General features: G+C 31.0%; 9 protein-coding genes across 10 annotated transcripts; 4 read left to right on the top strand and 5 right to left on the bottom strand.

Moving 5' to 3' along the window:
- Positions 1-1,424: 1,424 nt before the first annotated feature.
- LOC124931851 (zinc finger CCCH domain-containing protein 20-like) lies at positions 1,425-2,596 on the top strand. The gene has a single exon (XM_047472424.1). The coding sequence runs from the start codon at positions 1,557-1,559 to the stop codon at positions 2,481-2,483; it is 927 nt and encodes a 308-aa protein (XP_047328380.1). The 5' UTR covers positions 1,425-1,556; the 3' UTR covers positions 2,484-2,596.
- A 4,264-nt stretch (positions 2,597-6,860) lies between these two features.
- On the bottom strand, positions 6,861-7,595 carry LOC124928888. Its single transcript, XM_047469138.1, has one exon. The coding sequence runs from the start codon at positions 7,593-7,595 to the stop codon at positions 6,861-6,863; it is 735 nt and encodes a 244-aa protein (XP_047325094.1).
- A 741-nt stretch (positions 7,596-8,336) lies between these two features.
- LOC124932119 lies at positions 8,337-10,465 on the top strand. Its single transcript, XM_047472724.1, has 5 exons — positions 8,337-8,452; positions 8,770-9,054; positions 9,164-9,269; positions 9,464-9,607; positions 10,030-10,465. Exons 2-5 carry the CDS (start codon positions 8,783-8,785, stop codon positions 10,240-10,242), a joined length of 735 nt encoding a protein of 244 aa, XP_047328680.1. The 5' UTR covers positions 8,337-8,452; positions 8,770-8,782; the 3' UTR covers positions 10,243-10,465.
- Positions 10,466-11,235: 770 nt separating this feature from the next.
- Positions 11,236-13,607, bottom strand: LOC124932017 (NADH dehydrogenase [ubiquinone] iron-sulfur protein 7, mitochondrial). Its single transcript, XM_047472613.1, has 2 exons — positions 13,107-13,607; positions 11,236-11,733 (listed from the first exon to the last, which is right to left on the bottom strand). Exons 1-2 carry the CDS (start codon positions 13,502-13,504, stop codon positions 11,499-11,501), a joined length of 633 nt encoding a protein of 210 aa, XP_047328569.1. The 5' UTR covers positions 13,505-13,607; the 3' UTR covers positions 11,236-11,498.
- Positions 13,608-14,219: 612 nt separating this feature from the next.
- Positions 14,220-15,246, bottom strand: LOC124931617 (protein SENSITIVITY TO RED LIGHT REDUCED 1). Its single transcript, XM_047472128.1, has one exon. It carries the CDS (start codon positions 15,144-15,146, stop codon positions 14,301-14,303), a length of 846 nt encoding a protein of 281 aa, XP_047328084.1. The 5' UTR covers positions 15,147-15,246; the 3' UTR covers positions 14,220-14,300.
- Positions 15,247-16,088: 842 nt separating this feature from the next.
- LOC124931102 lies at positions 16,089-18,600 on the top strand. Its single transcript, XM_047471491.1, has 6 exons — positions 16,089-16,407; positions 17,276-17,346; positions 17,446-17,504; positions 17,565-18,038; positions 18,126-18,216; positions 18,291-18,600. The coding sequence occupies exons 1-6, from the start codon at positions 16,266-16,268 to the stop codon at positions 18,375-18,377; spliced, it is 924 nt and encodes a 307-aa protein (XP_047327447.1). The 5' UTR covers positions 16,089-16,265; the 3' UTR covers positions 18,378-18,600.
- Positions 18,601-18,853: 253 nt separating this feature from the next.
- On the bottom strand, positions 18,854-25,476 carry LOC124929110 (serine/threonine-protein kinase EDR1-like). Its single transcript, XM_047469386.1, has 13 exons — positions 24,938-25,476; positions 24,199-24,639; positions 23,072-23,175; positions 21,510-22,567; positions 21,080-21,120; positions 20,898-20,966; positions 20,611-20,711; positions 20,348-20,426; positions 19,917-20,015; positions 19,744-19,812; positions 19,590-19,639; positions 19,328-19,504; positions 18,854-19,249 (listed from the first exon to the last, which is right to left on the bottom strand). Exons 1-13 carry the CDS (start codon positions 25,328-25,330, stop codon positions 19,174-19,176), a joined length of 2,757 nt encoding a protein of 918 aa, XP_047325342.1. The 5' UTR covers positions 25,331-25,476; the 3' UTR covers positions 18,854-19,173.
- A 7,991-nt stretch (positions 25,477-33,467) lies between these two features.
- On the top strand, positions 33,468-34,277 carry LOC124928890 (involucrin-like). Its single transcript, XM_047469140.1, has one exon. The coding sequence runs from the start codon at positions 33,468-33,470 to the stop codon at positions 34,275-34,277; it is 810 nt and encodes a 269-aa protein (XP_047325096.1).
- An 8,880-nt stretch (positions 34,278-43,157) lies between these two features.
- Positions 43,158-45,549, bottom strand: LOC124932994 (protein indeterminate-domain 7-like). 2 transcript variants are annotated; one of them, XM_047473715.1, is made up of 4 exons: positions 45,305-45,549; positions 44,808-45,132; positions 44,322-44,724; positions 43,158-44,150 (listed from the first exon to the last, which is right to left on the bottom strand). In XM_047473715.1, exons 2-4 carry the CDS (start codon positions 45,007-45,009, stop codon positions 43,307-43,309), a joined length of 1,449 nt encoding a protein of 482 aa, XP_047329671.1. In that variant the 5' UTR covers positions 45,010-45,132; positions 45,305-45,549; the 3' UTR covers positions 43,158-43,306. The 2 variants fall into 2 exon arrangements, with proteins under 2 accessions (XP_047329671.1, XP_047329672.1); XM_047473716.1 differs by lacking the exon at positions 45,305-45,549 and having other exon boundaries at positions 44,808-45,199.
- Between the last annotated feature and the right edge of the window lie 26,540 nt (positions 45,550-72,089).

Below are 72,089 nucleotides of genomic sequence, written 5' to 3' on the forward strand. Positions count from 1 at the left end.
TCATTTCATTAACCAAAATACTAAAATACCATATATTTTAAATTATTATTTTTTATTTTATTCATATATATTAATACCCTTTAAGGTCTTGTTCGGATTGGGGTTTTTGAAAAAACCTAGAGAGGGAAAAAAGTAATGATTGGTGATGATTTTGAGGAAGTGATGATTATTTTTGGTAAAAAGACTTAAAGGGTATTAATATATATGAATAAAATAAAAAATAATAATTTAAAATAGAGGGTATTTTAGTATTTTGGTTAATGAAATGAGTGATGTGATTGTTAAGAAGTGATTGATTGGAAAATTGTTTTGGGATTGATTTTTTAAAAAACCCAAAGAGAACAAGACCTAAGTCTTTTTATCAAAAAAAAATCATCACCTCCTCAAAATCATCACCAATCATTATTTTTTTTCCTCTCTAGATTTTTCAAAAAATCCAATCCAAACAAGGCCTAAGTTTTTTCAAAAACCTCAATCCGCACTAAACTTCGTGATCCATCTTTCTTAATTACCCATATTTTATAATTTATATAAAATTTAACTATTTTATCATATATATATATAAAAAATTATTATAACATAGCCGCAATCAACTTTTAAGTTAAAAAAATATATATATATATATATATATTAAATTATAATTTTTTTAATATTTTAATTAAAATATTTTAATTTTAATTTTATAAATTTAAATATAAATTATATTATAATAATTCAATTAATTAAAAATCTAAATAATTTATTTTCTTCTTTTAAATCTCTATTAATAAATTTCAAATAACTAAAATCAAACAAGTTCAAAGGTTATTAGAATAAAACTAAATTTTTATCACAAAATTCAATATTCATATCATCTATCTAATCACAATCATTTTATAAATTTAAATATTAAAATTAACTTCTACTTAAATATTTGAGATTTTTTAGAATATTTTTTTTAACAAACAAATTAGTGTAGAATGGATTTGACCATTTTAACTAGAAAAGTTAAATATCATTATTAAAAATAAAATAAATTTTCTAAAAAGTGATTATAAATTAAAAAATAAGACTAGTTTAAGAAAGATTTATTACCAGTATGATAAACTAATTAATAATCAATTAAATTTTATAATTCAATGTAATATATGAGTCATTAAAAATAATCAGAAGATTTAAATATTTAATCCTATCTTCTCGTGAAAAGTTATGCTTGGAGCTTAAGGTAAGAAAATCCATTGTCAGTCTCTTTGGATAAACTTCAGCTTGCTTTCCTCGTGAATTTAGTTGTATATAGGTATCTATTTACCGTCACAGAACATCCAACGGAGTAATAATCGTCCACGTGGATATAGTCTTGAAGATGGCAGTCATGAACATAGTCTGTCAAGAACCATCCTCACAGCCGTTTCGTTTTAATATATTCTCACTAAATTGGAACCTAACCATGGTTAAGTTAGACTGACCACGGTTAGATCTGGTGTTTATATTCAACACCCGCTTATCTTCTCCACCATACCAGTCTGCGTGAAGAGATAGAAAGAGAAAGAAAAAGACAAAACAAAAAAAAACAAAAAATGTTAACGGTGATGATTAACAATGGAGGAGAAACAAATCGATCATATTCTTCCCTTCCATGGAACCTTCTAGATGAGTCCACGTTCAGTCCATTCCCCGGCTGCGGCGGCGCTTCTTTCAACTATTACGGCAATGGCGACATTATTCTCAAAAACCAGAATGAAGATCAAAACGGAATCGACGAATTTGACATCTCGATTGACGAGTTCTCAACAGATCGTTTCAGAATGTACGAGTATAAAGTGAAGAAATGCGTTCGAGGTCGTTCACATGATTGGACTGACTGTCCGTTTGCTCATCCGGGTGAGAAAGCCCGTCGTCGCGATCCGACCAAGCACAATTATTCCGGTTCGATCTGTCCTGAATTCCGAAAGGGAAATTGCAGGAAAGGCGACGGTTGCGAGTTTTCCCACGGAGTATTTGAGTGTTGGCTACACCCATCTCGATATCGTACGCAACCATGTAAGGATGGTATCCATTGCCGTCGCCCTGTTTGCTTCTTCGCTCATACGCCGGAGCAACTCCGCGTTGTTGAATCTGTAGGAAGCCCGAAACTGAACGATCCGTACGACGTATTTCTCGAGTCACCGCCCATCTCTCCGGTGCAATTCAAATTAGTGAACGAAATTGCCGCTTCGATCAGGAACCTGCATCTTAGCCCGTCTTTCAAAATGGGAAGTGGTAGATTTTCGCCGAGAAGTTCGCCGGCGGCGGCTCTGCAACGTGGGTTTTCAAGCTCGCCTTGTACTCTCTCGAGTCGGTATGGGGTCGGCGGCATGTACGACTCGTGGGAGACGACGGAGGCGATGGAGAGGGTGGAATCGGGGAAAAGTCTCCGGGAAAAAATGTACGCTAGACTGAGTATGGAAAACCCGCTGAACCAAGTGGAGCCGGACGTCGGATGGGTTTCTGACCTATTGGGTTGACTTGAAATGATGAAAGGTAACCTCGGACTCGGGTCGATCGGTCGGGTGGGTGGGACCCATGATCGGATCCTTCCTATTTGTTTAAATAAATAAACTTTTATTTGATTTGTAAATTTTTTACATTTCTCCAATTGTTAGTTTCCTTGTATATACTACTTACTCAATCCGACGGCTGAGAGTGTTGAGATCTCTGTTTGCTGGTGATTTTTCTTCTTCTTCTTCCAAAAACATGTGAAAATGTTTGATAAAAGGATTTGTTCTTCTTATTTTTGTAATTGAAAATAAATAAATAAATAAATCTTGCGATTTGTTTTGTGAAGATAGAGTGAAAAGGATTGACTGAATCTTCTGGCTAGTGGACATGAGATGGGAGTTTACCTAATTTTAATAAATTAATAATATATTCATTTTATAATATCCATATGAATGGGGCTGGGGCCACCATATGAAAATCTTGTGAGAAAATAATAAGAAAAGAATATCTTATTAATGCTGAGATGTCGGATTTAATAAAGTGACGTGGACATGAGAATCCTTATCTCTAAGCTTTGACAACAAAAATGAATCCCACTTGTCACCACCTGTGGGGGTGGGGTCCTCCTCAAATTAAAAATCGTCATTTTGTATCCATATTCCGCTAGGTTAGTTTTGTCTATAAAATATAAGAGCATCTCCAACGCATGACCTGTGCCCGCATCGGACAGTATGGAAAAGGGCAGGTCATTTGTTTTTTTCATTTTTTGCATTGTAAATAAAAGGAAAAAGAGGGCAGTGCCCTCTATGCCGGTCATGCCCTCTTCTGACTTTTTCATGATTATATAATATATTATATAATATAGGAATATTAGTTATATATTTAATTATAATATTTTTTTCTACTATTTTTAAGTAATATTATAATAACATTAAATAAATATATATTCTAAAGTTTTACTATAAAATAGGAATATTAATTATATATTAAATTATAATAATATTAATTATATATTAAATTATAATAATATTATAATATATTTTAAATTATAAAAATATTTTATATTTTATTATAATATAGAAATATTAGTTATATATTCTCAAATTTTCCTATAATATAGGAATATTAGTTATATATTCTCAAATTTATTCTTATAATGTTTTTAATATTATAATATATTTTAAATTATAAAAATATTTTATATTTCAATTTATTTAATATTAGTTATATATATATTTAATTAATAAATATATATTTTAAATAAATTAGTATATTTTTCTATTAATTATATTTAAAATTTAAATTTTTAAATTTTCCTATAATATAGGAATATTAGTTATAATAGTATAAATTAGTTATTTATTTAAAACACCTTTAAATTATTTGGATAAGAGGGCGGGCAGAAGCATTGGAGTGTTTTGCTCAAGTTCAATATGTGCCCGCTTTATGCTGAGGTGGAACATTAATTTGACAAAATAAGAGGGCAGAGGTCATTTGCGCTGCTGATGCTCTAAGATTTTGCGGGAATGTGATATTTTTTTTTATAAAAATGATTTAAATTGTATTGATAAATAATAATAAAATAAAATATTGAAATAAAAAATATTTTAATATTTTGAATAGCTTGCTTTTTCCATCCCTTTCCATATTCTCACCCTCACTTCACTCTTTAATTAATTCAAAAATGACTTATTTATCCTTATCACATTGATATATTTACCTTTCTTATTTTATTTATTTTATTTTATTTTATTTAATTATTAAATTCTTTTTATTATATATAATTAATTAATTTTTAATATTTTTTAAACTTTATTTATTTAATTAAAAATACAAATTATTATTATTTTTATATTATAATTAAAATGTGTACTAATTTAATAAAATATAAATATTTAATATTTTATTATATTAATTATATATATATATATATTAAAATACTTATAAAAATTATTTATTAAATAATAATTAATAATTAGTCTAATCATAATATTTTAATTAATAATATTATATATTAATAATTAGTCAAACATAATTTTAGTTTTTATATTTTTATTTATTTTGATGTATTTTTATTAGAATTTATATTTTTAAATTTTTATTTACTTTGGTGTATTTTCTTATGACACGTGTACTCTTTTCTAAACCGGTTTAAAATATTTAATATTAAGAAATTAAAAGATAAAAAAATCTAAAAGATATATAATTAATTTTAAATATTATATATTAATAATAAAATTATAATAAATTAATTAAAATAAAATAATAATTTTATATAAAATAAATATTTTAAAAAATTAAATATAAAATATTTTAATAAAAAATATTATTAAAAATATTCTGCATTATCACTAATTATTACTATATAATATACTAAAGACTTTATCTTATTTATTTGTTAGATAATTTTATTTATAAAAAAAATTAATTTTTATAAGTATTTTAAAAAAATATATATAATTAAAATAATAAAATATTAAATATTTCTATTTTATTAAATTAGTACACATTTCAATATTTAATATATTTTAAATAATTATAATATAAAAATAATAAAATTTTGTATTTTTAATTAAATAAATAAAGTTAAAAAAAATATTAAAAATTAATTGATTAATTATATTTAATAAAAAAACTTAATAATTAAATAAAATAAAATAAGTAAAATAAATAAAATAAGAAATATAAATATATAAAGGTGGTAGAGATAAATAAGTCATTTTGGAGTTAATTAAAGAATAAGGGAGGGAGTGAGAATATGGAATGAGTGAGAAAAGCACCTCCCTTTTGAATAATACAAGGTGAATATAAGACTTAAATTTTCTATATATTATACTACTTTGTTTATTAATAAATAAGTACTATTTTTTAAAATTATTTATATAATTAAGCTTAAAACTAATTAAAACTAATTATTTAAAAGTATTAATAAAATTAATATATCTTTTAGTTTTAATTATAATAATTTAAAATAAATATTTTAAAACTTTTAAAATAAATCTAATTATTTAAAAATATATTTAACTTTACTTTTAACAAATACTAAAATTTTATATAGTAATGTAAACCTTTTATTTTCTTTCCAAAATTAGATTTACACACTTTACACATTCATCTCTAGGGGTGTTCAACCAATCGTTAATGATATCAGTTTTACCGGTTCTACTTCTACCGGTTTTAGTCGGTTTTGGTCAGTTAACCGGGTTTAACTAGAACCGATAATTCAATTTTTTTTAAATTAAGTAATAAATTTATAAAATATATATTTTTAAATTATTTTTACACTTTCCTATTATACTATTCTCCATACTTTTTTTTTTGTCTCTATTATAATATATTATATTATTATTATAATATAATATAAATATATTATATTATAATAATATATTTTATTGATATATTTAGGAATTTGTTGTTATAATATATAATTTTATTGTAACAATATAATATATTTTATAGCTATTCGGTTAAGTTTATATGTTTATTGAGAAAATTCAAATTCATTATGTGGATTAGTCTTTGACCAACTAAGTATAAGCGAATATGATAGAATCCCCTTAAATCGATTAACCGGAACCGCTAGAACCGGTTAATCAATAAACCGTTAAAATAAAACCGGTTAACTATCGGTTCGGTTGGGTTACCGGTTTTCGGTTTTTTTGCACATCCCTATTCATCTCCATCTCCAAAATGCTAAACTCTAATTGTATTTGTACTTTCCTTCTGAAAATATATTTAAAATATAAAGTGTTTATTATTTCTTTTATATAATAAAATTTAATATTTTTTCGGTATGAACGGTATAATATCGATATTGTATCGAAATCTCGGTATATTGCAAATATCAGTATACAAAATATTCAGTATAATATCGATACTGTATCAAAATCTTGGTATATCGCAAATATCAATATACAAACTATTCGGTATAATATCTATATAATTTTTCATATACCGAAAATTTAAATACAGTATACTGTATAGACAAAAAAATAAAATAAAAATAAAATCAATATACTGCTTGAGACTGTTCTTTTTAGTTGGAATGAGGAGAGTTGAATACTATGACAATTATTTAAAAAAAATAGGAAGGTATGTTTTGTACATTAAGACCACCCACAGCAGGATGTCAAATTTTTTCACCCTGTCACGTCAGCTTAACACCTCTTTTAACACCCACTTTTTAACATGTCATACAGCAGCGTGTTATTCAAGGTATCAAAATTACTTTTTCACTTTCTCTCACTTCCACATCATTTAAACATATACATAATTTCATTTTTTTTAACCACAAACAATATTATTAATCACTTGATAAATCAAACATACAAATATTATTTAAAACGAAGAAGAAAACAAACACTCTAAACATTGGTAAATTTTTAAATAGTGTTTTTAAAACTCTAATCGAGAGTTGTTCCAAATTTATTCCAAATGTGCATGACAAGATCTTTATTCAATTGAATATGTTGTGCTTTGTCACGTAGATCGGCCCTAATATGAATATTTGATTCAGATCGGCCTTCAACATGCACTTGAAATTGAGGTAGCACTTCTCTTTGGACATTATCTGAGGAACTAGACCCGGAATTATTCGAACGTTCGAAGTCGATATTTTCCCAATTTCGTGAATACGAATCTCGTTCATCCTCCACAATCATATTATGTAAAATTATGCATGCCCTCATTATTTTACCTAGGACATCAATATTCCACATCCTAGCTGGTTGGCGAATAATAGCAAACCGTGCTTGGAGTACCCCAAATGCACGTTCTACATCTTTCCTGCATGCTTCTTGTTGTTTTGCAAACAACTGCGCTTTGTCTCCTTGGGGCATTTGAATTGATTGGACAAAGACGGGCCATTTCGGATAGATTCCATCAGCAAGATAGTAGGCAAGATTGTATTGTCGACCATTCACAATGAAGTTCACAGTAGGAGTTTCACTAGACTCAATGTCGTCAAAAATTGGTGACCTGTCTAATACATTAATATCGTTCAATGTTCCGGGCATGCCAAAAAAAGCATGCCATATCCACAAATCATAAGATGCCACTGCCTCGAGGATAATTGTTGTTGTGCCCTTGGGTGGCATCATATATTGTTGTGGAATAGTAGGATGGATTCCGGTATTCATGGGATCTTCCGGACGTTCAATGTTTTGGTTCGAAGGTTGTATATTTGGGTTTTGAGCTTGATTTGGGAAGTAATTTGGAAAAAAGTTGTAGTTTTGTGAAGGATCCATGAAAGAGTTTGAAGATTTCAAAAGAAAGGTGATACAAACAATGATGATAATATGGTAGAAAATTTCTGAAATTTTTTGGTGTCCAGATGACACAAACCAAGTCTCTATTTATAGATCGTGAAAAATAAAAAATATTGATATAATTTTATTTTTTTTATTGATCAATTATTATTAAAATGTATTTTTAAAATAAGAAAACTAAAATCAAAAGGTAGATATTATCCTGCCACATGGCAGCCTCTCATTGGGCCAAACAAAATTTGACACCCAAAATTTAACACCCACTTCTGCCCCCTGCTGCCTCCCACCCTCCTCTTTTGACACCCAAATGACACCCCAAATGCCCCTGCTGCGGCTGATCTAATAGTTTGGTACGACTACTCATACAGTAAGAGTAGTTTGTTTGAAAATATATCTAATGAGTCAATTGTTGTAATGTTAAAATGAGTTATTTTTGGTAGATAAATTAATTATATAAAATTAAAATTTGGACCTAAACCTAGTCCAGAGTCCAGACGGCAATCATTTTTGGCCCTATGGGCTTAATGAACAAAAAAAAAAAAAAAAAAAAGGGCTTAACGAACGAGCCTTAATTAGGTGCGGACCTTCCGGTTCGGAGTTGTACAAGTAATAACCGATTCTCAAGAACGTCGATTGATTCACACTTGCCGCGGGTGTTCTAGAATCTGTACCGCGTCTGGCTTCGTTTTTGATTGGTGAACTTATATATTAGGTCGTCTTCAATTTAGGTGAAGAAGCTATTTCTTGTTTTTCTTTCTTCTGATTTCGATGTTTGTTTCATTCACGAGCAGTTTTATCGGCGTTCTCTCCATTTAATGCTATCATCTTGAGTTGAGGAAGACAATGTATCATCCTCTTCTTATATTGTCATTAGCTGTTTAGGTTTTGACGAGCGTCGAAAACCTTGTTTCTGAAGGCAATGATCTGAGTTTTTTTAACGCGTTTTGTTCATTTTCATGAGAGTTCAATTTGGATGATAACATGACGTTGCTTCACTATTAGAATATATTGTAAAGTTATTAATTCTGTCTTATTCCTTAAACAGTAGACCTAGCTCGATGGAACAATCTGACAATGTGTTGAATACCATACTTGAAGAAGATAATTTCGAGGAGGATGATGATGTTGAGATGCTAGACGTAGAGGAAGGAGAATTGATAGAGACAGATACTTATAATAGATCAGATTTGCTACATAATAATGTTGATTTAGATTTGAATACAACAGATCAAAATTCTGGGATTAAGACCAGTAAGAATAAGAGAAAGAAGAAGAAGAAGAATAAGAGAAAGAGATGCAATTCAACTGGTGATGTCACAGATGTCAACAGGTATATGCTGTTTAGTTTTATCAAGGAAGATATATAGATGTGGCAAACTGTTGTACAGTAAGAAATTCGGGGATGTAAACTGAATTCCTCTTTGTTATTGCAATTGCAGGTTTGTTTTAGATATCTGTAAGAGGTTGAAGGAGAAGAAATCGTACCTGATGTATAATGCTGTTGGCGTCCTCGGTGCTTCTGCCTTGGATGATCTTGTTAAAGAGGTAACAACTTGTATTTGTTTTTGTAATCATACTTGGAGAAGTATCAGCATCACATGTTTCATAAAATGTAACAACAGACTGTAATGTAATGACTGCAATTGATGCAATGAACCTAGTGTTTCACCCTAAATCTTCTCCAATCTCTTCTGCTTTCAATTGTGTAAGACGATTCAAATCTATACATATTATTGTAGGTGGATGCAATTCAAGCTTGTGGAGGTCAAAAGACTGCAGATGGCAAACGATTTAGGTTTGGTGGTGGTATACTATGGAACATCTTGAAAGTACGTGATCCAAATGCCTACAAAGAGATAATGAGAAGGGGAAAGGAATTCGAGGTACTGATTATTGATTATTGTCTGATATACTACTGTTTCATGAATCATGTAGCATGAACTTGAGTCTCAAGTCTTTGGATGTGTGCCAGTACAGTACTTTCTTAACGAATTTGAGCAAGTTAATGATAAATTAGTTAGATGACAGAAAAATAGGTAATAACATCATGACTTTAAGATTAGAAATATATATTGCACATTCTGTCCTTGAAGCCATAATCCTCCATCCATACTAAGATTAGAGCTTGTTTGATGAAAAAGTGGATTTTTTGGCTTAGATGATAAGCAACAGTCGAGCTTGTTGCAACCTTTAGGATTGAACTTATATCTTTGTTAGTAATAAATCATGCGCTAGCTGCAATGGAACTTGGCAACATATTACTCAATTTAATTGGGTTGTCTTTTTGTTTCATCCCTTGTTGCAGAAACAATTTAGGCAACAAACAGATCAGATGACATTGTCTTCCTCAGATCATTCAATAGAGCAAGCTAATAATGATCAGAGTCAAATCAAGCCTCCGCTTGTGGAAGCGAAAAAACGTGTTTCTGCACTTGATAGGTTGAGGGTGCCTGTCTCGTACAATGATCTACCAGGAGAAGAGGATCAGAAAGACGAGAAAACACCTGATCTGGGTTAAAATTATATGTTACCTCAACTTGATATTTTGACAATTCATGCTCGTGTGGGTGGATTGTTTGAAAATCACTCGGCATTCTTTTCTCGTATACTTGAATTTTGAGTTATTGAAAAAGGCTGCGAAAACATTCAAACTTCTTCTACCCATTCTTACAAAAAGAGGGTGGGAAAGAAATTTTGTTTGATGATGGTATAATAGATGATTGACATAGATTTAAACTTCCCTTGTTGGTTTGTCTTTCTGAAGTTTGATTGGGGTTATACAAGTTTTCCAAATGGTGATATTTTGAATATAGAATCATTCATCACTTTAGTCTTAGTACATAAAAATTCTTGATTTTTTTTTGGGTCTGATAAATTGAACATTATTCTTCCTTTTATGTAAATTTTAAGATCACTAGTCGTCTTCATTTGAGAAACCTAGTGACTTCCCCATTCACTCCCTAGGCAAGACTTTTCTCATATTTATCAATTCCATTCTTCTTCATATTCTTAGGTGGAGTGGATAGTGTTTGGGAAATGTGACCAAATTGAGTTTTATATTTGTTGCTAAACGCAAGGGATTTATTAACCAAAAAAAGAAAAATTACAAATTATAATAACACAACATTTAAACAAAACAAACAACTTGTTGCCCAACTTGATAACTCAGTCAGATAACAATGTGATAAAACAAACAAAGAAAAAAATCCATTATATTGTGGGTTGTAAATAGCTTACATTTCAACAGACTATAAAATACCTCCCTCATAGAATTCAAAGGTCCATTTACTTTTTTCTTTGAAATTAACAGATTGTAAATCTTTTAAATATTAATTTTATCCTGCTTATTGAGACAGGGAACATGATACCTTGTTTTGCTCATTGGGGTTTGAGAACCACTCAACTTGAATCAATACAACTGAGACATAATTACACCTTAAATCTTAATTCTCTGCATAAATCCAATTCAAACAGAAGAAAATGCAATGGTTTTCTAAAACAAAGAATATGTAGAAAAATATCAGATATGCCATTCACTGCTTTACAAGCAGACAAAAGGGTCCAAAGAGATTGGTACCGACAAATACACACACAGACACACACGTAAAGTATTAACCAATCCATCGCGTCGGATGTAATTTAAAAAAACTTGTCATAAACATCAATAATATGCCAAGGTAAAGTTGCTACTACTACCATCACCATGGATTTTATTATGGGATAAGAAGAAGAAGAAGCATTAACTCATGTGAATATATGCAGCAGCAGCAGCATTCACTTGGTCCACCAATGAAGGAAATCCTTGCGCCTGTTGATCTTCTTTTGCAGCTGAAGGAGACCATAAAGCAAAGCCTCTGCAGTGGGTGGGCAACCGGGCACATAAATATCAACAGGAACAATCCTATCACAACCACGCACAACAGAGTACGAGTAATGGTAGTATCCCCCTCCATTCGCACAGCTTCCCATTGATATCACCCACCTAGGCTCAGGCATCTGATCATAAACCCTGCATTGTTATTTCGATTATCAGCAACTAGTTTTAATCATACCACCAATAACATTTCACAAGAGAAATCCTATTTCCAAGACCTAGGTGAGACTGAGAATGTCCAAAGCATGAGATGAGAGAGATAATCCAAATTAACACCATTTGATTCATTACCCAACATAATACATACTCTTACTATTTATTACCTACTACCCTACACTACTACTACAACTACCGCCACACTTCAGCTAGGCCAAATACCTTGTCAAAATGTCTCAAGTAAGGTTCTATATCTAAAAATGTCTTTTTGAATAAGGTTAACTTTTCATTAGAAAAGTAGCATTCAAACATTACAAAACAGGGGGAGAGGAAAGGGAAAAACAAGTACAAGAAAACAGAAATACAAATAGGTTAGATGCCAATATCTAAAAATGTCTTAAATCAAGACTCGTGCCTACAAATTGTTACAAAACACTTCAACATCCAGTATTTGTGAAATGGAATTGTTAATTTTATTCTTCAAACCTTAAAAAATGTCTTATTTCTATCTTAAACTTAAGCTTGAAATAACCAAGTAAGTTTCGGTAGGCAATTGTTAGATTGGGTAGCACACTTTAAGTCTATGTGGATACCACATTATAAGTAAAAAAAGAAATGCTCATGTCACAAATAATGGTTAAGAGATTTGTGTGATTCAGAACAATTTTGTATATACAGTATACATACCATTATCTAAGATATTTCATAATATGACCTTGTTTAGGACATATTAACAACTTCACTATCCAAAACAAATAGTCTGCCCTTCATCTATTAGATCAGCAGTTTGAATAAATTATAATTCGCCATACAGTCATACGATGATTAGCTTTGCAAGCTATTTACTTGCAACAATTGCAGGCCTTCTACAGGCTTCATACAAGATAGTTCAAAATAGAATTGCCAAAGAGAGGAAAAAAAAAACTAATTTGGCAGATAAACCCTTTCTGTGAAATGGATTCTTTCTTTCCAAACAGAACATTTATATCACACCATCACAGAGGCCATTGTTGACAGGGGAGGAAGAAAGTTCAAACATGTAATGTTGAACAAGACTAAGGAATATCTTTCAAAATCAACAAGAGCTTGGGCTGAAGAACATGGGGGAAACTGGAGTTTTATAGAAAAATAAACCAACTGTTATAAAGGGTAAATTCATCAGCTCCAATTTGATCCAACTGAAGAAACAATCGTAAATGTCAAAACTAGCAACATATTATGTCTCATCCATTAAAGACTCCCAACAATTTCTAAGGAATATAAAAAGAAACTTAAAATCATTCGACCTTATGATGGAAATATCTCAACTTTCGAACCCTAATTTCTGAAGAAGAGAGAGAACGAGAACATACTTGCGAAGAGCAGGAGCCATCTTATTGGTGAGAGTTCCAGCAACAATCATACAGTCAGATTGCCTAGGGCTTGGCCTGAAGATGATACCGAATCGATCCAAATCATAACGGGCAGCTCCCGTATGCATCATCTCAACAGCACAACATGCTAAACCGAAGGTCATCGGCCAGATAGATCCTCGGCGAGCCCAGTTGAGAAGATCATCGACCTTCGAGATCACGTACTCACCGGTCTTGGAAAGGCCAGTCGGTGATATGGATGATGGAGGCGGTGCCTGGGCATATTGAGTCGGAGGTGAAGATTCGGCTAGCGCCGGGATGGTGGTGTGGATCGCCGCCGCCTTCTGTGATGCGAGAAGGGCAAGTCGAGGGGTGGCGTTGCGAAGAAGAAGAGCCATTATTAGAGAGACGGTCGAGCTCAGAGAAGAGAGAAAGAGAGAGAGAGAGAGAAAAGGGTTATTTTGGAACCCAGAGACCGAACACTGTTACCGACTCGTCGGAGGATATCCAATACAATTGTTTGGCCTTTTTAATGGTTATTCTCAATTATTTATTATATAAAATATTTTTTTTTTGTAACAAATTAATAATTATATATATTTGTTTTAAATAACTTCTTTATGTTTCATTTATTATATTATATATATATATACTAAAATAAATATGGTTTATATTTAAACTATAAATTTGTCAATTATATTTTTATGTTTATTTAAAGTATTATATTTGTTAATATTTATTCAACCTTTAATATTAGTAATGTTTTAAAATTGTTTTTAAAAATTGTTCTACTTCTTAACTTGTTTCATATATTAAGAATGATAATTTAAAATTACCCTGTGATGATCAAACTGAATTGATTGTTATGTTTTAAAATTGTTTTACTTCCTAACTTGTTTCATATATTAAGAATGATAATTTGAACTTGAACTGAATTATCCAGTTTAAGACGATTTTCTCCGAGATGGGACAAGAATGATATTTTTCTTTATTGATTTTGATATGAAACTATTAATAATCTATATAAATAAATTAAAATAACAGTTGAATTTACAAGAAAAAAGTCACCATTTAAGAACTTGACTTGAAATAAGCTAAAAAAAAATAATCCGATTAAGAACAATTCTAAGAAGCTCTTTCATAGTTTCGATTCATAATTTCAATTACATATTGCAGATATAATCTGCTATATTCTTAATTTACGCTCTGAATGGATGATAGCTGCAGAAGATGAGTGTGAATAATATGAAAAGAATGCCAACTCAAATCATGAAATGCATCTAAAACAGAATTAATCTTAACTTCTTTTGTGAATTTCATGGCTGCCAATATATGCTTCCTCGAATTTAAAGTATCTGGATTTCTCATCAACAATGCATGCTGTTCATATTTCTCAAAGCTATTACCCAGAATTATAATGTTCTTCAGCTTCTCCAGTCCCCAATTAGTCTCCAGAAGATGATCATACAGATCTGAATCACAATGTGGCATGAAAAATAACACCTTTTCTACAGCTTCTCGTCTACCTTCTTCATTCACCGATAACACAGAGCAACCTAGAGTTTCCATTACTCTAGATTCAGTTAAACTAATGATTGGATCAAACACTTCAACATCTCCAATCCATCCTAACGATTTCTTCATCAGAATTGCTAAGCTAAGTTGCAGACGAGGTGATTCATATGATTCAATGCTACCAATTCCATAAATAACCATCTTCATCTTCGACTCACCGTTCAAATCTCTAAGAATGGAATTCTGAACCTCCGGAGATCCAATTTGATGAATGAAGGTCGAATAGAAGTCAGAGGTTTCAACTTTCTTAATGTATAGCATCATCTTCTGCAACAATCTTGATTCCCTTTCGGGATTTACTTCAAGATCAACAACAGATGCAGGTTGTACCTCTGGTGGATTAGGGTTTCCAGACTTGGGCAAATCTTTGTTCCTCCTCTTCTTCCGACGATTCATAACAACTGTCCAGCCTTCGATTGGACTCGACTTTCCAAGTGTAATCGACTCTGCAGAGATACGATCCATGGGGTTGTCTTCGGACGATCGAAAGATCGATCCTTTGTTTATTTATCTAAGTGAATACAAAAAGCTCAGGGAAGAAGACGGCTGAAGAACTCTTTTCTGAGTCTCCCTCTTTCTCTTCTTTCGTGCTGGGAAGATAACGGGTAGGGTTTAAGATGGACCCGGATCGGAAAATGTCGGGTCGTGCGCGGAACGGGTTAAGGAGCGTTTGGCCGTGCGTTTCGATCACCCAAAATTTTAACTAATGACAAGTATAGTTCAGAAATAAAACATTACACAATCCGAAATAGTCTACACAAACTCTTTGTGCAATCTTACTGAGTTCTAATTTTATATTGAGCTAAATTTAATAATATTTAAATTTTGTTATTTTTTATAATTATAGTTGACTAATATCTCATTTAATTCTTTTTTTTTTTTTTAATTATTTATAACTCTTTTAATATAATTTTTTGTTATGTAAAAGAGTTGTAAAAATTATATAAAAAAATTGTAAAAAAGAAAAGAAAAATAGATTAGTGAGGTATTAGTCAATTATAATTATAATTATAAAATTATATTATTATATTATAAGATTTAAAAAATTAATATTATTTGTAGTTTTTTCCATTTAAAATTAGAATGTATTATAATTTTTTTATATCCCATATTAACTTCAAACATTCTAAATGTTTAAAAAAAATATATATATATTTATTTAAAAAATTAAAAATAACATATTAAAGATATGTATTGTATTTTAAATTATTTATTTTATAAATTTAAAATGAAAAAAATAAATTATTTTGAATAATTATTAATTTAATTAAAAGAATTGTTGCCCTGCTACTTTAGGTCTTACTTAATTTTCTTAAGCGGATTATAACAGATGGTTAAATTTTAAAAAAAATAAATAAAAGAAAAAAAAATTAAAGAAGAAGAAGGTTTTAAGCAAAAAAGTGTTGACAGCATAGAATCCCAGGGGGACAGGGTGGCTATGAAGAAAGGGCATCTGATCTTCTGATCATCTTTGCCCTTATCAAATCTCTCGCTCGCCAGCACCCATAAGCTTACTTACTATAAGAAGTAGTAAAAATCGAGTCTTGAAGCAGCACTTGCTGGGATTTTACGCGACTGGAAGGAATGGCGGACAAGCCCAGCAGAGGGTTAGTACTCTATGGAGATGGGTTAGCTCCTTTTCTCGCTGATAAGCACACACATTTGCACTCCTTCGCCTCTCGCGCTTTCTGTGGCTTCTTGTCCCTCCCCAATTCACCTCCTTCAGGTTTCATCTCTTATATCTATCTACTTCTCTATTCATACTTTCCATTAGCTTCTCTGTTTTACAGATATGATTAATCCTTGATTCCTGTACCACTTTGTGGATCTTCCATGGTTATCTGTCTTACTTCTTGTCCAGGTTCCTTGTAGAATTATGAAACCTTAGTATGTAAACATGTTAAAGCAGCTTGATCTAACTAATTCTTTACCTTCCTCCTAGGAGCAATCTGATAGACTTTCTATTAGATTTAGGTCTGAAACCTTGAAATTACTTGAATGAATGAATGAGAGAAATAGAATTTGAGTTGAGAAGGTAAGGGAAGGGAAGAGCTTTTAACAAGCTACGTGCAATTGAGAATATAGAACCCTGCATGAGAAGAGAGAAATCCTAGATGTTTGTGAAGGAAATTTCGCTAACACTCTTTCGCGTCAAAATTAAATAGTAACGGCTTAATAACGGAATTAACCGCCAGCCTCAAACCCTTCTCGTATCATAATCGTCTTTTTATTTCTATCTAATTGGCTAGGTAATTGTGATCTCTATAGTGGTCATACCAATGAAAATTAAATATAAAGTCGTCTTAATTGCTAATTGTTTTTGATTCCCTAATCTATTGACTCTTGGTTATAGATTTCCTTATACACGTTCTTATTGACAGATTTGTTGTTGCCTCGAGTGTTGGTATTTCATTCAATCAAATTCAATGCTGTGAAAACACGTGGCTTTAATTGATTGGTCGTGGAAAATCTTCACAATAAATCAGATTTTAACATCTTATTGCATTAAGTGCAGACTCTTTTAGAAGATCTAGTGGCTAAAATAATACAGTACATTTCTGATCATTCTTATTTGTTATACATTTGGATCTTAGAAAACGAAGATGCTAGAGTGATCAGAGAGTTTGCTCAGCTTGTGGATGCTTGTGACAGTAATCAAAATGCAGTGAGTTCATTACATTATTCGTTTTGTGTGTATGTGATGAATTAAAAGTTTAATAAGATGTATGAAAAAGACTCAATGTATTGGTTTTACTTCTTCTAGTGCGGAGAAGAAGGGGCTTCTGAGAAAGTTGATCAGCGAATGCCAGTCATCTCTGAGAGGTAATTTCTAACCTAACTGAAAATTTATTTATTGGAGTTCTTCTGATTTTTTGTTTACAGGTTTATGGGAATGAAATGTGCTATAATTACAAACAATTCAGCATTAAGAACTTTTGGAGTGAAATTGGGACTGAAGGCTTTTGAGTTAAGCGAATTTATCGACGTGGGGCATCCCATATCCGATACTGCAGCTGGGAAGTTGCTGAATTTGCTTGGTTTTGAAGAAGGGAAAGTTTCAGTGACAAGTTCATTTGATTTAGTCTTTGTCCACATTGGAGGAGATAATAATAATACTGGGGAGAAGTACACAGAAAATGTGAATGGACTAGTTGGGAGCTTAGTGAAGAATATAGATGAACCTGATTCAGAAATTGGTTTGCGCCTGCATCTATCAATTCTAATGAGTTATGGGACTGTAGTGGATGCAGATGATAGCTTCTCTGTTTTGAAAAGTAATGATTCTGATCTGTCTAGGTTATTACAACCTTCTCAAAGCTATACAATGAGAGGTCGGAATCTAAGAAGTAACGTTAGGTAAAAATCTTAATTTTTTTAAATAGAGTAAAGTTAATTATCATGGGTCGAGCTGATATTTGACATATTATATGTATGTATTAACAGGCATCACTATCCCATATTAATTGGTCAGTGGCAGAATGCTGTAACTCGCAAAGATGGAGCGAAAGGGTTTTGTTTCAAACAGTTTAAAGATGTAAGTAGATTGAATAATTTCTATTTTTTTCCTTCTTTTAATAGAAGAAGATGCTTATATATTTATTCATGCAGAATGGTGGGATGCTGACTATACCCGCAGATAGATTTATACATGAAGTGGCATTTAAGCTCTGGAAAACACCTAAATATGGAGCTTGAAGCTGCTCTCATGATATGATGATTGTGTAGCTTATAAAATAAAACACTTTGGATGGGAAGAAGAAGAAGAAGAAGCAAGAAGAATGATAAGATTATAAAGGTTGTAAGATTTTATACTTTATTTTTCATGTCTTTCTTCTTAATGTTAATGATACCTAGACAATATTCTCACTAACATCCATTCTGAACAAAGACTCCTTTTTAATGCTATACTTTTCATTCATCTTTAGTCCAAAATAGCACATTTTCTTTTTTATTATTAGCTTACAGTTTATTTATTTAGGTTTCGAAATTCAAACACGATTTGTGTATATTGACTAATCCTTCTTGGATCATTTTATGACCAAATTAATCACAAGTTATCTTTAATTATTAAAAAAAAAACTTTGCATTATAAACAATTAGATAAGACATGTATAATAAGACTCAAATATTGTATTTATATGATGAAGTGACCAACAGTAACAACTGTTACATCAACAATGCATAATTAAATACAATTTACTATTCTATTTCATGCATGTAAGATCCAGAAACTCCTTTTTTTAGGGTTTCTGAGGAGGTCAAAATTATACAATTATGAAGAAGACCTCACTTTTTTCTCTTACACAGAAAATTACAATTGACTTTAAAAGTAGAGAATTTCTTATATATATCAAGCATTTCTTGACTTGAATTAACAGACATGGTTAGGAAATCAGTTGACTTTCACTCCTTTGAATGAATCCCACACATCCTGATCCAGCAGCACTATTATTATTACTATTATATACGTCTTTTAGCAACAAGCATTTGCTCACTTGCGTTGAAGGTGCGGAAGTTGTCTCAGACGATAAATTAGCTCTGTGAATGAGGGCCTTGATTGTGGATCACTGCACCACCACCCAAAGAAAATATATAAATTACTATTATTGACAGTATTTTAGGGTTAGTAGCTTTATTATACATACCGATGCCAACAATCAAGAATAATCTTTGCTGCAAGAGGGTGGATTTCTTCCATTATATGAAGATGCCTGTTCTGAAATCCTACTGCCCCAACAACCTGCATCGAGTTCAACCCTGTCCAAGGTACACGCAGTGTTGCCAGTTCCCACAATATTACGCCAAAACTATACACATCTGATCTGCAAACAATTCCCCAACATATATACATTTTATATTCATTCATTCAAGAATGGCTCATCGCTAAATATTAATGAATTCACTCACTTCTCATTAGATGGTTCATTCCTAAGAACTTCAGGTGCCATCCACTCAGGCTGCATCATGCATTTATTTCAGTTAAGGTTCACGCTTTCAGTACCAAACCACAACATCAGAATAATATATTTATTTATTTTTTCAACTATAATCCCCTTCTTACCGTTCCAGCACTTGACTTGGATGACAGGAACGTATGATGTTTAATACGTGACAATCCAAAATCACACACCTGCTAAGTCACAAGATATAGTTGTCACTTCATCATCCTAAATTAATTTATCAAGCAAAGGGGGGAAAATGATCTTAAAAATATGGAAGAAGAAACCTAGGCACCTTGACAACCCAATTATTGTCAACAAGAAGGTTTGGAGTCTTAAGATCTCGATGAACTATGACAGGATTGCTTGTATGTAAGTAGTTCATGCCCTTAGCCTGCAAGAGAATACCACATCTCATATAACTCTACTGTAGGACAAGCAAAATAATATAATCACCAAAGCCTTGTTTAATCTAGGGTTATTTGAATGAATAACCAAGTGTTTATTTCTAAATAACCTTGTTTGAGTGTAGGTCATTAAAAACTAGGTTATTTGGATAAAAAAATACATTAGGGAGGGTATATAACTATATATATATATATATTCTAAAGGTATTTTGGTTGATGTTTTGAATGATGTGATTATTGATTGAAATGTGAATTATTTGAAAAAAATCTTAAATAACCCGCATCGAACAAGGCCCAATAGAAACAATTTATATTATACCACATCAAGAGCCATCCGCAGCCTCCTCTTTTCATTAAGTTGGTTACTTGAACGATGCAACAACTTGTACAAACTTCCCCTAAAGACAGAAGAAGAACATTTTTATGATTATCACGTCAACCAGATGAGACATTCAAAAATACAGTTCTACAAGGACTTGTTTTCAAGTTACAAATGCCATGAATATCAATACAAGCAGCAGCGGTGAAATACTTATCAATGCAAATATGTTGTTTAAGGCCTTAACCCATAGCAATACCAACCTAGGAAGATACTCAGTTAGTATAGAGAGATTTGGGGGATGTGTAACTGCTCCCATGAAGAGAACAACGTTGGGATGTCTCACTCTCAACATTATCTCAACCTGCAGGAAAGCACATAGGCAATCATTCGGTTATAGTTGTGAAAATTGACCCCATTTGGAAACACTTATTGATTTTGAATCTAGATCAGTTTCCACTTTCCATATATTAAAAGCAAATTTATGCAATTTAGTTTAAATGTATTTGGAACAATAAGTGTTTCCAAAACGTGAGAAAAAGTTTAGTACTTCGCATTTGAACTGATGTAGTGCATCGCCTGAAATATCTTGGTCCATAAACTTCTTCACAGCAACTTCCTGCAATTGCAAAATTCTAGAATGTTAATTAAAATGTATTGCCCCAACAGAAAACCCAAACATCACATAAGAACAGAAGAGAGATTAAGTTGTATGACCAGGAAACAACTTACAGTGCCATTCAACTCTGAACGATAAACCTCACCATATGAACCTACATTACATTTTAACAACTGCTCAGTATATGAAGAGGGAATCTGCTGAAAGGCCTACTGCATCTGAACATTAGCTTAAATTGTTGGTATCAATTAGGAAACTAAGTTTAACATCCATTATCAGAGATAACCGTTTATGTAGAAGAAGATGATCATAAACTTTTCTCCTTAAACAGGAACCTATGGGCTCTTGCAAATACGCCAGCAATTAAAATACAATCAAGCAGGTTTATCTTTGCCTTTTTTTGGTAGAACAAGAGAAAGGAAATTCTAAACCAGTTGAACAAAAAAGAGTTTGGTGGAGAATAAAAGACTAAACAAGAAACAAAATATTCCAGTTATGATAACACATACATAACTATGATCAATTGAATAGAAAAGTTCTTACCAATACCAACACGTTCTCCAATTTGAAGATCTTCCCATGAAATTTCCCATCCACCAATTTCACCCAACACTGTGTTTATTCTATCATTCCCAGCACTCAGATCAGTATGCACAGTGGTAGTTGGTACTGACATCAGTGCGTATACTTTTTCCTTTCCAGTGTTAATAGGAACCTTTCCTATGTTTTCTTCAACATATTGCCCCCTATAACCAGTCAAATCTATTCTTGGTTGTAATTTGTAACTGTCAAACGCTGTCTGCTTAAAGGACTGACAAGGTTGTTCTCTATGCATAGATGAATTGTTGGACAGAAGAGACTTGTTTCTGTCATGAATGTTATCTGACTCAACAGTTCCCTGATTGGAAACAAACACTCTCTTGGTATTAGCATCAAACATACTTGGAAATCTACTTGCGGCCAAATCTTCAGCAAAAATGTCACTGCACACAAGTGACACTGTGCGGTCCTCATTTATCACCACCTCCTTATTGTTGAAGGCCATTTCATCAACTGTGTTGATATTCGATACATAGATTTCTCTTATAGTTTTCAGTTTCCTTGTATCTTGCACATTCATGTTAGAAAATAAATCTTCCGGTGGGGAAGCACCACTTTCCAACAAAACAGCGTGAAGTTTCTGAGCAAATTCAGGATTTTTTGCTGCACTAATGACATATCTGGAAACATCACTGACTTTCATCTTTTGAGCAACTGAATCCAATTCTTTCTCAGTAGTATTTGGTTGAGCTTGGGATGATCTGCACGATAATGGAACAAGCTTCCCGAACTCGTGCTCAAATGTCTCTTCTTCATTTTGTTCACCCAGGTTCACCTCATTACCTCCAGGCAGAGAATCCAATGTGGTCTTCACTGGTAAAGTTGAACTCCCATCTTTGCCTACCATAGCCGTGGTTTCTTTTACACCGTTAAATTCTATATCAGTAACATTATATTGTTGAGCATCCCTGATGCAAAACCTTGTAGTCTGAAGGTCTGTACTGGGTACCTCAGCAGGAATTAACATGCCCGGAGCACCCATTAGATCAATAATGTACTCGCTGAAATTCAAAAAGGAAATTAACATATAATTATAAATCTTTTTGATCAGTCTTAATGTCTGAAATATAAAACACAATCCATTTATGAATTTCTTAAGCCATTGCATGCTCGCAACTGATTACAACTGTAGTTTAGCATGCCATTTTTTAGGATTTTTATTTTAGTTTTAGTTTTAGTTTTTTTAGTGTGCTTCTATTAGAAAGCATATTACTCCTATAATTTGGAAACAATAACTCATGATAGGTGAAAATTATTATTTATTTATTTTGAAAACAGACAATTATGTTTTCACTCCAAAGGGACGACCATCCACATAAAGAAAAAACAGTTGTTTACTGACCAATTCATGTTTCAAAATAACAAGGATAGGAATGGTAGGAAATCCACTCAATAGAGAAGATTACTGACATGCATATAATATGCAATTCAAGTTAACCCTTCCAACATCAAACACATAAACTAAATGTCAGAATTATATTAACAATGTGAGTTTGACTTGCTACCTTCCATCATTGAATTTGACTAAATTTACAGCTCCTTCATCAGTACCAGTAAAATGGCTTCCTTTCACCAGCATACAAGGCAGATTGATGCTGTCCGCAAGTACCTAACACTCCATAATAGAAGATATCAAATGTTTTATCAACATGCAAGAAGTGACTCAAGCTTTCTTTTATTAAAAATGAAAATAATCATCTTTTTGTCAAATGAAAAGCAGTAGTATTTAGCTTACCATTAGGAAAGACAAAAACAAATGTAAAGTAAATTTTATAAAGTTGAGTATGAATGGGTAACAATAATAATCTAAAACTGTGTAATCAGAAAAATCAGGAGGTAAAAAGATTTGTACATACAAGAATCTAAAGTACTAAATCAAAACAGAAATTTAGCAGGTCAACAAAAAACTGATCTTCCAAAACTGTTAGAGGATTCCAAATAACAGTCCCAGAATTAGCTTGAGTCATGCTTATGTAATTGATGACTCAAATATCAGCCTATGTAAGCAACAAAAATGTGAAATTGAAATATATTAGATATATGCTTGATTTAGAAAGAGAAGATCCATACAGATTCTCACTGCTCAATATAAACATCAAGAAACCAATATCACAACATATGACTAAATCATTAATGAAAAGCACACATCTATTTCTTTGATAGGACATCTCATCAAGTGTTAAGGAAGAAAGGGTAATTTTTTATGCAAGAAATGAGTAGTTAAATACACAAAGTGTAGTCTACAAACATGACATAATGTCCATGGACAAAACATGCCACCTGGTAATCTTTCTTATGCCCACTGGTGCTAACTATGCAGCATAAAGCACCTTTTGTAATGCACATCTAGCCACAGAAAACAGTTCTCAATATGCAAGTAAAAAGTGTCAACAATAACAAAAACAGTATTACCCACTGGAGTTCATTCCTCAAACAACTTGCCCAAAAACTGAAATTGACCAAAAAAAAAATGGAAAGCAGTAATCAATATAAATGCATACTTCTATCTTCTTCAGTGAGATAATAATGCAAACTCAAGAAGCAAATTACATTCCTTTTGTCACAAGGTAACAAAGAAATAAGCCTTCATTACCAGCGATCAAACATAAACATTTAAAGTATGAATTAACACCTTGAAAAGCAATGCGCGATGTCGTGAAAGCCCAACATCAATGCAACCAAGGGGAAGGACGATACTTTTTAGAGATGTACGTAATTGGTTACTCCTTATAGTCCACTTCTTCAAAATTTCATCAGGATCATTAACAGGACCCCCCATCCTATTAACAACAAGATCAGCAAGCTTCTGGATTAAACAATCCATAATTCGAGCCTTGCCAAGAGTCCGACACTCCAAAGAAATGAAATGAGCTATTTCCTGGAGCTGATAGAGGAGGGGGTCGACTGGCCTGTTCACTAAAGTAACTTCATAATTAACATTATCGGAATTAGATATAGCTTGGAGATCTAGCAGAACGGGAATCTTCCATTGAATGCCTGAGGTTGAACCAATGCTATATACATCATAAAAGCCATCTCTCACTTTCTCATCATAATTCACAAAATTGTAGCTCTGCAGATGACATACACAGACACTTCCCTGAATTAGCATAACCAATAAACAAGGTATGACAAAAGTGGAACAATTATTATATATCCAGTGAAATCATGAAAGGAAAAAATGGCAGATATCCATTTACCGCAATTGAACTCCATATGCATAATCACTTACTCACAAAGTATAGTAAACAGATGTAACATCGAAATAAAGCACGTATCACGTGATTGATAGAAAATAAATAAAGCTATTAGGAGCAAGGAAGAATAAAGAACCAGTTCAACATTGATTGTGAAAAGAGTTGGATAAATACCCAGTATCGAAGAGAAAGGGAGTCAATGCAGGTTTCAAGAGGCGAAGATGCGAGGCTTATCTTCTTAGCAGTATTGATCTGCGCGGTCTCGGAGTCTTCCTCCTGTCGTGAATCGGAATCGGAAACACTCATTGCCAGGGCAAGTTGCACCTGGAACTCCTCCTCGAAGAAATTGAAATCGAGGGAATCATTAGTAGATTCCGCCGCCCCGGGCCTCGCCATTGGTTGAGTCGCTGCCGTCGACGACGACGACAAGGAGGGATCATCGGAAGAAGATAATTGGGGAGATTCTGTGAGCCGTTGGGGAAGTGGATATGAAGGATTCAAGCGGTGGTGATGGATAGTTCCAGCCCCGATGTGGAGTTTCCGTAGGAGATGTTTCATCTTGGACATGGCTGTGGACTGAATCGCGCATCGACTGTATGTCTCTTCTCTTCTCTTTCTTAATCTGCTGTAGAAATAAGATTCTTCTTCTTCTTCTTCTTCTTCGCCAAGTCACCAAATACCAACAGTGCAATTAAATCAACCTTCCCTCCAATAAGAATGCGTCTTTCCATCTCATTTTCTCTCCTATCTCCCTCCATGTATTATTTATTAAACTAGCATTTAGCCCGTGCATTTGCACGAGTAATAATATAAAAAACCGTGAAAAAAATTACGGATAACATTTTTAATTTTATTTTTAACCGTTTTAAATTTATGGGTGGGTCAACACATAATCCGACCCAAGTATCCATTTACTCAACATTATTATATATTAGTTAGTTAAAATGTTGAACTTATATTAATATTAAAACGTCCCGCATTTATCAAATTTGGTGTTTGAATTTAATATATAAAGTCTTTGTACCTTAGTTGGTTAAAGAGTTGTACTTGTTTTGTTAGGTTGCAAGTTCGAAACATACCTCTAGCATGTTTAATTTTATTTTTAACCGTTTTAAATTTAAAAATGGGTAAACCCACAATCCGACCCAAGTATCCAAATTAACCACAGCTCTCAACCCGGCAATCCGGACACTTTAAAAATTAAGCATCATTATATATATATAGATTTTATTATTATAAAATTGTAATAAATAAAAGAAATAATACAATTTTTATATAACTTTCTCAAATTAAAACTAGTGTAAACTCAAATATTCCCCAAAATGGAAAATTTGGTTTGGGTTATTTATGTTTGAACTAATGTTGAATTTAATTCGATTTGAATTAACTAAAAGAATAACAGTTTTCCGAAAAAGATCTGTGATTTAATTTTATTATTTTTTGTTATATTCATATCATTTTAACGTGAAATAGAATATGTGATATTAGTTACATCAAATTAAATTAAGTTTAATTCGAGTTAAGTCGGAAGATTCAAACCAAGCCAAGCCAGATCAATTACAAATGAACGATTCATGTTCATGGGAGAATTTTTGGCATGAATTATTAACTGATTTATATTCGTGTTAGTATAGTTCAAATCGTCAATCTCAACCCAACCTAAATTGTTAGGTGCTAAAAAATAATTTAACAAAAAAGAAGATACACATGACATACATGAAAATACATCTTTTATCAAATATAATAACACCTTAAGTGAGAAGATACTGATATGAACAAACACAATTGTTATGTCAATCAATTAGAATAAAAGACATTTAAACTCCGGTTATAAGTCAGATATAGGGTTTTAAAAAAAAAACTACTATTGCAAATATAACATCTATTCAAATAACCGAACTAATCTGATAAGTATTAAAATATATGAATTAGTGTTATGAATAATTTTTTTTATAAGTATACCAGCTTGATTTTTTGTGTATTTATTTAATAGGAATATACTATATTTTTAAGATATAGTATTGTTGAATTTAAATTCATAAAAAAATACCTTACCGTCAAACAATCTTTCAAAACATATGTAAGTTTTTTTTTAATTGATCTCATTTGGAATATTTTCAAATGAAATAACTGAAAAAAATATAAATTTATGGATAATTTTTTTTTATCTAAATTCATATCAAGATTCAAATACATAACTTAAAAATTATTTTCAAATTAGGCCTTTTGTCCCTTAAATTAAAAATAAATAAATTGAAATGAGTGGTGAGTGCGTTAGTTTACAATGTTGCTTTTGGTCCTTTAGTTGCTTTTAAAAATTTACAGACATGATTTATATTATTCATATAACTTTAAGGGCTTCTATAACATAATTAATTAACCTAAGGTAGAAGTTTAAACCAAGACTTCAAGTATCTCGAGATATTTAAAACAGGGCATAAAGCTTCACTTGTACGATAAAGTTGCCTCAAACTTTAGCCATAAATTCAACACGGGTTCTACAGTTTCTTGGTATTTTCAAAATGGTCCTTTTCATGGCTATATATATATATATATATATATATATATATATATATATATCACTTTTTTTTGTTTTGTTTTTCTGAGATGTCATTTTTTACTCAAATTTTTTTCCATAGTTTCCTTAGACCAAATTCTAAGTTTGGTATATTAGTAGCTTCACGAGTTATGATGTGATTAAGACCGACCTCTATATTGTGATACTACGATTTAATAATTATTTATGCGATTCATAATTTACTTTCACCTAATTGTTCAAACGAAATAATAAAATTATAAAAATATGATATAAACACTGGAAAGGAGAATCTTATAAGGAAGCCTATGAAGATATATGTGAAGGAAAATAATTATAATTTTGTACATCCAAAGTATGGTGATGTAGTTGGCTAGTGCATGATCCTTTATAAAAAATTATAAGAATAAATGTTGAATTAGTATTTATAAATAATTGTCACACATGTTGAGTTTTAACCAACTTAATTATATCGGTTTCTTAATTTAATTATTTTGAATGATACTTAAAAGTTTAAATCCCACTTTTGAAAATAAATAAACTCTTTAGGTCTTGTTCAAAATCTTAAAAATACTTTGAAGGCCTATTTTAACATTCCACCCTAAATAATGACAAACATCTTCTAGAAAACATAACACAAAATGTAGAACATAAACTTTAATCAACACTATAACGCTCAAATCCAATATTCATGACCAAAATAAATGCAATTGGGCTCCTTTGTGTAGTCATAATCATCAATAAAAAAAACACACTATTATTTAGTGGTGTCGGTTACTTCTTCCTAGTTGTTCCAAAAACAATCATCTTGTGTGCATTATGATCACACGATCTTTTGGAAGTTTATATAATTTATTGGTAAAAAGTTATAATAAAAAAAAGGTCACCAACAAGTTACATGGAATTATGCACAACTCCTTTGGCATTAAAAAGTAATTTTAATTTTCAACCCATGAAATAATCACACAATTATTCAACAATTTTATCGATGTATTATAAATCATAAAAAAAAATCAGATTAGAACGGTTAATTATGAAAATATAGAAAATGACAGCTCTTAATTAAATATGTGATGCGGTGCGAGTCGAAGAGGCGTTTATGCGAAAGTTGCAGCATCCGAAAATATCTCGCAAGTGTCAGATTTCGACGATTGCCTAGTGTTTTTCGGGCGGAAACGTTTAGGGGCTCAAAATCGCATTTTTATTAGTTTCGGGTGTTTTTTGCAATTTATTAAAAGTTGTTTATTTCTTTTACAAGCTAGGGTTTGAGTATTTAAAGAATCTTAAAACACTTTGTTAGGGGAAGATTATTAATCAGAAAACGAGGTTTCCTCAATATCTATCAACTTTCGGTATTCGTAAGAATCAACGAATCTTGATAAAGGTTCATCCTAGCCACGCACGCTGCATCAGTTGGTATCAGTTTCCAGTCGACCCTGAGGTATGCCGCCCCGAAGACAGCCGCGCAACCCTACCCCTGGTGCTGATGATGGTGACCTTGCTGAGTTGCGACGTGAAAACGCTGAGTTTCGCCGTGATAACGACGATTTGAGGCGGCAGGTTGAATGGTTGACGCAACGGATGGATGCATCTATGCACATGCACCACCCTGAAGATGATGTTACGATGACAGATGAAAACCCTCTCGGTGGTCTTCGGAATCGATCCCCTGAACGCCCCAATCATCGCTGGGAGCAGGCTTTCAGGGTGGACATCCCTAAGTTCGATGGTAGTCTATCACCGGAAGAGTTTATTGATTGGCTTTCTCAGGTTGAAGAGATTCTGGATTTCAAGGAAGTTCCTGCAGATCGTCGTGTACCCCTTGTTACGATCCGCTTACATGGTCGTGCACAAGCATGGTGGAAGCAGTTGAAACAGACACGTGTTCGTCATGGTAAGGCAAAGCTCACGAATTGGGACAAATTCAGGAAGCATATTAGGGCTGCGTTTCTACCATATAATTACGAACGTAACCTGTACCAGCGGTTCCAGAATCTTCGTCAGGGTTCTCGTTCCGTGGATGACTATTCCACTGAGTTTTACACCTTTGTGGCTCGTGTTGACCTGTCTGAGTCCCCTCTCCAGTTGGTTTCTCGCTATATTGGTGGCCTTCGCCTCCAGTTGCAGGATATTTTGAATATGTTTGATCCCTTGACTGTTTCTGAGGCACATCAGCGTGCTTCACAGGCTGAGAAACAGCTAGCCAGGCGCGGTTCGGGTAGCTTTGGAAAACAGGTTGTCCCCACTAGTGGCATTGGTTCTTCTTCCCAGCCGGCCCATCCCACCCCAGCCCCCCCTCGCAGCACTACAGCCCCCCCGCAGGGACGTCCCGGTGGCTTGCGTTGTTTCAATTGTGGTGAAGTTGGCCATCGCCAAGCAGAGTGTCACAACCCAAAGTCCACCAATCGTGGTCTTTTTACTGAGGTGGATGATCCTGACTCTGCTCTTCCTTCAGATTCAGCCCCAGTGTATGATGTTTATGATGATGAGGCAGCGGAGGAGTATGTTTCTGGTGATGTTGCCCCCCTTTTGGTGATTCGTCGATCATGTTTAACCCCTCGTGCTCCTGACAACGAGTGGTTACGCAATAATTTGTTCCATTCCACTTGTACCATCGGTGGCAAAGTTTGCACCTTCATCATTGATGCTGGGAGTTGTGAGAATGTGATTTCTGAGGTTGCAGTTTCGAAGCTGGGTCTGTCCACTGAACCTCACCCCAAGCCTTATCGCTTGTCCTGGCTGAGTCAAGGTACGGATGTTACAGTTTCCAAGCGCGTACTTGTTAATTTTTCCATTGGTTCCCATTATCGTGATGCTGTATATTGTGATGTGGTTCCTATGGATGCTTGTCACCTTTTACTTGGTCGCCCTTGGCAGTTTGATCATTCCGTTATACATGATGGGCGTGCTAATACCTACACGTTCTTATTTCATGGTACCAAGATTGTGTTGATGCCAAATCAGCCCAAGAAGGGTGCTGCCCCCACTCATCATGCGTCCCCCCCTACCACCTTGTTGTCTCGGGGTCCTTTTCAGACCGCCATGGTCGAATCGGGTATGGTGTTTTCTCTATTTTGTTCGCTGATTACCTGTGGTGCTAGTTCTGAGGTGCCTATTCCAGTGCAGCCGCTGTTACAGGAGTTTGCAGATGTTTTTCCTGAGAATCTGCCTTGTGCCTTGCCTCCTTTGCGTGATATCCAGCATCACATTGACTTGGTTCCAGGTGCTGCCCTACCCAACCGTCCTCATTACCGCATGAGTCCCAAAGAACATGAAGAGTTGCGTAGACAGGTGGAGGACTTGCTGGCTAAGGGACACATTCGAGAGAGCCTTAGTCCCTGTGCTGTCCCGGCCCTTCTTACCCCAAAAAAGGATGGGTCTTGGCGTATGTGCATTGATAGTCGTGCTATCAACAAGATTACAGTGCGTTATCGGTTTCCTATTCCCCGGTTGGATGACTTGTTGGATCAATTGGGTGGTGCTTCTGTGTTTAGCAAACTGGATCTCAAGAGTGGATACCATCAGATTCGTATTCGCATGGGTGATGAGTGGAAGACTGCCTTTAAGACTCGTGAGGGCTTATATGAGTGGCTGGTTATGCCGTGTGGTCTGTCGAATGCTCCTAGCACCTTTATGCGTATGATGAACCAGGCTCTTCGCCCTTTCATTGGGAAGTTTGCTCACAATCATGCTGTTAATCGCTCCACTGGTTTCAGTCCTTTCCATGTGATTTACGGGCTGTCTCCGCGTGCTCCTCTTGATTTGTTAGCGCTGCCCAGCAAGGTGCGTCCTCATTCCACTGCTGCGGATTTTGTTGGTCAGTTGGCTCAGGTTCATCAGACCACTCATGACCGCTTGGTTGCTGCTACTGCCAAGTACAAGGAGAAGGCTGATTCGAGAAGGCGTGCTGTTGATTTTGAAGTTGGTGACTTTGTGTGGGCTATTCTGACTAAGGATCGTTTTCCAGCTCATGAATATAGCAAGCTTGCTGCTAAGAAGATTGGTTCTGTTGAGATTGTGGAGAAGATCAACCCCAATGCTTATCGTTTACGCCTTCCCAGCCATGTGCGTACCTCTGATGTGTTCAATGTGAAGCATCTTGTTCCTTTTGTGGGTGAGTCTTCTTCTGATGAGGATGATGCGGTTCCAGATTCGAGGACGAATCTTTTCTACCCTGGGGGGAATGATGCGGTGCGAGTCGAAGAGGCGTTTATGCGAAAGTTGCAGCATCCGAAAATATCTCGCAAGTGTCAGATTTCGACGATTGCCTAGTGTTTTTCGGGCGGAAACGTTTAGGGGCTCAAAATCGTATTTTTATTAGTTTCGGGTGTTTTTTGCAATTTATTAAAAGTTGTTTATTTCTTTTGCAAGCTAGGGTTTGAGTATTTAAAGAATCTTAAAACACTTTGTTAGGGGAAGATTATTAATCAGAAAACGAGGTTTCCTCAATATCTATCAACTTTCGGTATTCGTAAGAATCAACGAATCTTGATAAAGGTTCATCCTAGCCACGCACGCTGCATCAATATGTCAATTTTGTTCTGAAAATTAAAAAATAAAAGTGAGAAGGTGAATCTTAAAGATGAAGAGAGTAAGATAACATATTCTACAAGATTTACAGTTTCACATATATAAGCATGCGCATTACAATAATAATTTGTTGCATTCATTGATTGATTGAATTAATTTTGTACCCCATTTATTGTTGACTTTTTAAAGTTGCTTAACTGAAAATATATATAGTCTTGAAGATAAGGATCAATTAATTAATAGGCCCAATTTCATATATATGTCAAAATTATTAGTAACAACTATAACATGTAATTTGCAATATTTACAAGGCAAATAATAAATGCTTCGGGAACACAAGTTTAGTTACTGAAAAATGTGGATTCATAACATGTATATAATAATTTGTCCAAATGTTTTGAAGAGGTAAAATTGACATTTGAATTTTGAGATTTTATTATTTAAATAATTTATTATCATTCACATTCAATCGATTAAAATTAATTAAATTATTAACAAAAAAAAAACTTCAATTTTATTTATTTATTTATTTTAAAATAAACATTTTTTCATTAAATACTATTACTTTTAGTCCCAAATAAATCTGCTTAAATAACTTAAAACTCAAACCATATAATTAATAAAAAAAAATATACTAACAAATAAAATAGACAGAAATTTAAGACATTCTAAATAAATTTCGTATTTACACTCTTAATTTTTATACATATATTCCTACCATTTCAACAATATATAGTGTGTTTTTTCCAATAAAATTATATATTTCAATTCTATTAAACTATAATCTTAATTTCAATATTTAATTATTATTATGTTAGTTTAGTGAAAAAAGTCTAACTTAATTGATAAAGGTCACCTATTCAATTTACACTCAAAATCGTCTGACTTGAGAATGAAACAAATTAGCTTTCTAAATTAATTAAATAATTTAAATTCATTATTTTAAATGAAAAGCAATGAAAATTTCAAATCAACCACTATTCTTTCTATTCAAAATCTCAAATGGTCCAACATTACATAATAACTAATTGATGTTTTGACATTTTTGTTGGTCAATTCTCAATACCTTGACAAAAATCGCCAGATCAACGAAGTAGAAGGTACAAAGTCGATCAAACCCCATCAGGGTGGTCGGTGGAAAAAATCTACCTAAGAGATCAAAATATTACGAGTTAAATTATCACAAGTTTTAAATAGAAGTGCATTCATGCATTACTGTCATTTTAACCTATGCACTTTGGGCCTTGTTCAGTATAGATTATTTAGATAAGCATAACCAAAAACATCTTCAAACCGGGTCTAAGAAAGTGTTGTAGAGTACTTGTTTGGCGGGTGGTAAAAGAGATAGCAAGTTATTTAGTAATAGAGAAAATGGTATGATAAAATGAGAGCCACACAGGCGGACAAAGACCTCCTCTTTTAAATATATAGAGTTTCATTTGGTCCCATTCCATATTTATTTTATTAACTTAATACAGCAAACAAGTTTACATATTCATTCATTCATTCATCCGGTCGGTCACTATTTTTTGGCTGCTTGCTTTCTTTCTTTCTTTCTTCATCTTCCCCTATTTCTCTCTAGCACCAGTCATCATGTTTGAAGGGTCGGTTTCTTCCATACCTTCGATCTTGGCCTACATGAACAGCTGGCTCAACCAACATTTCTTTTTCCTCCTTCTCAATCTTATGATCGGAACCATTGCTTTCACCTCCACCTTCAATAACCGACACCATCACCAGCAGCAGCAACAACAACAACAACAACAGAAGCCAAACCACCGGGAAGAAGAAGCCCACAACCGGAATCAAGAAGAAGAAGAAGAAATCTTAATCCAACAACAATCATCATCAACAATTCCAACTCCAACTCCTCTTCCTCTTCCTCCTACTCCTACTACCACCACTCAAATTAGCTCCATTCACCACCATAACTACCAAAACGGATCCAAAGAATCCGACCCACCATCGTCAATCCAAACTCAAGTCGATTCGCTTCAAGATTCAGGTACCCATTTGCCCCAAACCCCAACAGTACTAGATCCCCAAGAAACCAATTTCAAAGAAGAAGAAGAAGAAGAAGAAGGAGAGGCACCATTAACATTGGATGATGTGTATGTTCAGACGATGATGGTCAATAAATTAATCCGGACAACGGCCGAACCCATGAAGGAATCCAGCGAGATCCCGGTGAGGAAGGAGGGAAGGATGAAGAAATCGGTGAGTATGAAAGCGGAAGCGAAGAAGAAGGAGTTGGAGTTGGAAGAGACGATCGAGGCCCGGCGGCCGGCGACGATGCGTGAAGGAAAAGGAAAAAAGACGACGGTGGAGAAAGACGAGTACGGAGTGGATGAGAAAGCAGATGATTTCATCAACAGATTCAAACAACAACTCATGTTGCAGAGGATGGATTCGATCGGTAGGCAAAGAGAGATCAGGGTCAAAAAGTAAGTTTATTTCATTCTTTGGGACTCCTTTTGTAATCTTTTTCTCATTTCTATTCTATTCTAGCCTCCCCTTTTCTTTCTTTTCTTTCTTTATTTTCTTTTTTATTTTTATCTCCCCCCACCCACCATCCATCACCACCACTACCACATTAATGGGGGGTCTATGTGCTTTTTTCTTCTCTTCAAAATTGTCCAATTTGCCCCTCACAATGTCCTACTCTAAACCTAGACACACAGCTACACAAGGTTATGTAATGTCTTTATCCAACCCAGTTATTATATAATTAAAAAAAAAAAGAAGAAGCTAATTTCAAATAATTTATTTACATGAAATAATAATGTTTAGTTTTGTTATAAGTAGAAATAATAAATAAATAAATTGGACAGACAGACAGAATTGTATATGTTTTTATTGGGGAGTGTTTTTTGGGATTATGTTTGTGAAATTGGACAGACATGTTTGTTTGAAAGGGGCCTACAATCTTCTTACTTACAGCTCAAGATGAAAGCTACCAAAAACAATTTACCCATGCCCTTGGAGTTTCATCATGTCCTCCTTCCTTGTATGTTGAAATGTCACTATCTCAAATCAACCTTTATTTTTATTATAAATATTCAAACCATAATTTAATTATATACTTCAAATCTACTTGTATAGTAAATATGTATTCTTAATCACTTGTAGAGAACATATAATTGTGCCATCTATATCATTTTGTTTTATTATGTTACAGGTGAGTTTGTTATTTTAATTGAGATTGTTTACATTAATTATTTTATTTCAAGTAGAAGATATTTATTTAATGGCCACAATCTACAATTTTCTATTAACAATTATATATTCTATCAATCTGGTGGGGAGTGAGTTGTTTATTACATTGATTTAACATACGGGCTAACAACATTATTATTATTATTATTATTATTAAATTGTCCATAGAACTACATAATTCAAAGATGCTTAACATGATAATTGCCATTGTCTATTGGACATAGTCAAACCATTAGTAAAATCTTTATTAATTTCTTATAATTTAGTTTTATGTGTTATTTACTTTTTTTTAGTAATGTTTATTTTGTTTATTCAAATAAGTCATTTAAATAAATACCAATACACAACCTGGACTAGTATTTTGTTTAGATCACCTTCATAATCACTTTTAATTTCTTATTTGATAAGAAAAATATGATTTAGATGAAACATTTTAGTTGAAAAATAAATGAAAAAATAGTCTTTTTGATAAATTTGTAGTTCAAATTACAGAAAAAAAAGATTTATCAATTTCTTTTTAACAAAATAAAAAATTTCCAGCAAGAAAAAAAACATAGAGAATATAGGATAAAAATTTGTGAAAGCTCCTTGACAAATCACACATAAACAATATAATTAAGTGTCTAAGCTCTTAAACAAGATTTACAATTACTTTGAAAACAATGTCAAATTAATTGTAAAATACATATAATACAATCCATTTCAGCAACCAAACATGTTCGATTACGACTTAGATGGACGTGAAAATTATGAATATATTGTGTCATTCTTGATTTCTACATTAAAAAAATGATTAATTCTTAAAAATAAATTTTAAGCTTTTTGACATAAATGTAGGATTAATTTGTATTTTGCTCAATAATTATTATAATATATATATATATATATATATAATATTATTTTTGTCAAAATATATACAAGTTGATTTGTATATACTATAAAAGTGTGGTTGGTTAGTGTAAGTTATTTTATAGGGGGGCCTGTGAACAACAACTGTTCCCACATTTAAAAAAGGATTGCCATAGTTAATAATCCCATAAACTTTAATCAAATAATTAGTTAGTTTGTCTGCCATTATTACCTAATTATAATCTTTAATTCTTATTTGCTCATCATCATCATCGTGGCACTAATCCTTGCAAAGATTTCTAATCCCAATATGAACACGATGTAATAATGAAGCATTAATCATAGATTTGGTACAACCACTGATTGCCTTACTTTATTTTTAAATTCATTGTTGGAAAACCCTTTTTTTCTTAAATCCAAACATATTTTAAAAACTCAGATTCTAACCTAATTAAAAACACTTTAAGTTAAATAAATAATTCCTAAATTTAAAACAAAAAAATAGCATCAAATCTCTGATGATACATTTGATATGGATAGCAAATTGTTTAGAAATAGTTTCAAATAATAAAAATCCTTAACAAGGCCTTATTAAGCCTTGTTTGTCTACAATATATGTGCACACGAAAGCAGTGTGAACTGTGAAGAGTTTAAGTCGTTGTGGGCCTTGTGGCCCTAAAAGAAACTGTCATATATATACTTTATTTTTCGTTTCAAAATGATAAAATTTATAAAACAAAAAAAAAATGAAAATCAAGAACAGCTCCGGAAAATTGTTTAAAATGGAAAAGTCAATTAAATTTTAACAAATATGTCAAAAATATAAGTTACATGAACTGCAGTGTCGGACCTAAGATTTCGAGGCTTGAGGCGAGCACAAAACTTGGTGCCCTAGACAATTGTTTTTCTTATAAGAGGCATGTTTTATAAAACTCTAAATGCTAATCTGCATTAAAAATTTATATATTAACCAGCATTTTATGAATCTATGATTAACCACAATGTTGCACTTTCGCTATGCAATAATACAAGATACAGATTGTGAATCTACCATTTCACCAGACAAATCCTTAACAACAAAAAATAATCAAGTAAATCGAACCAAAATCTCACCGAAATCGGAGGAAGAACTCTAGTGGGCAGTGGCGCAGTGCCGAGAAACAAGGTGGAACGAGCGAAAAAGGCCCAAGAGCTCGGGGAAGGAGACGACCGAGTTTTTTGCTCCGATTCCGGCAAGCTGTAGGATCGACGACGGGTTTAGGATTTGGGGGAAGTGTTTTCTTTTCTTTTTCCATAATGCTTGTTTTATTTATTTATTTATTTTCCCTTGATTTTGTTGATAAATGAGAATCGTGCGAATTTTTTCTCCAAGTAAGATAGTGTTTTTAATTTTTATTTTTTTAGATACAAATTAAGTTAAGATTTATTATTGATAGGTTATTAATTATTATTTATGTGTTTTTTAAAAGTAAGTCTACGAACGTATCATTACAATTTTATTTTTTTTGAAAATTTTGGTGCCCCACAAATATTTGGGCATAAGACAATTACCTCACTTAACATGAAGTAATCAAATAAACTAGAAAAAAAAGTCAAACCGTTTCCATCAATGCTATAGTTTATACTCAGGAGTCTGGACATTTGTTTTTACAAGTTTAATATATCATTTAAGCTTAGAACAAAATTTTCATTTTCATAAATAAAAGACAATTATATTTGTTAAAAAAAAGTTAATTAAACCAAACTAAACCAATCAATAATAGAGATGACTTAACGATTTAGGTACAATATATATGCCATATTAATCTAAACCTCCCAGTAATATCGAGAATCACAAGTTCTCAAGAATATTACGAAGGAGACTCTATATTTCCGTCATGTCACGACAATGAGAAAAAAGGTAAAAAGTCGATTCAACATCGAACTACAAGACATTCATTTTTATAGGAACTTTAGAATTTCATAACATTTTTCAACAAAATTCTGTAGGAAGACAATTTAACAAGAATGTTATAAATTGACCAACATAAAAGATAATGAAGTGTGCTAACTGATAACATCTCATTTAGAAGTGACAGATTTATATAGAGGTTTTGTTGAATTTAAGCATAGTACAAAAATAATAATTTATTACATACCAAATTTTTATATATTTGAATCTTTTAAAAAAAAATAACATTCATGTATTAGCTCTTTAAGTAGTTAGTAAGATAAATTCTATCTAATTTGTCTTTTTTCTTTTTTATAGAAAATAGTTTAATGTCGTTTAATTAAGAATATCTAACTTGTATTTAAATACATGTATTGGTTCAATTTTTTACATTTTTTTTTAATTTTGTCTTACATTAAGTTCAAATTCTATTTTTTTACCTTGTTCATGTTATTTAGCTCCTGAGAATTGGGACATCCAGAAAAAATTATTCTTACTTTTTATTTAAAATAGTTATATTTTATGTTTTATTAAATAAATATAATAATTTTATGTTATTTTTAACAAAAGTGACATAATTTACTTGATTAAATGATATGTTAACATTAGAGATCAAACCATGTTGGGTGTTATTATTTTTTATTTTTCTGTTTTATAGTGTTCACTCTTGCAAGAGGCTTAATTAGTTGACTATAATAAGAAAAGCTCATTTATCTGGTGTTCAACATTATTCTATATTTAATGCAACTAGTATAACGTTAATTAATTTGAAGATTGAACATATTATTATCCTTGAAATTCGACCATATAAAACGACACAACTACCCTTACCCCTACATAAAAAAATCATTTCAGAAATTGATCATCGAGACTTTATCTCATATAATGAATCTAGATAGCATGCGCAAAATTATATAAGGAATAAATTTTATTTTGAATACTGTAACAATAAAGATATTGAAATTTTTAGATTGGAATTTAAAAAAAAGCTGAATCTCAAATTCATTTTTTATTAAACAAAATTATTTAAATGGTGTTGTAAGTTGTTATTCTTAGTTGTGATCGCAAATCAGGTTGGATCGTTGATGCAGCGTGCGTGGCTAGGATGAACCTTTATCAAGATTCGTTGATTCTTACGAATACCGAAAGTTGATAGATATTGAGGAAACCTCGTTTTCTGATTAATAATCTTCCCCTAACAAAGTGTTTTAAGATTCTTTAAATACTCAAACCCTAGCTTGCAAAAGAAATAAACAACTTTTAATAAATTGCAAAAAACACCCGAAACTAATAAAAATGCGATTTTGAGCCCCTAAACGTCGTCAGATGGCCTTAAACCATCATACCTCATGGCAAAACCATGACTTCTTCACAGCACCACATTTCCGCCCGAAAAACACTAGACAATCGTCGAAATCTGACACTTGCGAGATATTTTCGGATGCTGCAACTTTCGCATAAACGCCTCTTCGACTCGCACCGCATCATTCCCCCCAGGGTAGAAAAGATTCGTCCTCGAATCTGGAACCGCATCATCCTCATCAGAAGAAGACTCACCCACAAAAGGAACAAGATGCTTCACATTGAACACATCAGAGGTACGCACATGGCTAGGAAGGCGTAAACGATAAACATTGGGGTTGATCTTCTCCACAATCTCAACAGGACCAATCTTCTTAGCAGCAAGCTTGTTATATTCATGAGCTGGAAAACGATCCTTAGTCAGAATAGCCCACACAAAGTCACCAACTTCAAAATCAACAGCACGCCTTCTCGAATCAGCCTTCTCCTTGTACTTGGCAGTAGCAGCAACCAAACGGTCATGAGTGGTCTGATGAACCTGAGCCAACTGACCAACAAAATCCGCAGCAGTGGAATGAGGACGCACCTTGCTGGGCAGCGCTAACAAATCAAGAGGAGCACGCGGAGACAGCCCGTAAATCACATGGAAAGGACTGAAACCAGTGGAGCGATTAACAGCATGATTGTGAGCAAACTTCCCAATGAAAGGGCGAAGAGCCTGGTTCATCACACGCATAAAGGTGCTAGGAGCATTCGACAGACCAAACGGCATAACCAGCCACTCATATAAGCCCTCACGAGTCTTAAAGGCAGTCTTCCACTCATCACCCATGCGAATACGAATCTGATGGTATCCACTCTTGAGATCCAGTTTGCTAAACACAGAAGCACCACCCAACTGATCCAACAAGTCATCTAACCGGGGAATAGGAAAACGATAACGCACTGTAATCTTGTTGATAGCACGACTATCAATGCACATACGCCAAGACCCATCCTTTTTTGGGGTAAGAAGGGCCGGGACAGCACAGGGACTAAGGCTCTCTCGAATGTGTCCCTTAGCCAGCAAGTCCTCCACCTGTCTACGCAACTCTTCATGTTCTTTGGGACTCATGCGGTAATGAGGACGGTTGGGTAGGGCAGCACCTAGAACCAAGTCAATGTGATGCTGGATATCACGCAAAGGAGGCAAGGCACACGGCAGATTCTCAGGAAAAACATCTGCAAACTCCTGTAACAGCGGCTGCACTGGAATAGGCACCTCAGAACTAGCACCACAGGTAATCAGCGAACAAAATAGAGCAAACACCATGCCCGATTCGACCATGGCGGTCTGAAAAGGACCCCGAGACAACAAGGTGGTAGGGGGGGACGCATGATGAGTGGGGGCAGCACCCTTCTTGGGCTGATTTGGCATCAACACAATCTTGGTACCATGAAATAAGAACGTGTAGGTATTAGCACGCCCATCATGTATAACAGAATGATCAAACTGCCAAGGGCGACCAAGTAAAAGGTGACAAACATCCATAGGAACCACATCACAATATACAGCATCACGATAATGGGAACCAATGGAAAAATTAACAAGTACGCGCTTGGAAACTGTAACATCCGTACCTTGACTCAGCCAGGACAGGCGATAAGGCTTGGGGTGAGGTTTAGTGGACAGACCCAGCTTCGAAACTGCAACCTCAGAAATCACATTCTCACAACTCCCAGCATCAATGATGAAGGTGCAAACTTTGCCACCGATGGTACAAGTGGAATGGAACAGATTATTGCGTAACCACTCGTTGTCAGGAGCACGAGGGGTTAAACATGATCGACGAATCACCAAAAGGGGGCCAACATCACCAGAAACATACTCCTCCGCTGCCTCATCATCATAAACATCATACACTGGGGCTGAATCTGAAGGAAGAGCAGAGTCAGGATCATCCACCTCAGTAAAAAGACCACGATTGGTGGACTTTGGGTTGCGACACTCTGCTTGGCGATGGCCAACTTCACCACAATTGAAACAACGCAAGCCACCGGGACGTCCCTGCGGGGGGGCTGTAGTGCTGCGAGGGGGGGCTGGGGTGGGATGGGCCGGCTGGGAAGAAGAACCAATGCCACTAGTGGGGACAACCTGTTTTCCAAAGCTACCCGAACCGCGCCTGGCTAGCTGTTTCTCAGCCTGTGAAGCACGCTGATGTGCCTCAGAAACAGTCAAGGGATCAAACATATTCAAAATATCCTGCAACTGGAGGCGAAGGCCACCAATATAGCGAGAAACCAACTGGAGAGGGGACTCAGACAGGTCAACACGAGCCACAAAGGTGTAAAACTCAGTGGAATAGTCATCCACGGAACGAGAACCCTGACGAAGATTCTGGAACCGCTGGTACAGGTTACGTTCGTAATTATATGGTAGAAACGCAGCCCTAATATGCTTCCTGAATTTGTCCCAATTCGTGAGCTTTGCCTTACCATGACGAACACGTGTCTGTTTCAACTGCTGCCACCATGCTTGTGCACGACCATGTAAGCGGATCGTAACAAGGGGTACACGACGATCTGCAGGAACTTCCTTGAAATCCAGAATCTCTTCAACCTGAGAAAGCCAATCAATAACTCTTCCGGTGATAGACTACCATCGAACTTAGGGATGTCCACCTTGAAAGCCTGCTCCCAGCGATGATTGGGGCGTTCAGGGGATCGATTCCGAAGACCACCGAGAGGGTTTTCATCTGTCATCGTAACATCATCTTCAGGGTGGTGCATGTGCATAGATGCATCCATCCGTTGCGTCAACCATTCAACCTGCCGCCTCAAATCGTCGTTATCACGGCGAAACTCAGCGTTTTCACGTCGCAACTCAGCAAGGTCACCATCATCAGCACCAGGGGTAGGGTTGCGCGGCTGTCTTCGGGGCGGCATACCTCAGGGTCGACTGGAAACTGATACCAACCGATGCAGCGTGCGTGGCTAGGATGAACCTTTATCAAGATTCGTTGATTCTTACGAATACCGAAAGTTGATAGATATTGAGGAAACCTCGTTTTCTGATTAATAATCTTCCCCTAACAAAGTGTTTTAAGATTCTTTAAATACTCAAACCCTAGCTTGCAAAAGAAATAAACAACTTTTAATAAATTGCAAAAAAACACCCGAAACTAATAAAAATGCGATTTTGAGCCCCTAAACGTCGTCAGATGGCCTTAAACCATCATACCTCATGGCAAAACCATGACTTCTTCACAGCACCACATTTCCGCCCGAAAAACACTAGGCAATCGTCGAAATCTGACACTTGCGAGATATTTTCGGATGCTGCAACTTTCGCATAAACGCCTCTTCGACTCGCACCGCATCAATCGTTTTTCAGAACAAATTTAAATTTAACTCTACTAGCTAGTAGGTTATATTATAACCAAGACCCAAATTTGGTTGTAGATAATAAGTTAGTTTCATAATTGTTTAGATATATTTAATCTTATATATCTAATTATTCATATTCTAACATATTTTACACTAATTTTAAAAATTTAAATAAACAAAATTAAGTCAAAATCACAAATATAATATCAATTTCAAACAAATTTTGTTACTAAATAAAAACTTAAAAGTCAAGTTAGAATCTCTATAAAAAAAATCATATAAATCATATTAATTATTATGTTATTTGAATATATTATTCATCCTATTATAATATATATTTTTATAATATTAAAACTCTATTTTTGATTTTTTTTGAATTAGATAATTATAAGAGTTAAACTATTAAAAATCAGTTTAAATATCACTGACAATTGCTATTATTGTAGATTGAATAAAACTTAATAATAAAAATAAAATAAAGAAGGCCATGGTTATAAATATACTTGTTTTTCTTTATATATAAAAATTAATTAATTAATATAATATTTTTTATTTTTTATTTTTTTAAATATTATGAAAAAAAGTAGATAAAATATTTTAATATTTTGATAATAAAAAGTGATAATGATAAAATACCTAGCGAGCTAGAGTGTAAGGAGTAGATAGAAAAATAGAATAAAAAGTAGAGTTTTTTGGAGTAAATAAACAGTAGTCTCTCATCTGTATTTTTCATAAAACCCAAAAAGCAAAACTGAAGAACTTCTTCGATCATCATGTCTAATTCGATTCATGCGGTTGCGATTGCGATTGCGATCTAACCTTGCCAAGATGTTTGATGATGGTTTAGGGTCTGTTGATTATACAAATTCGTCGACGTTGTTGATTGTATTCCTCTCGTGTTTGTGAAAATCCCTCTACCCGCAGCAGCAGCAGCAGCAGGTGGGGGTATTGCTCTTAGACCCAGAAAGTCCCGTGTTAATTCCTCGTTACCATTGCCATTACCGCGGCCTCCGATTGAAGGGTCCTGCTGGAAACAACTGGTATTGTCTAGTTTCGGATTATTCAACATTCCATTATTATTACTCATAATGGCCGCCTCTTCAAATGAATTAGATCTGTTGTTGGAGCTAAGTCCTGGAGCAGACCAATTGTTTGTGGAAATGCCCATCTGAATAGTTTGTTCTGGCAGGCTATGGTTGACACCCATTTGGGCTGCCTTTTGAAGTAGAGCTGTTGCTGACATGTGAGGAGAAGGAGTAGGTTCAAATATTGGAGGGAGGAAACTGGAATTTTGATTCTGATTATGGTGGTGGTCCAGCAGCTGTCTCGCCGGGAATAATTGGATGGAGGAGGAGGGGTCCATCGGTGGTGGGGGACCTGGGCCCCTTATCAGGTCTTGTTGGTGTAAGAGCCAAGGTGGAATTAGGTCTTGATGTTGTTGTTCTCTTTTGAGGTGGATTAAAGGCTGGTTAATGGAGGTAACCATTGATGTGGGATCATCAAACTGATTTAAATGGCGGCGGAGGAGGACGGTTGAAGAAATATTATTAGAGGCGGCCGGCGCGGCGCCGGCGGTAATGCCGGCGGCGTTTATAAGTCTGGTACTCTCCTCTGCCAAAGCATCGCAAAAGGCTCTGTGGGTGATGAAACTGTCACGCCTGTGTGATCACGAATAAATACAAAAAAGACAAAAGGGAACAAAATTAACCCATCACTCGATCTGCAAAACTGATGATGAACAAAATTAACCCATCACCACCTTTTCAATTTTTGTGTGTATCTAGTAATTATATTAATTAATCTTGAACAATATTTGATTAATTAAGTACCTAGAGAAAAGGGTGCCACAATCACATCTATATTCTCTAGTGCCACAGATCTTGGAATGAGCCTTCCAATCGGACTGGACTGCGTATCTTTTAGAACACTTTTCGCATTTCCATTTCTTCTCACCGTGTTTCCTGAAGAAGTGTTTCTTGATTCCGGTCAAATCACCTAGAGCCCTAGCCGGGTCATGGTGGACGCATGTGACCTCAGGGCACACGTACACTTTCTTCTTTATTGGTAATTCCTTGTTTGTCCTTTGTTTCAGCTTCCACGGAAGATTGTGTCCTCTTCTATGAAGTTGAAGATTCTGGTCCCTTTGAAAACCCTTGTTGCAGATCTCGCATATGAATCTATTTGTAGTCATTAATGTCCTTGGAGATAAAGCCACCACTTCTGCATCTGGGTCTAATTTTCATGATACATATATATCACTAATTATCTAATAATAATTAAGCTGTATTAATTACATATTATTTATAATTAATTACCTGGATTGCCTGGAAGATTTCTTCTTTTCTTAGAAGGAGGTAGTTGTAATTGGTGATGATGATAGAGTTGAGTTAATCCAATTTCATGATTTCTGTTGCTTGAAGAGATAGTACTGGCCGCTTCATTTGATGCACAAGTTAAATTCGACATGCTGTCATCTAAGGGGGGTGGTATTATCATACTCATACTACCGTTAATCATTTTCTTCTTCTTCTTCTTCTTTCTCCCTCTCTCTCTAAAGCTGCAAACTTTATAGCTAGATTCTCTGCATGAGAAAGATAAAACTAAAAGTCTTCATCTTTAAGCCAGATCTGAGCAGAAACCCTAATTTCAAGAAAGAAGATGAAGAAAATATAAAGTTAACAACAAACCCTTTTTCGATCATGCACTTTTATATGGAAATCCATGGTGGGTAGAGTACTAGAGAGTTAATTAATCAAACAAAACAAGATGAAGAAGAAGAAGAAGAGGTAGGTGGTAGAGAAAGAGAACAAACCTTGAATAGAATAGAATAGAATGACGATGAATCTGCAAGATAGAGTTTAATTAAACTATATAAATGATTGATGAAGTATCAAAAACCATTATAATAGAAGCTAAGCTAAGATAGATCGATAGACAGGTTGATAATTGCAGAGAGAGAGAGAGAGACAAGATAGAGAATTGAACAAGAGCCACACACATATGTACAAATGAAGAAAGCCAAGAAAGAGACTACTTTTATAAGATAATAATAATAATAATCAAGAACTAGAGAGAGAGAGAGAAAGAGATTCCCTAAGCCAGCAGTACGTACGTGTTCTTTCTCTATCAAAGGGCAAAGCAAAGCTAAACTTATGTGACGCTGGAATTTGTCTTATTCTTTGTTTCATTTCTCCAACGTAACAAAATATTTTACCTCCTCCTCCTGCTGCTGCTTTTTTACAGTTTCAAATAATTACAGGTTGCTGTAATTGAATGTATCCAGGCAAGATTCTTTCTTTCTTTCTTTCTTTGAGAAAATTAAATAAATTCACCATTTGTTATTATTATAATCATCATCATTCCCTTCTTTGAAAACAAGCTTGACACAAAGCAATCCCTTTCAATTACAGACCTAATTCATACAAATATATATGTAGCTAGCTAGGTCTAGTTTGATTAATCAATTAAATGTTCTTGTACGTACAGTTTATTCTAGTAGTTAACCCTAGCTGCTTTTTATACGTTTAATTGTTCAAACTTATTTATGATATATACACACCAGTTTATTAGTTTATTTTTGTAAAATTGTTGTAGCAACTTATTATGGTATCGCTGTTTATTGGACTAAATCTAACAACGATATTCTTTTTATATATTATATTAAATTCACTCTATTCAACAATTCTATTTTCTTGATTAATATTGACACTTAATTAATTCTTCGTTTATTGTCTAAAGAGATCATTTTCATTTTATGCATGGTGAGAAGTTATGATTATTTGAAAGGGGTGATTAAACGTGTGAGATATGGGTTTAACCCTCGATCAAGTTGCACTATAATGATAAGTATTATTGAAAGGGAAATTAGGACTTTTTTATTTACTGTATTAAAAAAAACGTGTGTACATACTAGAGAGTGATAGAGGAACTTAAAAAAAAAAACATTAGTGAAAAGCTGAAAAGAATGAAAAAAAATAAAAATTATAATTACTTGAAGAATTATGTGCTCATAATTATGCCTTAAAAGTCATAAGTCATGATCAAATTTGATTTCTAAAGAGATATAATCAATTAGACTTAGATTGATTTTAGTTTATTTTTAAGAGAAAAAAAAAGCTATAAGACTTAGAGTATGTATTTGTACAAGCTCATTTATATTTTATTATAAAAAATTAACTCATCATAGTTAATTTTTTTTTTAATTTATATATTTATTAACTACATATTGACATATTTTATCTCTCATTCTTTTTCATTAATTAATGAATTTTTTATTTTTATTTTATTCATAATTTTTTTATTATTCTTGGATGAGTATATATATATATATTCTTATATTAACATTGATTATTAAATATTTTAAAATTGTTTGATCCAAATGGTACAACATTGACTTATCCTTTCAAAAATAAAAATCTTTTAACACAAAAATAAATAAATTAATAATTAAAAATTATATAATAATAACTTATTTATCCAACAACAAAAGAGTAATAATCAAATATTAAACAAAACAATATTTCTTACCACTATTATAAGTAATGAATAAAAAATTAAATAAGAAAGAAACCTTTCACAAAAATATTCATAAATAAGTTGCTTAAAGTTCTTAAAAAATGAGAATTTAAGGACTAAAAAAATAAAAACCGATAAAAAAATGAAGATGAAATAAAAGAAAGATATACTAATATAAAAATAATAAAAAATTTAAGAATTAGATAAAATTAAATAATGTAATTAATGAAAAAAAGAAAGAGAGAAAATATATTAATATTTAATTAATAAATATATAAATTAAAAAATAAAAATTAACTATAGTTGATTGATAGAGGCTAAATGAGTCAATTTTTGATAATACGTATGTTTAAATGATCTTTTATTAGTATACACGTTTAGATGAGCCTAAAGAACTAGTTGTAAAAAGATCTCTATTACATCACTTATATTTTATTAATTAAATCACTTCATTTATTAATAATTTAATTAAAATATTTTTATTTTATCTTTATTAAATTTAAATTTTAAATATAAAAAGACATTTTAGTAATTTAAGTTAAGCAAATCTCAAATAATCTATTTTTTTTATCAAGCAAGGTTTATTGAAATAAAACCTAAAAAATCCTAAAATACCCAATATCAAACAAACTCTTAGTTTGTCTAGCTACTAATTAATCTCGAAAAATAAACCTTAAAGTTAATTTGCCACTTCAAATATTTGAACGATGCATGGGTGCATACTCATTGAAAGTAGAATTAACTAATTAAAGTTTAATTATTTTATTGGCTAATTAGTTTTAATGCTACAATAAATACTCTCTCTATTTTTTCTTAAAGAATACAAAACCATATCAGAAATTATAAAAAAAAAAAGTAGCTTAAGGACTGCAATCCTTAGTGACAATACTGATTATATATTATGATAATCCTACAAAATCTTCAGCAGGGTATATTGTTGGTGTCAAAGTGAAACCTTTTGCTTTGGGACTACCTTCAATGGACGGTTTTCTTGCAAGTATAATGTAATGTGATGCCTCAAGCTAGAATGGAGAGAGACAACACCACATTTTCTCGATGAATAACCAAAGTATTTTCACTCAAAGGTTTTGTGTTCAAACACGTCAGGTAACAAGTTCTGTGTGCCTGATTAAATGGTTAAATGTTTGCGGGCTACATACTTAATCCGTTATCAAAAAAAAATCAAATAGGTTAGAGAAATCCATACATAAAATGTCTTACCATAGTCGGTTTCTGATCAATGATGATTGTTGACAACATATTTGAGGAACATATGCATAATAAAATGGGGCTAGAATCATATCAATTGGAGTTCGAGAAAGTTAGAATCTTTTCGAGTGATGTAACAGACCATATGTAATTTGTATGTCACGAGCATAAAATGGTAAATATTTATTCTCCTAGCTATCTATATATATTAGTATGCATTTTTTAAAACAAAGATAGTAAATATAGTTGTAAAGAAGTTTTCATTATTATATAAAAGGCATTTAATTAATATTGTAAGACTATGGTGCTCTATTTTTCTTGCTTTCATGATTGTTTTGTTTTGTTTTTTGAAATTTGGATGCAATTTGTGTGCATGATGTGTAGATTTTGTCTTTCTTCAAGGATTATATAAATTAAACAGTTAATTGACAATTGTTTGTCAAAAACACACAAAAGTAAATAATGTTACCACAAAAACTCAAAAAGTAATTATAGTACTTTTATTCATTTAAAATAGTACTATAAATATTGCCACTTTTGGATGGTTGGGTTTTGATTTTTATTTAACAAAAAAATATATTTTTAATCAAAATAATTATGAAAAAAAGATTCTATCATAAATGAATGCAATCTAATATAAAATAGTCTATATACATATTATACTTGAGATCACAATAATATAGATTATTTCAATAATTTTTTTTTTGTATAAATTTAAAAAGTAAATATTTTTTAGTGAAAAAATTAAAGATTATATAATATAATAATAAAATAATTAAAAAATAAATTAAGTAATTTGATGAGAGTGTGAAATAATATTTGATTAAGTTAAAATTATTTTATAAAAAAAGTAAATTAAATAATTAATATGTAATAATATATATATAAAGTGGTAAAAATGAAATAACATGTACGAAGGAGTAATTAAATATTGTGTAAAAAGGTGAAAAAAAGTTCTCTCCTGTGGAAAACAACAAGTCACATGATGGGTCATTTTAATGATCACATTCCAAGACATCTATTTATCCTCACTCAATTCTTCATTCAAAGTTATTCCTCAATGAAATAAATAATTTGATTTTTATTATTACTTTAAATTGATAAATTGTATTTTTATTTAAAATTTAATAATAATAAAAGTATGCGTATTTTTAGTCAATAAAATGAATGACTTTAAGCTTTTGATGTACATTTGTCTTTTTTATATTTTATTCAAGTTTTTAAAAGTTCTATCTCTATTAGAATATTATTATAATATTAAATTACTTATTTTATTAATTAAAATATTAAAACAATATTTTATTTTATATCAAATATAAATATAAAATAATATTTTATAATTAAGCAAATTAAAATTCAAATAAACATACTTTTTTTTAATTAAATTAATTTTTTTTTGGACAATACCCACTCAAACCTTCAAATAATTAAATTCAAAACAAATTTTGGATGAGTTCAATATTTGGTCTAAACCAATATCTCACTTAATTCGAATTCACAAAATTCAAATTCAATAAATTCGAAATTAATTTTTAGTTTTTGAGTCGAATTTCAAACCAATTCAAATTCAAATAGAGTTTTCGAATTGGTTTTCAATGTTTCAACTTGAAAACAAATCGAAAATTGAATTCATTTTTTATTATTTATTTTATTATATATTATGTTATTTATTATATATAATATATAATATCATCTCATCTATATTCTCTAAACTAAATTCATTAACCGTCCACATATCTATATTCTCTAAACCTAATTTTACTTAATTCTCTAACATAATCAAATAATTTCTCTAGTCTCTCTCATCTCTATTTTCTAAACTTAATCCTATGGTTGGCACCCCCTCCCTCATCTGTATTTTCTTAACCTAATTCTCCCGTCGTTACCTCTCTCTTTAATCTTATATTTTTTTGGTAAAACAACTTAGTGTCTTTTCATTATAAAACCCAAAAGATGGAAAAATGTCCAAAAGTTTAAGATAAGATCTAGACAATTTCTAGATTTGACAATGAAACAATAATTAAATTACAGATAATAACAACAATCAATTAGCGCCTATAGCGTTTTTATTTTGATTCTACTTATGACTTTCTCAAACGAAATATCTCACATCTAGCAGAACTTTTTATTCTCTTCATTCCTTTCGATTTTTCTCTATGATTAAATGAGTGCATTTCCATATGAAGTTATATCTCTCCAAATATCTTCATTGGTTTTATTTTTTCCACTGTGAGTTCTTGAATTTTTTCTTTTCAGATATTATAGATTACTGCTCCAAAGTAGTATTTTAGCATACTTACATAGAAGGATTTTCCTTTTGCTTTATTCTTCATTTACTTTTGGATTTCTTTTCATATATTCTTAGAAAGTTGATGATGTTCATGTTTGGAGTCTACCTCTTCCAGATTTGTATTAAAAAAAAGTATTCTCCAAATAAATGGTTTATGCTTTTCTCAACTCCTAAACATAGGACACACAGTTGATACCAAAAATGTTTATGTATTTTCGAATTCTATCTCTCTCTTTCATCTTTATTCTTATATAAAAGAGCATTCATAAATCATTCGTCCACCTTAAAAAATGAGACTATTAATTTAATCTCGCTATATTTGCCTTCCTGAGCTTCGGTCTATCTAATCTCGCTATCTCTAGAAGCTTTTTTTTGTCAAGACTCTTAAGTCTTGATCTATTTACATCGTTCTAACACTATTTTTTTTGTTAAGATCTATCTCACCGTTTAACATCTATCTCCGTCTTTTAATATATATACCTTAATTCAAATTTTATTTTAAATTAAAATAATTTGAATTCAAGATTTGACAATAAAAGAAAAAAAATTAAATTCGGTTCGAATTTGAATCATTCAAAATTCGAACAAAATATCAAATTCGAATTAAGTTCGATTTTATTAGAATTTATTAGAATTTGATTCGGTTATGGAAATGACTAAAAAAAATAAAAATTAAAAAAAACTGAACAAAAAAAATTCGAAAATCGAACCGATAAATAGCATGGTTTAAAAACTTAGAATAATAATGATATGATAAATAATAAATTAATAAAAAAATGGTCTAAAATTTAAAAAGAACAATCAAACAATTTTGTAATTACCTATATGACAAAAATAAACAAAACAACAAGCCGTACAAATCAATATCAACCTAACCCGTGAAAATGAGAATATTAGAAGATGAGGGAATTAAAATCAGCACTTTCTTTTAAATTTAATATTATTTACATAGATATTACTATCCTCAGAATCATTGTTTTATAATTTAACGCACTTTATTATATTGTTAATAAAAAAAAATAATATAAAACTATTAATGACTATATATTATGCAAAAAAAAAAAAGATTAAAAAAAATTGGATCAATTATTTATTTAGAGAAAATACAATTTAACTATATAATGTTTGTCTCTTTAAATAGTCCACCAAGTTTAATTAAATATTATTTAGTATCAAAAGAAAAATTGGATCAATTATTTATTTAGAGAAAATACAATTTAACTATATAATGTTTGTCTCTTTAAATAGTCCACCAAGTTTAATTAAATATTATTTAGTATCAAAAGAAAAAGGATAAATCTTAACTATTAAATATTATTTAGTATTTAGTTACTGTAGTTAATAGAGTAGCTAGCTTATCATTCTTTCTTAAATAACTTCTTGCTTGTTAATTCTTTTGTTAATGAAACTTTTATGAGTTTGTAATTTTTTAATTTATTGATTTTCTATTTAAACAACTCTCATATTTTTTTTTATAATAATGAACCAATTAAAAAAAATCATGTCCTTCCGGGCGGCCCTCAACTATTTGTTCAGTAAAGCATTAACGTCAATATTTATTTAGATATAATAATTCAGTTTCATTTAAAATTAAATATAAAATAATTTAGTATTTAGTTAATAATTTGTGTGATAATTTATAAGATCACAATAAATGAAATGATTTAACACTCATTTGAAAAAAATAGGACACTAAAAAATGTGCCGTTTATAACGAAGAGTCTTATAGAGCCGTTACATATATTACATATCAGTAACATTTTTATATGGCCATATGGCCGTTACTGATATCTGTAACGGTCCTAAGAAAAATTGTTACTGATACCATAGTTTTCTCTCCGTTTTTCGAAATAAGAGTAAGTAACGACTCTAAGAAATGTTACAGAAACTTTTTCAATATATGTAACAACACTTTGAAAAGTCGTTATAATCACCTCGTCTGTCGATTCAATTCCCGAAACTTGGGTATCTACAACGACATTAAGATAGAGTCGTTACAGAAACTTCTTTAATATCTGTAACTGCACTTTAAAATGTCGTTACAAATACTCCGAATGTCGATTCAATTCCCGAAATTTGGGTATGTAACGGCATTGACAAATAGTTGTTACAAAACATCTTTAATATCTATAACGACACTTTAAAATGCCGTTACAAATTTCATTTCTGTCTATTGAATTACTTGGGTATCTGTAACGGTTTTATGTCAATGCCATAATCATTATAGTCATTAAATAAGCATATGTAACGGCACAACATAAGATCCCTTTAATTTACTCGATAGCCCGTCTTCTTCTTATTTCATCTTTCTTTCTTCTCTCCTACCGTTCTTGCTTGTCGACGTTCTTGCGCTCCTGTTGCTGTTCTTCGCTCCAATCATTCGCCGTCAGGCTAGTCTATTTTCTCTTTTCTTCTTTTTTGCTTTGTGTGTTAGGTTAGATATATATGTTATATTAGGTTTGATTATTTGTTTGATAGATTAGATAGATTAGATAAGTTAGATTATTTGTATGTTAGATATGTTAGATTATGTTAGATTATTGGATTGTATGTTAATTAGATATGTTAATTATTGGATTAATTAGATACGTGGATTGTAAGTTTTTGGATTCTATATTCGATTGTTGAGCTAAGTATATGAATGATTTATAAAGGATATAGTACTTTATTTGACATAGTAATATTTTGTCTAGTCCAATGGAAGTTCTTGACAAAACATGAATGACTATACGTCGGACAAATCCAAAATTTATTGAGGGGTTGACAATTTTATAGAATTTACGGAAAAGTCTACGGTTAGATCTCCGATTGCATATCTTTGTGTAAAGTGTGGAAATCGAGTAGCCAAGTATTTAAATTAATCTAGTGCAACCATCTGCTATATATAATGTTTGATCAGTTGAAATATGAGATTAAAATCACTTTCTTAAGTGGAGATGTCAATGATCAAATCTAGACTCGATGATTGTCAAATATTTCAAGATTATAAAAATTGAAATTGTTACCGTTCTTATTATACCCTAGATAAGAGGTATATGAATAATATTAATTATATAACAAGATGCATCAAATTTTAATAACATGAGTTATATAATATAAATATTCACAAAAAAAAACTTTTAACAATAATATTAACAACCAACCATAATTTCAAACTTTCCAAATTTACATTCATTTGAATATCATAAATAAGGTTAAATAAAGTAAATTTTGTGTTCAAAAATAAATAAATTAATATAGTGTAAAACTTTAGGTCTCAATAAATATACTTTTGTATAGCATTCGAAAGAAGGTATATATTAGATTTTTTTTTTTCTGTTCAGTAGATTTGAATATTTTATGGAAAAATGAATTTGTTTTCTTAAATTATCTGATTTATATTAAATTATGCAAATTTTAAAACAACAACACTCTAGCGCCGCTGTAGCTCATACCCTTGGATTATGATCAACTTTCCAGGTTCGAATCCTGGCAGCGGCAATTTTTCATTTTTTTTATTATCATTCTTTTATCAAACGAATAAAGAACTAATATATAAAACAAAAGAATAGAAATTGTCATTCTACGGTACCTAATTTCTCTTAGGAGAAAAAGGCGAGCTGGTCGAAGACCGGACGCAGTTTCTTACTTAATGGAGCTAATTATGTAAAAGAAATTATTGAAGGAAATCCAGCTCATTGTCAAGAAATGCTTAGGATGAAGAAAGAAGCTTTTGTAGAGATTTGTTCTATTTTTAGAGAAAAATGATGGTTAAAAAATAGTCGTTATATTTCGGTGGAAGAAAAGATGGCAATGTTTTTAATTACTTTAAGTCATAATTTACGAGTAAGGTTTGTCAAACGAAGATTTTGTCATTCAACGCAAACAATTAATTTCTACTTTCATGAAGTGTTAATTGCTATGATACAATTCTCTAAAATTTTCATGATTTATATATGATCAGTTGAAATAGAAAGAAAATGATGAAGGTGAAGAATTTTTTTTTTTTCTCTTTTTGTTTTAATATGAATATTATGCTTTTTAATTGGATATTCATTAAGTATCTTAAGTAGAAATTTTTTTGGAGATTATTAATGGAAGACAATTGAAATTAAATATGTTTTTCCTTACAAAAATGAACTAACCGTTTAAAGTCTTGAAACTTCAACCATGTATATTCACATATTATTTAAGACTATATATTAGTGTTAAAATAATAAGCAAAAATAAATAAATTGAACTAATACTATATGTTGTCAAACTCTCTACAAATCAATTACTATGAAATTGCACTAAATAAAAAAGACTATTAAAAAGAGCAATCTTACTTAATTATTTTGAATTTCTGAAGCAAAGGACTTATTTTTTAGAATTATTTTTTAAAGGATAATATTAAAATTATTTATTCATTTATTTACAAAGATTCATTTAATACTCAATAGTGGTAAGAGTCTTAATTAAATTTTAAATTCAAGATTTCCTCTGTAAAATTTATTGTTGTTTGAAAACTTAATAATATTCTCTCATATCACTCCTTATATTGATGAGAGGGTGAAATAATATTTGATTAAGTTAAAATTATTTTTAAAAAAAAGTAAATAAAATAATTAATATGTAATAATATATATATATATGAAAAATGATATATACAACACCTTTATACAACATCTTTATAATTTAAAAAGAAAGAGAAAATATTTTTTTCTCTTTTATATTTTTTTCAAGATATATTTTATCTTTCAGCATCTCCAACCGGCCGACAAACTCAAACGCAAACCCAGATTTTGCTCAATCGGCCGGCAAATCCAAACGCAAACCCAGATTTTGCTCCAACCGGCCGGCAAACCCAAACGCAAAATGGGAATGAAATCTCTTTCCAAAAAAAACTCATATATGCATTATCACTATTTATTTACACCATTTTTTTTCCTATTTTTCAAAAATGGCCCTTAGATTTTTTTTTTAATAACTCTTAATTTTTATACATATAAATTAATCTTTTAACTTATATTTTTTTACTTTTAAGATATAAAATTATAATATTTTTTAAAAGTATAATTAAATTATTAAATTTATTATACTTAGAAATTTTAATATATTAAATATATGATTGAATTATTTTGTTGTTTATGGATTATTGATATATATATATATATTTAATTTTATTTTAATATTATTAAATGAATGGAAAAAAATTAGGTTTAAATATGTAAAGTTTGATAAATATATAGATAATATTAATAAGGTTAAAAAGTGAGTGTAAAAATAGAATATTCTAAGAATATTCTTTTGGGTTTGAAAATGAGTTTTTGAGTTGGAGATAAATTACTGTTTAATTTGACATTTACTGTATTTTGGGTTTAAGAATTAGTTTATGGGTTGGAGATGGTCTTACCAAATTATATAGGTACGGTATAAATGTGTTGTATATATTATTTTTATATATATATAAAAAAATAATAATAAAAAATATAATATGCACAAAATAGTAATTAAATATTGAGTGAAAAGGTTAAAATAAATTCTCTATGTGTAAAACAAGAAGTCACATGATGGGTCTTTTTAATCACATTCCAAGACATTTATCAATCCTCACTCAATTCATTGAAAGTTGTTCATCTTGCTTATTTGATTGAGGTTTTTTTTTTAAGTTGAAAATTGTAAGTTAATTTGAGTTTTTAATTATTATTATTTTTTAAAATTTAAATTTAATAAAAATAAAGTAAATATTTTAATTAATTAATTAAATATGTGATAAATGAGAGACAAATAATGTTAATTAAGATGAGTTGTTTAAATAACCCATATCCAACCCTTTCTAAAATACTAAAATTTGAAATTAAACCAATTAAAATTAAATAATTTAACATTGTATCAAATAATATATATATATATATATATATATATATATATATATATATATATATATATATTTTGACGAAACCTTCAAATAACCAATTTCAAACAAACTTTTGAATGAAGAATAAATTAATAATAACACGGTAATTCCAAAACAAAATAAATCAAACAAGTTTGTAATCACAATTTAACTTTTTATATAAATATATGATTAACAAAAGAACAATCCGTACGAATCAATATCAACCTAACCCGTGAAAATGAGAATATTAGAAGACAGAGAAATTAATATCAGCACTTTCTTAATTAAAATAAACACGAACTTTGTTTTACACACTATTTTCTTTTAATTTAATATTATTTTTACATAATTCTTTTAAATCATTCTTTTTATAATCTGAGACAATTCAATTTAAGATATTGTTAATATAAAAAATATAAAACTGATAATGATCACTATATTATTCAAAAAATTGGGACAATTATTTATTTAGAGAAAGTACAATTTAACTATATTATGTTTGTCTCTTCAAATAATCCACCAAGTTTAAACAAAGTTTCAAAAGAAAATTGATAAATCTTAAATAGTAGCTTATCGTTCTTTCTTAAATAACTTTGTGCATGTTAATTCTTTTTCTTAATGATTTTAAAATTTTCATAATATTAACAACCAACCTTAATTTCAAACTTTTAAAATTTCAAATTTTTACATTCATTTAAATATCTTAAAAAAGATTAAATAAAGTAAATTTTGTGTTAAAAAATAAATATAGTGTAAAACTTTAGGTCTTAATATATATATACATATAGATATATAGCGAGATAAAGAAAGTATATAAGGGTGTGTTTGATAGCCCTGGAATTGGTTAGACACTTTAATATTAAAAATTGGAATTGGAATCAGAATTCCAATGGAATTCAATATAGTGTAATTTGATAGTTCTCAATTCCTATCTTTTTAGGTCGGAATTGTAATTCCAAATTAACACGTTTTTCATGTTTTTGACATGTTTAACACGTTTTTCACATATTAAACACGTTTTACACGTTTTTAACACATTTTTTTACACGTTTAACATATTTTCATATTTTGGCACGTTTAACACGTTTTTGGCACGTTTAATACGTTTTTGGCACGTTTAACACGTTTTTGACACATTTAACACGTTTTTCACGTTTTTGACACGTCTAACACGTTTTTGACACGTTTAACATAATTTTCACGTTTTTAACACGTTTAACACGTTTTTGGCACGTTTAACACGTTTTTGTCACGTTTAACACGTTTTGACACATTTAACATGATTTTCACGTTTTTAACACGTTTAACACGTTTTTGGCACGTTTAACACGTTTTTCACGTCCTTGACATGTTTAACACGTTTTAGACACATTTAACACGTTTTTCACGTCTTTGACACGTTTAACACGTTTTTGACACGTTTAACATGATTTTCACGTTTTTAACACGTTTAACACGTTTTTGACACGTTTGACACGTTTTTTTTTATGTTTTGGCACATTTTGCACGTTTTGGCACGTTTAACAAGTTTTTCATATATTTAACACGTTTTTTACGCGTTTAACACATTTTCACGTTTTTGATACATGTAACACGTTTTTTTTACGTTTTTGACATGTTTAACGCGTTTTCACGTTTTTGACACATTTAACACATTTTGTTTTTACGTTTTTGACACGTTTACCACATTTTTGACACGTTTTACTCGTTTTTCACGTTTTGACACGTTTAACAAGTTTTTCACATATTTAACACGTTTTTGACACGTTTAACACGTTTTCACGTTTTTGACACATCTAACACATTTTTTACGTTTTTGACACATTTACCACATTTTTGACACGTTTAATACGTTTTGGCATGTTTAACAAGTTTTTCACACATTTAACACGTTTTTGACACGTTTAACATGTTTTCACGTTTGTAACACTTTTTTTACGTTTTTGACACGTTTACCACATTTTTGATACATTTAACATGTTTTTCACGTTTTGGCATGTTTAACACGTTTTTCACATTTTTGGAACGTTTAACACGTTTTTGACACGTTTTCATGTTTTTAACACGTTTAAAACGTTTTTAACACGTTGTTCACATGTTTCACATGTTTTTTACATTTTTGACACGTTTGACACATTTTTAACACATTTAACACGTTTTAACACGTTTAACACGTGAAAAACGTGTTAAAACGTGTGAAAAACGTGAAAACGTGAAAAACGTGTGAAAAACGTGTGAGAATGTGTGAAAAACGTGAAAATGTGTGAAAACATGAAAAACGTGTAAAAAACGTGAAAACGTTTGAAAACGTGAAAAACGTGTTAAAACGTGTGAAAAACGTGAAAACATGAAAAACGTGTGAAAAACGTGTGAATAATGTGTGAAAAATGTGTTGTAATGTGTGAAAAACGTGAAAACGTATTAAAACGTGTAAAAAACGTGAAAACGTGTGAAAACGTGTAAAAAACGTGTGAAAATGTGAAAAATGTGAAAAACGTGTTAAAACGTGTGAAAAACGTGAAAACGTGAAAAACGTGTGAAAAACGTGAAAAACATGTGAAAAACATGTGAAAAACGTGAAAAACGTTTGAAAAACGTAAAAAACGTGTGAAAACGTGAAAAACGTGTTAAAACGTGAAAAGTGTGTGAAAATGTGAAAAACGTGTTAAAACGTGTGAAAAACGTGTGAAAATGTGAAAAATGTCAAAAACGTATTAAACGTGCCAAAACGTCAAAATATATTTTAAAAGTTAACATTTTGAACCGATATTTTATTTTACAAACATTGGAATTAGAATTGAATTACAATTCTATCATTTTCCCAAACATAGGAATTGGAATTGAATTACAATTCTATCATTTTTTCAAACATAGGAATTGAATTGTAATTCAATCCCAATTCTCATGGAATTGGAATTAGAATTCCAACGCCAATTCCAATTCCAATTCCCCATCATCAAACACCCTAATAGATTTTCTTTTTTCTTCTTTGTTCATTAGATTTGAATATTATATGAAAAATAAAAAATAAAAAATCTTAAATTTAATTATAAAGTTATATTAAATTATGCAAATTTTAAAACAACAATACTCTAGCGCCGCTCTAGCACATACCCTTGATTATGTTTATCTTTCCAGGTTCGAATCCTGGCAGCGGCATTTTTTTATTATTAATTTTCTTTTGTCAAACTAATAAAGAACTAAAACTTACATGATTTATAATATAAAAGTAGTTTCATCTTTCATATAAAATGCATGTAAAACATCATTAATGGTATTTAAATATGATAAGTTGAAATAGAAAGAAAATGATGAAGGAGATAATGTTGTTTAGGGTTTTACAGTTTCATCTTGTTTTGTTGATTAATTGCTTTGAATCTCAAGTTGTTGATGATGATTCTTCTTCTTTAATGGAACAGTCTTCCTGGGGGCAGGGCGGATATTATGGCAGTCCATGCAACTTTTATTTATTTTAAAAAAAAATAACTCTTTTTTATATTTATATATAACAATTTAATGTTGAAATTAACTTAGCTCTCTTATAATTTTAGTGAGCATAGGGAAGGGTTCAAACCTTGGAAGGCGGACGTTTTTCAATGAGCAAGACTCGGTTGAGACGCGGTTACTTTGTAGCTCGATGAAATTGCAGTGCAGTGAAGAGGCGATAGGGCTGCTTGGATTGCTGGTTTTGACGATCGGAAGAGTATATATCAATATTCTTCCATGTATTTAGGAATGGTGACCATATGTGGTGCTCATGTGCAGTGATTAAAGCAGGTTCTGCTTAACTAATCAAATTACATCATAATTTGTTATACTTTAATTGGTTTGTTATGTGGAATATGAAACAGATCTTGTTTGAGAGAAAATGTTGAAAAAGACACATATAGAAACTTTCACTAAGAAGCTTGGTAAATATGCACCTTTTACTTCAACTTTCATTTTTCATAACCAAATAACCAATTCTTTCTAGTGAACGAAATGGCCTGCATCACGGCTCGGGTCAACCATATATGATAGGGAAAAGAGCACGATGGAACAAGAGACAGACGTGACTATATCAAGGATAATTGCGTGGAGCATGAAACAAACCCGCACATTTTCGTGATTGGTCGCCAAATTATTCTTCCCACTCATTGTCACTTGAGTAATTAAAACACCATAAATACTTATTTTCCTAATAGTTGTAACACTATATATTTCAATTATTAACATATGGCTAATGTTTGCAGCCTAATAAGAAATGAATGAACACTTCTTTGGGCTTTGACAATAAATTAAATGCTCTCTTATTCTTCTTTTCTCTTTTTGTTTTAATATGAATATTATGCAGCTCTTTAATTGGATATTCATTACATTTGTCCAAGTTGAAGTTTTTTTTGACATTATCCATGGAAGAAAATCGAGATTCAGATTTAGATGTTTTTCCTCTAATAAAAACTGATCCATTCTTTTGTGGACTTTCGCTATTTAATGTCTTCAAACTTGAGCAATGTATAATATATATATTATTTAAGACTATCAATTAAGTGTTAAAATAATAAGCAAAAGTTAATAAATTGAACTAGTACTATATGTTGTTAAACTCTACAAATTAAATCAATTAATATTAAATTGCCCTTGAAGAATCGTTGTCAACACTATATGCCAAAAACTTATTAACTAGACTAAAAACAACATCTATTAAAAAGAGCATTCTTACTTAATTATTTTGAATTTTTGAAACACAAAACTTCTTTTTTAGAATTATTTTTGAAAGATAATAATAAATTTATTTATTTATTTACGAAGATTAATTTTAATACTAAATATAAACTCAATAGGGGTAAGAGAATCTGGAATTAAATCTTAAATTCAAGATTTCCTCTATAAAATTTATTCTTATTCGAAAACTTAATTAAATAAATATTATTGAATCATTATGGTATATAAGAAAAAAAATCTTATTTCGAATATCTAAGGTATTATATTCAATTATTTTTACCGTTGAATATTATATTTATGAATAGAGTTCGAGTTGTACATTAATATAAATCATAAAAATAATTATATTTCAAAATATTCTTTATAATATATACAAATATAAAATGTGTATTAATTATATATATTCGTACATATATTATCTACCAATTCTATTCCGCCCCCACTTGCAGCGTCTCACCCTTGTGTTAAGGCGCCACCAAAATTAGCTATGTTTCCATTTTTTTTAAATAGTATTTTATTTTATCAGTGGACCATTTAAAAAAAAAGTTTATTTTATCAGTCATAATTCTCTATTTCAACCATTATAATTTTAATAAAATAAAATTTTGAAATATTTAATATATAATTAAAACATTTTTTACTTAAATTAGGGATGAGTTATTCAGACTTACAAACAATTTAGTATTGTTATAATTAAGAAAATTAATATCCATAATATATACATCTCTTCGACTCATAAATTCATTCTCACTCTTATAGTAAATGTCAAATTAAATTTATTTCTAACTCAAAAATTCATTTTCAAACTAAAAAGAATATTCCATTTTACATCAATTTTTTAACTTTTTTAATAACTACTTATATATTTATTAATTTTATAAATTAAATCCCAATATTTTTTCAAACACATATTATTAAAGAAAATTATGATAAAATTAATTATAAATCATTAATAAAAAAAAATAAATTAAATATTATTCATTGTTATAAACTTATGATTTAAAAAATATTAATAAAAATATATAGGATAAAAATAAAAAATTAAATATATATAAAAAAATAAATATAAAAAGTTAAACATCCAAATGAAAATATTAATAAACTTTAAGGGTCTGATTTTAAATTCACTTAAAATATGTGTTGTTGAGGTTATAAATTGGTATAAGATTAAATTTGCAGTAGGTTGGAGTTAAATATTGAGTTAGTTGTTATCTGTATGGATAGTTGGTGTAGATTTTTGTCATAAAATTAACCTAAGAATTTTTCTTTTTTTAAATCGATTTACATTAGCTTATTTTAATTATAACAAGTTTAAATTAACCACAAGTAACTAGTAGCTCAAGTGACAATTGTCGACACTAATAAATAAAAGTTACGGATTCGATTCTCACTTATAACGTCTTACAACAAAGTAGAGACATCAAATATTCTGATCTAGCGCAAAAAAAAAAATGTGATATCCCTGCATGCTTAACCAAACCTTTTTTGAAATGATGTCGTATATATATTTTTTTTAGTTTAATTCTTTTAATTTTTTCAAATTAATAGTTTAATTGCATACTTATATAATTAAAACATATTATTTATCATATAAAATAAGTGTTGATTTACATTTATGTTTTTCCATAAAATCTTGTTTGAAAATAATGGTTAAATATTAGTTATATTTAATTATTTGTAAAGATATGTGTTATAAATCAATTTCAAGTATAAATATGTTTTTTACCAGTTGGTTCTATCATATATGTCATATATTATTTTTTCTAATCTTAAAAATGATATAATGAACATCGTATAATATTTGATATCTTAAGAGCCAACTTTTAGTTATTAGGTGATGTTAAATTAAAAAATTATATTCAAATTGTTTAACGTTGATTTTTACAAAATTTGCTATGTAAGTCAACTGAGTCTATTTAAATAATCAGATAATCAGACAAGTTATTACAAATATTTCTTTAATATTTTTTATCTTCAAAAAATATTTTGTAATGCATAAAAGTAATTAACTTATAAATATATAAATATAAGCAAATATAATTAATTATACATTGTATTTAATTCATTATGGTAGTTCAACTAATAAAATAATAAAAGTCATGTTTAAAAACTAAATATCATATTATTATTTCTGATTTAATTCATATTTACTACATCTTAAATTGAAATTGATGAACTATTAATTAGTTAGGTTAACTTTCTATCTTTATTCAAAATAAAATAAAATATATATCAGTTATATTTACGAAGACTCTAGTTAAAAGTAACGAGTTGATTATCAAACTATACATTTGCTCAATAATGATTTAATTTGTAAATATTAATAAAATAATCTATTTCCAAGATTCCATTTATTCAAAATATAAGAATAAATGACAAATAATTTATAGTTATGGGCCCATGCGGTTTGTCTTCCAGAGTAGACCATAAGGCTTATTCGATCTTGAAAAAATCTACAGTGAAAATTTGGTTTATTTGGAATAAATTTTCTTTATAATTAATATTTTAAATTTGTAAAAACATATGTTATAAATGAATTTGAAGTACAAATATGTTTTTTTTACTAGTTTGGTTCTATTATATTATATATTATATATATAAATATATGATATATTATGGAAATAATCTTTATATCAGATAAATATCCAATATATATACATTATAAAAGATTAATAAGGAAACTAATAATATAATAACGATATTATTTTATATGCCTAATATAACATTATTTTCATAATCTACTCACATATATTATTTTATATTCCTAATATAAAGATTGTTTTCATAATCTATGGATATATATTTATATATTTTAATGTAAGAGCCTAGAATTAGGCTCTTACTTATTAGTTTTACTTATTAGTATGATAGTCACTTTATTTTAAGATAATCTTAGTCTAACTTATGATATTTGATATTTTTAAAATCACTTTTACTTAGTTATATTATATTAGATGATGTTAAATTAAAAATTATAATCAGATTGTTTAATGTCGTTTTTTTACAACATTTTAAATCGAGTTTAATCTGGTTATAACCATTTAAGCTAATGTGAGCCAATTCGGTCTATTTAAACAACCAGACAAGTTAATTACAATTATTTGTTAAATATTTTATATTTTTAAAATTTTTTGTAGTGTTTCAAATATAATTAATTATATTTAAATAATAAAAATGGATGCTTAATAGACTAAAAGTCATTATTATTTTTGATTTGATTTATATCTAGAACATATTATAAATGGGCCCACGCGGTTTGCCTTGGAGAGGGGGAAATTTGACGAAATGATCTTAAAAATGCCTTTAAGTTCTCCGCGTATAAAATTAATTACGCGAGTGACCATTTCAAAATATTATGATGAAATTATCTCGTTGCGTAACGCGAAAGGCAGGATCTTCTCGTGATGGAAAAATATTTTTGTCAGTCTATAATTGCATTACTTCAATGGTGTCGTCGCGAAACGTTCTTGCCCTTCGCGTTACGATATTGTCCTTCGCGTCTCTCCTCATTGCTTTGTCTTCTTCCCCTTTTCACAAATTTTTTCCATCGCGAAACGATCCTGCCATTCGCGTTACGCGACAGAATAATTTCGTCAAAAGATTTTGAAGTAGTCACTAGCACAATTAATTTTATGCGCCGGTGATCAACGCATTTAAGACGCTTTTTAGGGTCATTTCGTCCAATTTCCCGACCTAAGGCTTATTTGATCTTGGAAAAAATCTATAATGAAAATCTTTTTATTTGAATTTTTTTAATATATTCATTTTAAAAAAATTATATTTTAAATATTAAAAAAAATAATTAAATATATATATATATTCAGTTGATTATTTTGATGAAAAAATTATTGATTAGGGTAATTTGGTATCATATTTCGATCAATTTGATAAAAATAAAATAATCTAAAAACTAAACACCTTTTATTAAACATACAATCAAACTATCTTAATGGATTATTTTATCATCATAAGTGATTAATATTGGGGTGGTAATTGATTTATTTGAAAATTTGAATTATATAAAATTCTAGCGATTAGTTGATAAATAAAAAATATTTTACCATTTCAAACAAAATAAAATATAAACTTGTTTTTTCTTCCTCATTTCAAGATCACATTTTAATCAAATAAGATAAAATTTCCAATAAGTTTAATTGAATATGAAATAAATAATTCAATACATTATTTTTTCTTTTAAACATCTAAGTTTATATTAATAAGATTTTATATTTCTTGGGATTAAACAATCAAACACTTAAAATCATATTTGTTTATATTTAATAATTTAATTAATTAAAAACTCAAAAAAATATTTTTATTAAATAATCTTCTTTAAAATTTTAATAAAAATCTCACATAACTGACATCAAACAAGCTCCTAAAAACATGTCAATGGGTTAAAACATTATATATGTTTGTTGAAATGATTAAAATTAAATGAAATGAAATGTAAAACCGATAAAAATAAAGTGAATAAGAACTAGTAAATACATTGTAAAAGGTAATGTAATATTGAATAAATTTTATGAACACTAAATACACATTAGGATTAGGATAGTGGTCCACAATAATGCCGTAAGGCCCGTAACCCACAATTATTCATCCATAGAAATGGACTGTTTTTTTACTTGAATTTATTCAGTTTTTTTTTTTCATTGACTCATGACCTTAACTATAAAAAAATTTAATTTGAATTTCTTAACTAAAACTCTTATTTGAAACTTTAAGTTTATATTTTATTGTTGATATAAATGTGCGAATTTATTTTAGGACTGAGTTGGTTTAAACCCAAGGAATCTTTAATTTATTATTTTTTACAATCAAATTTGCTAATTAATTCTCTAATTAAAAAAATAACTTCACATTTTTTTCAAGTCTATATATTTTGATTCTAAGAGCTTGTTCGGTTTGGGGTTATTTTAAAAATCTAGAGGAAGAAAAAAAATAATGATTGGTGATAATTTTGAGGAGGTGATGATTATTTTGATAAAAAGACTTAAAGGGTATTGATATATATAAATAAAATATAAAATAATAATTTAAAATAAAGGGTATTTTAGTATTTTGGTTAAAAATTTGAGTGATGTGATAGATAAAAATGAGTGATGTGATAGATAAAAAGGAATGAAGTGATATTTGATTTTGTATGAATTTTTTAAAAAACTCATATCGAAAGGCCTGTTGATTCGTCCATGTAAATAAAACTAGAAAATAGTAAAATTAAGAAATTTAAAAAATAGTTGTTTCCTTGTTTGAGATAAAGTTATTTTTATTTTATAATTAAAGAAAACAAAAATAGTGGATTATTTATTTAATTGAGTAGATTGATTTCACAAATTCAACTCATGTTTAAAATATATTGATTGAAATGAAAAATTATGTCATTTAAAACATTATGATATCATATTTCAAAGAATAATTAACCATAAGCTCATAATAATAAAAATGTAATACTCTTCTAATGTTCTCTTATTCAACTTTATTTCTTCTATTTTTCACATTTATATAATTTATTACTATTAAAAAAACTTATTTAGCTCAAAAAAGATGTAACACTCCTGCCTATTTTTAAAAATGGTAATTTAGTATAACTAGTTATGTAATTGTATTTGTATTAATTTCATTCAATGTCTTATCTAATTAATATATAACTGTTAGTGGCCCAACACAAGTTGACCAAGGGTAATTTGATATTAAATTAATAATAATTATAATTATTAATATAAAATTGGAATTTTTATTATTATTATTTTGTAAAGTAGCTAGGAAGTATGCATGACTTGACTATATCTACAAGTTTTAGTTAAAACACAATTTGCCCTTTAATTCATTTTAGACACATTTATGGCAATAAATATTAAATTCAACCAATAGTATGCCTTTTTTTATATACTTTTGAGTATTTTTTTTTGTTGGAATTTTATTTGAAATGTATTAAGTAATAATCAAATAGTGATACATTACAATTAAAAGTTAATCACTTTAATTCTTTACCTATGTGAAATTTGAATTTCTTATCAATTGAAATAAATATTTTAAGGAAGTCCATTTCAAGAAAGAAGTGACTCAAAAAAATTAAACTAATTTGAAATTAATAATTTTCCACCATGACTATTTGGAAACGAAGTCAATGACTTAAAAAAATATATAGACGATTATATGTTTGTTAATTAATTGGAATGGCTAAATTAAATTATATGAGATGTACCCTATTTTAGCCCTAAACCAACAAATTGGAAGAATTTATTAAAAAAAATAGAAAGACTAAAACAGAAGACTTCTCATCAGTCTAGGTCCTGGCTAGTAGCTAGGAGGTCAATTTTGAATTAATTAAGATCAATTTTTTTTTTCAAAATAAGTTTTTTACTTAAATAATTTAATGAATGAGACATAAGGTTAATGTAAGAGTTACGTTGAAATTGTTGTAAAAAATCTCATGAGGGCTCGAAATAAGCTTAGGACGTTCGGTGATTGCGATAGACCAATTTATTTATTTCACAATGCTATTATCATTCCAATATGTGAGATCTCTTCTGAAAAATAAGTAAAGACGTTCGATAAACTTATTGATTTTTGTTAGTAAGTTTTTGTCTTATTTTTTATTATTTTTAAATGACTAATCTCGTTATATTTTTTTAATATATTTTGTAACAATGTAAATATTCCTATATTTATATTAGTTTTGTTAGTCATATGTTTAAACAATTAACATTTGCATTACCTTTTAAAAAATAAAAATAAAAAATTACGTCGAAATTACATATTCATTCACCAAAGTCTTGCATTCGGTCAACTAAGCTATGGAATACTCAAGGAACAATTAATTAATTAATCTATTACGATATGTTTATACAATTACTTGACTAAATTTTAAAGATAATTTTTTATCTAGAATTTTATTATGCTTAATTTTCAAAGGGTTTGTTGGGTGTGAATGCGATTGAAGTTTGGCTCAGTCCTCTTGTTTATCGATTCCGTTGCACCACTATCTCACACAAAGGAGGCAACCCTCTCACTAGCATCCAAACACCACAAAGGAATTTGACCTCTACCTCCCACCAAGAGAGTAGTATCTATTTATATTATTAGGTCAAGCCCAATAAGCGGGTTACTAGAGATTGGGCCACAATGTTGGGCCAACCAATACCCAACAATCTCCACCTTTGGCCCAAAACAGTGCAAAACACAATCACGGAATCGCAAGACACATCATCGCCAATTTATTACCACCGAGGCAACAAAGAGAATACCCAAGGTAAACTCGTATCACAAAGACCAGGGGCAAAGGCACAAAGCATGCGAAAATCACAAAGATCAGACGCAAGAGCACAAAGCATGGGAAAATCACAAAGATCTAATACAAGAGCATAAAGCATGCGAAAATCACAAAGATCAAACGCAAGAGCACAAAACATGCAAAATTCACAAAGATCAAACGCAAGAGCACAAAGATCTAACGCAAGAGCACAAAGCATGCAAAAATCACAAAGATTAAACGCAAGAGCACAAAGAATGCGAAAATCACAAAGATTAAACGAAGAGCACAAAGCATGAGAAAATCACAAAGATCTAACGCAAGAGCACAAAGAATGCGAAAATCACAAAGATTAAATGCAAGAGCACAAAGCATGCGGAAATCACAAAGATCAAACGCAAGAGCACAAAGAATGCGAAAATCACAAAGATTAAATGCAAGAGCACAAAGCATGCGGAAATCACAAAGATCAAACGCAAGAGCACAAAGAATGCAAAAATCACAAAGATCAACCGCAAGAGCACAAAGCATGGGAAAATCACAAAGATTGAAGGCAAGATCACAAAGCATGCCATTCCCATAAAAGACGAACCTCAACGAGTTTTCCCTAAGTCAAAATTTAAAATCCGTTGACACGAAATAAATTTTTCAACAGGTAGACACTTAGTACCCATATCAGCAGGGTTAAATTCTGAAGGAATTTTCTCTAACTTAACAATGCCCTTTTCAACAATATCCCGAATGTAATGAAACCTAACATCAATATGTTTAGTTCTATCATGAAAAACAAGATTTTTACATAGTTGAATAGCAGATTGACTATCAGAAAATGCAACCACATTTTTGTCAAGAAAACCAATTTCATACAAAACAGCCCTAAGCCAAATTGCTTCCTTAAAGGCTTCAGTGGCAGCTACATACTCAGATTCTGTAGTAGATAAAGCAACAATGGGTTGAAGTTGAGACTTCCAACTTATGCAAGAGCCACACAAAGTAAACACATAGGAAGTAGTAGACTTTCTATTATCCCTATCATTAGCATAATTGGAATCTACATAACCAACTAACTTTGTACCTACAGAACACTTAGAGAAAGTCAAGCCAACATCAACAGTGGATTTTAGATATCTCAAAAGCCATTTCAAAGCATTCCAATGAGGAATACCAGGGTTAGACATAAATCTACTCAAGCAACTAACTGTATATGCAATATCAGGCCTAGTACTAACCATGAGATACATAACAGACCCTATTACATTGGAATAAGGCACATTCTTCATTTCAGTTATTTCAGTTTCAGTCTTAGGAGACTGATCCTTACTTAACACAAAGTGGGAAGCAAGAGGCACATTCACAGATTTAGCATCAGACATAGAAAATTTACTCAAAATTTTAGCAACATATGCACTTTGATTCAACACAAGAGAAAATTTTGTTCTATCTCTAATGATATTCATGCCCAAAATCTTTTTAGCATCACCTAAGTCTTTCATGTCAAAATTTTCACAAAGCGATTTTTGCACATGCATAACAGACTTCAGACATGGGCTAACAATCAACATGTCATCCACATACAATAAAAGAAATACAGGCACAGAGTCTATATTCTTGAAGTAAAGACAATGATCAGAAGAACTTCTTTTAAACATCAAAGATTGCATGCACTTATCAAACTTGATATTCCATTGCCTAGGAGATTGTTTTAAACCATACAAGGCTTTTTTTAACAAACAAACATGATCAGGCAACTGGGGGTCAACAAACCCCTCGGGTTGATGCATATAAATATTCTTATCAAGTTCACCATGTAAGAAAGCAGTAGTAACATCCATTTGCTTCAATTCCCAATCAAAGTGAGCAACTAAAGCAAGCATAATTCTAACAGTAGTGAATTTGACAACAGGAGCGAAAATTTCAGCATAATCTATTCCCTCCTTTTGAGTAAATCCCTTGGCTACTAACCTAGCCTTGAATCTAACTTTTTCAGACTCTTGTTTCACCTTATACAACCACTTGCAATCCACTAAGGAGCAATTATGAGGTTTAGGAACAAGTTTCCAAGTATCATTGATTCTTAGGGAATTCATCTCATTATTCATAGCAACAATCCATTCAGTAGAAAACTTAGACCTCAAAGCTTCTTTGTAAGAGTTAGGCTCATTACAGTCTAGGGATTCAAACATGTTAAAAGCAAATTCAGACATATTGCAATCATTCAAATAATCATCCCTAAATCTAGAAGGCATTATAACAGTTCTTCTACTTCTATCCCTAGCAAGTTGATAGTCATGCAAATCATTAGACAAATCATTTGAATCAGACAAAACATTTGAATCATGCAAATCATCAATATCATGCACATTATCATGCTCCACCTCATTTGGAGCATTCACATCATGTTCAACAGGTTGATCAAAAGCTACAGGCACATGCTCCACCTTATTAGGAGCATCATTAACAGGAGTGGGGAACATAGACAAGCAAGGAAAATCATTCTCATTAAAGACAACATCTCTACTTATCACAATCCTAAGCCCAGGTTCACTCCTATCCCAAAGCCTATAACCTTTTACCCCTTCAGGATAGCCTAAGAACACACATTTCTTGGACCTAGGCTCCAACTTGTCAACTTTCTGATGCACATAACCAACACAACCAAAAAACTTTCAAGTTGCTCAAATCAAGAGGTTTACCTGAAAACACAGATTCAGGACATTTCCCTCCTAAGGGAACACTAGGGGATCTATTTATTAAATAAGCAGCAGTATGCAAAGCATCCCCCCAAAACTTCTTAGACAAACCAGATGACGCTAACATAGCTCTCACCCTCTCTAGAAGTGTCCTGTTCATCCTCTCAGCAACACCATTCTGCTGTGGTGTGTACGGTACAGACCTATGTCTTTTAATACCCCAGGTAACACATAAATCATCCATCTGCTTATTACAGAATTCAAGACCATTATCTGTTCTAAGAGTTTTGATTCTCTTACCTGTTTGATTCTCAATCAAAATCTTCCACTCTTTAAACTTTTCAAAAACATCAGACTTATGTTTTAAAAGTAACACCCAAACTTTCCTAGAATAATCATCAATGATGGACAGAAAATATTGGTTCCCTCCATGTGTAACAACACTAGAAGGACCCCACACATCAGAATGTAAATATTCAAGGATATCAGTACACTTAGACACATTTGGGTAAGAGGAGATGGGAAAACTCACCTTATGTTGTTTTCCTAGCACACATGATTCACAGAAGGGGATGGGGGACAATTTATCACTACCAAAGTGACCACCTTTATGCAAAATTTCTAGACCTTTGTTACTCATGTGACCTAATCTATTATGCCAAAGAACAGATTTATCACCAATCACAGAGTTCACAGAGTCACAAGCAGTCTCAGCATGACACACATACAAATTGTTCATCTTTTTAGCAGTAAAGATAACAAGAGACCCACGTAAAATTTTCATAACACCTTTCCCCCACTTTCCCTCCAAACCATCATTCTCAAGAGATGCACAAGACAACAAATTATAACGCAAATCAGGAACATGCCTCACATTCTTCAAAGTAAACACAGAGCCACAAGAGAATCTTAGGCATACATCACCTATTCCTAACACCTTGCAATTTTTCGAATTTGCCATAGACACAAAACCATGTTCAATCTCTTTATAGTTAGAAAACAAATCTCTAAATGGAGTCACATGAAAAGTACAACCAGAGTCAACTAGCCAATCAGATTTGCACAAAGAATCAG

This window comes from Impatiens glandulifera, chromosome 3 (genome assembly GCF_907164915.1).
Source record: "Impatiens glandulifera chromosome 3, dImpGla2.1, whole genome shotgun sequence".
Taxonomy (NCBI): domain Eukaryota; kingdom Viridiplantae; phylum Streptophyta; class Magnoliopsida; order Ericales; family Balsaminaceae; genus Impatiens; species Impatiens glandulifera.

What these genes read in the sequence shown, in the direction of transcription:
- LOC124931851 (XM_047472424.1), top strand. Translation starts at nt 1,557, where the DNA reads ATGTTAACGGTGATGATTAACAATGGAGGAGAAACAAATCGATCATAT.
- LOC124928888 (XM_047469138.1), bottom strand. Translation starts at nt 7,595, where the DNA reads ATGAATACCGGAATCCATCCTACTATTCCACAACAATATATGATGCCA.
- LOC124932119 (XM_047472724.1), top strand. Translation starts at nt 8,783, where the DNA reads ATGGAACAATCTGACAATGTGTTGAATACCATACTTGAAGAAGATAAT. An exon ending in TGGATGATCTTGTTAAAGAG is followed by an intron (nt 9,270 to 9,463) that starts GTAACAACTTGT and finishes ATATTATTGTAG; the next exon opens with GTGGATGCAATTCAAGCTTG. An exon ending in GAAGGGGAAAGGAATTCGAG is followed by an intron (nt 9,608 to 10,029) that starts GTACTGATTATT and finishes CCCTTGTTGCAG; the next exon opens with AAACAATTTAGGCAACAAAC.
- LOC124932017 (XM_047472613.1), bottom strand. Translation starts at nt 13,504, where the DNA reads ATGGCTCTTCTTCTTCGCAACGCCACCCCTCGACTTGCCCTTCTCGCA. An exon ending in ATGGCTCCTGCTCTTCGCAA is followed by an intron (nt 11,734 to 13,106) that starts GTATGTTCTCGT and finishes ATAACAATGCAG; the next exon opens with GGTTTATGATCAGATGCCTG.
- LOC124931617 (XM_047472128.1), bottom strand. Translation starts at nt 15,146, where the DNA reads ATGGATCGTATCTCTGCAGAGTCGATTACACTTGGAAAGTCGAGTCCA.
- LOC124931102 (XM_047471491.1), top strand. Translation starts at nt 16,266, where the DNA reads ATGGCGGACAAGCCCAGCAGAGGGTTAGTACTCTATGGAGATGGGTTA. An exon ending in AATCTAAGAAGTAACGTTAG is followed by an intron (nt 18,039 to 18,125) that starts GTAAAAATCTTA and finishes ATGTATTAACAG; the next exon opens with GCATCACTATCCCATATTAA. An exon ending in GTTTCAAACAGTTTAAAGAT is followed by an intron (nt 18,217 to 18,290) that starts GTAAGTAGATTG and finishes TTATTCATGCAG; the next exon opens with AATGGTGGGATGCTGACTAT.
- LOC124929110 (XM_047469386.1), bottom strand. Translation starts at nt 25,330, where the DNA reads ATGTCCAAGATGAAACATCTCCTACGGAAACTCCACATCGGGGCTGGA. An exon ending in CTAACTGAGTATCTTCCTAG is followed by an intron (nt 20,427 to 20,610) that starts GTTGGTATTGCT and finishes TTCTGTCTTTAG; the next exon opens with GGGAAGTTTGTACAAGTTGT. An exon ending in TGCGGATGGCTCTTGATGTG is followed by an intron (nt 20,016 to 20,347) that starts GTATAATATAAA and finishes ATTCTCTTGCAG; the next exon opens with GCTAAGGGCATGAACTACTT.
- LOC124928890 (XM_047469140.1), top strand. Translation starts at nt 33,468, where the DNA reads ATGAACAGCTGGCTCAACCAACATTTCTTTTTCCTCCTTCTCAATCTT.
- LOC124932994 (XM_047473715.1), bottom strand. Translation starts at nt 45,009, where the DNA reads ATGATTAACGGTAGTATGAGTATGATAATACCACCCCCCTTAGATGAC. An exon ending in AAATCTTCCAGGCAATCCAG is followed by an intron (nt 44,725 to 44,807) that starts GTAATTAATTAT and finishes CATGAAAATTAG; the next exon opens with ACCCAGATGCAGAAGTGGTG. An exon ending in TGTGGCACCCTTTTCTCTAG is followed by an intron (nt 44,151 to 44,321) that starts GTACTTAATTAA and finishes GTGATCACACAG; the next exon opens with GCGTGACAGTTTCATCACCC.